This window comes from Ipomoea nil, unplaced genomic scaffold, assembly GCF_001879475.1.
Source record: "Ipomoea nil cultivar Tokyo-kokei standard unplaced genomic scaffold, Asagao_1.1 scaffold2783, whole genome shotgun sequence".
NCBI lineage: Eukaryota > Viridiplantae > Streptophyta > Magnoliopsida > Solanales > Convolvulaceae > Ipomoea > Ipomoea nil.
The window spans coordinates 109778-181866 of NW_017619211.1; the positions used below are offsets into that span (position 1 = coordinate 109778).

At 42.0% G+C, this 72089-nt stretch overlaps 4 protein-coding genes across 5 annotated transcripts; all 4 read right to left on the reverse strand.

Moving 5' to 3' along the window:
- Positions 1-10736: 10736 nt before the first annotated feature.
- LOC109157542 (probable pectinesterase/pectinesterase inhibitor 51) lies at positions 10737-13331 on the reverse strand. 2 transcript variants are annotated; one of them, XM_019305403.1, is made up of 3 exons: positions 13070-13331; positions 11953-13036; positions 10737-11596 (listed from the first exon to the last, which is right to left on the reverse strand). In XM_019305403.1, exons 2-3 carry the CDS (start codon positions 12998-13000, stop codon positions 10911-10913), a joined length of 1734 nt encoding a protein of 577 aa, XP_019160948.1. In that variant the 5' UTR covers positions 13001-13036; positions 13070-13331; the 3' UTR covers positions 10737-10910. The 2 variants fall into 2 exon arrangements, with proteins under 2 accessions (XP_019160948.1, XP_019160947.1); XM_019305402.1 differs by lacking the exon at positions 13070-13331 and having other exon boundaries at positions 11953-13054.
- An 8608-nt stretch (positions 13332-21939) lies between these two features.
- Positions 21940-24120, reverse strand: LOC109157528. Its single transcript, XM_019305384.1, has 2 exons — positions 23746-24120; positions 21940-23610 (listed from the first exon to the last, which is right to left on the reverse strand). Exons 1-2 carry the CDS (start codon positions 24118-24120, stop codon positions 21940-21942), a joined length of 2046 nt encoding a protein of 681 aa, XP_019160929.1.
- Positions 24121-37354: 13234 nt separating this feature from the next.
- Positions 37355-39025, reverse strand: LOC109157529. The gene has a single exon (XM_019305385.1). The coding sequence runs from the start codon at positions 39023-39025 to the stop codon at positions 37355-37357; it is 1671 nt and encodes a 556-aa protein (XP_019160930.1).
- Positions 39026-54616: 15591 nt separating this feature from the next.
- Positions 54617-56167, reverse strand: LOC109157530. Its single transcript, XM_019305386.1, has one exon. It carries the CDS (start codon positions 56165-56167, stop codon positions 54617-54619), a length of 1551 nt encoding a protein of 516 aa, XP_019160931.1.
- Positions 56168-72089: the final 15922 nt, after the last annotated feature.

The following is a 72089-nucleotide window of genomic DNA, read 5'->3' on the forward strand; positions in this document are numbered from 1 at the left end:
AGGAATTAGGAATCTTAGGACGTGCAGTGAGATTGTGAGCCTACCTATCATCACATAACCTCCCCTGAGTTTATCCCTCATTAATTTAGGGAACTCCCCTTCGCTTATCACATCAAGGTAAGGGTACAACACTCTAACTCAACGTTACTATAAACATTGGCTCTATAGATCAACATCATGGCACCAACCAGAAGACAATCAAGGAAATTACGGTGCCCCCGGAAAAGTGTTCATCATGAGCCGCACGCAAGCTGAACTTGAGGACCAGGGCAACCTCGACGAAGAAAACATAGTCCCAGGAGACGAGGATCACGTAAACCCGCCAGAAGAAAACCAAGAAGATGAGTTCTATTTAGGATAACTGACAAACCCCTTGTAACCGCCCTCGTAGTAGAATTGATTGTTTAGATTTATTACTTCGGAATTATTATAAATAAAGAGCTAAATCAAAATAATTTTAGCATAAGGTAAAGGAACTAGACTATCCACATCAACAACAAGAAGGACCAAACCAAATCTTCTACCACTAGAAGACAAAAGATGGAAACAGACAAGGATCACACAACAAAAAATACTAATGTTTCCAATGGGAATGCAACCTTGGACCTCTCACTTACAAGACTAAAGTCTTAACCACTAGGCTATGAGTGTTTCTTAAAACTTTAAGGGAACACTCCCTTCTTAAACCCCTACAAATCCCTAAAAATCCCCAAAACCCCCAAATCAAAAACCCTTCTTCTTCTTCTTCTTCTTCCTCTTCCACACTCTCTCTCTCTCTCAATCTCTCTCTTCCCCCACTCACCCCGCCGCCACACAACACCACCCCATCACCCCAACGAACCACCCCGCCAGCCGCCGTCGCCGGCCGAGCCACCAGCGTTCGCCCAGGTAGCACCCACCGTCGCCATCCCGGAGGCAACCCGCAGCACTACCGCCGCCCGGCAGCTACCCGAACACCTCCATCTGTCACACGCCGCCTCAGCCACAAAACCCGAGCTCCACCGCCACCTCGCTTAGGCCAAACCCCGCCGATAACCGTCGACCGTCGGAGAAGCTGCACCGTCGGAACCCCCTCCAGAGTCTCGCCGGAGCTCGCCAGAAGTCCGCCGGAAAACGCCACCTAGACGAAAACTGAAAATGCCGAAAAGCCCCTCGGAATCCGCACCCCGGAATGGAGCAACGCCGACTACACCGTTATCGGAGGTAAAGCCCTCGAACCCGACCAATTCTCTCCAGAGTTGGTCGACATGCTTAACTTCCAAGGGCTCTTGGATACATAACTCACCATTAAAGGGGATACATACCCCGAATTGGTGAAAGAGTTCTATCATACTTTCCGAGGGCCGCTTGGCCAAGCTCTTAAAACTAACCACCACGGGTGTGTCGGAATACGACCGGAAGGGGTGGATTGGTACCCAAAACACGGGGTACAAGGACTACCTCGGGTACCTACTCGGGAAGGAAGAAGGCTTCACCTCGGCCACCCGGCCAAACCGGAAGTGGCTAACCGCTGAACAAAAGATACTAGTCATGATCGTGACTGACAGCTTGTTACCCACAAACAACAAAAGCAATGACGTAGGAAGTTTGGAGTGCACTTTTGCCTACTTCTTAAAGCACAAGATCAAGTTTAACTTACCGGCCCTTATGTTCAAACATATGGAGTTTTGCAAGACTAGCAAACGGCTTAGTCTACCTTACGGGATGATCCTAAGTGGGATCATGGAGAAAAAGGGAGGGGACCTGAGCCACACAGAAATCAAACCCGTAAGCGGCATGGTTTTCAATGCCCAAAACCTCCGCCGCAATGACATCTACTACACCGAAGGGGGACAATACATCACCCTCGAGGAGGTTTGCCTTAAACCTGAAGAAGAACGGAGGGAGTTGGTTGATCAACTAGATATCTCTAACAAAAAGTTTAAATGGGCAATGCGATAATGTGGGGAAACAGGGGGAAATGAGGAACAAGAGGAGGATAGCGAGCCTGACCCACCGGCACCCACACAAGCAAGGGGAAACCCAAGGGGCCAAAACGAAGAATTCACCAACGAGCGCATCCTCGCACAGCTCACCCGGCAGAACCAAATTATGGACGAAGGGTTCTCGTCGCTAATCCACGCAACGCGCGCTTTAGATCAAAGGGTGGCAGCAATCGAGACCATACTGGGCACTCGCAGGATATCCAGCTCGGGAGCAGGAAACCAAGGTAGACCCGAACTTTCCAATCACCACTTCACTAGAAATCCAATCTACCCCAGCAAAGACAACGCATGGGGCCACATTTCCTAATCAGGAGGCCAAAATACGCGACGTCCAGGGGTGAAAGAATGGATCCACGCACCGGCTTCGGGGACGAAGCCTCTTGTAAGGGGGGGGGGGAGAGTGTAACACTCTGTGTTACGACCCCTAAACCCAAATTAATTAATTAATTACTCAGCCCAAAAAAGGAAGTTAAAATCCATTAATTAGCTAAAAGGGGGCCCACCATAGTCCATGGGCCCTTATCCCTAAAGCCAATCCCTTAGTCCTATAAGAAATAGAATTAGCAAAGCCATACCACTTAGACCCTAATTAGGACTCTTAGATATATATATATATATATATATATATATATATATATATATATATATATATATATATATATATATATATATATATATATATATATATATATATATAAGGACATAAGAGGCACCTAGAACTCACACCACAATAAACTTCACCACACAAGAATTCCCCAAGAATTCCCATAGGAGAAATCAAGAAAGAAGAAATCTTAAAGAAAGACCCTTCATAGCCAAGGAAATTAATTAAGGCTAAGAGGTAACCCATGTCTCAACAAAACCTATTTTCCTTGCTATGATCTCCTTCTTTGGCTCCCTCTATATACTTGTGTCTTGATGAATTTCTTTATGATATTTGTGATATAATCTTGATTGATTGATGTGATGATTTTATGAGGAATCTTGATGATCTTGATGTTAAAAAGAGGTTCTTGATGTTTATGTGATGAATCTTGATAAATCTTGATGGTTCTTGATAATGAAAATAAAATATGATTTTGATGATTTGGGTGGGATTAGGGCCCTAGGTTGAATTGGGAATTGATATTGTGATATTCCTGATTTATATTTGGGGTGGGAATTTGCATGTTCGGGTGTTGTTCATGTCTAGAAGTCATGTTAGGATGTGTTCAATATGATTCTTGCTTTCGATCCATTAAATGCCTTTGTAGTGTCGTTAATTGCGTTTAAAAGTTTCTAAGCATGGTTTCAGGTTCCACGAAGGATCCCGGGACGCGTATTTGATAAAAGAGTCAGTGGGGGGTAGGTGGGGGTAGGGGTACCCGCCACCTACCCGCTGCCCAAAGTGAGACCGCCAGGCAGCGGGCAGCCGGCGGGCAGTCGTCTGCCCGCCGGGCACCCGCTGCCCGGAAGTTGTCGCTGGCGGGTGGCCCTCCACCCACCGATTACCCGCTAGTTTGTCACCCACCCCGGGTCTTTGGCTTCCCCGTTTGATGTTCCCCATTCCCCGTGGTGTCCCAACGGACCCCGTTTGTCGTGCTTGAGTCTAGTTTGATGTTTCGGGTACCGTTCGTAGGATAAAAGAGTCTAGGAATTGCATGCTAGTTGAATCGGTAACCCGTTGTTCTAGGTGGAAGTCGTATGAACCCCTTAGGACTATTCTTAGTATATGAATTATCACACGTAAGCTTATCTATGTGTCTCCCCCTCCCAATGTGCTATTATGTGTTATTATGTGTTATCTGAGGCATGATTCCCCAATTTGGTTGCGATCAAATTGGCTATACGGGTAGTTGGATGGGTTGATAACCATCCCAACTGTTAACTAGGCCGGTTGCGATCGGTCAAGTATATAAATATTATATAGGGCTGCGATCCACTGTTTGGTTACTTATGAGATGCGGTTCATTTTCCTAGCTGCGGTCTGTGATTCACTTCTTGGGCTGCGGTCCACATGGGCCTCGGGTGCTATGACCCACCGACCTGGACGCGCCAGGCGGTGTGTAGGGCCAATAAGCCCGAGGGAGGCTGTAGTTCACCGACCTGAGTAATCAAGCGGTGTGTAGGGCTACGGCTGGCTGCGATCCACCGAGTGATGGGCCAGCGGTGTGTAGGGTCGTAGTCTCCGAGGATCATCGCCCACCGACTGAGTCCCTTAGCGGTGTGTAGGGCCTGATCCGCTACGGTCCACCGATTGTGCCCGTCAACGGTGTGTAGGATCGTAAGTCCCCCCTTGTAAAGTGGATCACAGTCCACCGACTGAGCGCGTCAGAGGTGTGTAGGACTGTGATCCGCCGCTGAGTTCGTCAGCGGTCTATAGGGTTTGTTGCGATCAACTCCCTTCATGTTGCAGTATGAGGTAGGGTGCTGCGGGGCCGTGTTAGTGCTAGATGCGCTAACCCTCATGTTCGGGGCATGCGATTGGTCCCGTGGCGCCACCACAGTGTGATTGTGTGTCACAAATGATGATTGGATGATGATATGATTGATTTGAAAGTAATTTGTGACCTTAGTTGCGTATTCTTTATGACGGTTATTTCTACTTAACTGTTATCATTTATTATTGTGCTTGCCCCTATTTGTTGAGTCTATCCCTGGTTTTAAAGCTAGAGTCTCTTAAGTATATATCTTCCTGCTTCAAAATGGTTTTCATATATCTATATATATCTATATATATTGTATTTCAACGTGTTGGAGTGGGTTACCAGCATCATTCGCTGAACAGATATATTTGGCTTTCAGGCACCGATGAGTAGACCTGGTGCGTGCTAGAGATCCGAAGCATAGATTAGTTAGTTTCCCTTCGGCCTGCATGCCATGATTATGTGTTGACATTTGTATTGAGGATTTTAGTTAGTTAGCCTGTGCATCTGAGTTCTCCAGCTCAGATGTGGCATAGCACCCCGCACTCTTATGTTTGGTTTTGGGGTTTAATGAGAATTCACCTTTATTATATAAATCTTAAAAGTTTAAAAATTTCGGGGTGTTACAAAAGGTGTTTGCCACTAGCTAAAGTTAGAGAAACCAAGGGTTCAAATTAAGGTGGTAAGATTGATAGGCTTGGACACAACGAAGTTCAACACCAAAACCGTCGGTTAACAAAACGAGTGACAAGGCTTAGAAATAGGCTGAGGGTTCATAAAGGTAAGGCAAGAAAGAAAGATAAGGTGATAGATAGAAGATTTACTGGAAAGGGATACTAACTCTACACCGAGCCTAACTCCCTGCTTAAAACTAGCCAACGATCTACCCAAATCTAACGTCTTAGCTAAGACACAACCTATAACCAAAACTGACACCAAGAGGACTCTAGAGCTAGATCACTCAGGATCAAAGAACCAGGATGGCGTCTTCAACTGTCCTCTGCTTACTTCTTCAACCAAAGGAAGCAAGGTACTCACACTACACAACTTGAGCTCGGCATCCGCTTGAACTTGATCCGTCACTTCCAGGCAAAGGCTACAACTGCCTGATCCAAAACACGAGCAGGATGTCCTTCTCCCTAGCTCTCGGGCTAACTTGATGCAGGCTGCCCACTTAACACTTGCATTTACACACAACCCACAACCCTTAACAAAGCAACGCTTGAAAACTTCAAAGCTTCCGGTTCGGATGAAAGGTCCAAAACAGGAACGGTAACACAGGAGAAAGGTAACTCAGGGGAAAAGAGGCTCACAAGAAGAGATGCGTTTCAACGGAAAAGATTAGAGTGAAGGGTTTAAGGTTTGAAAACTCGAAGATCACATTGGTTGAGAAGAGAAGAAAGGTAAACAGGGCTACAACTTAAGAAGTAAGGAATCAAAACGAGGTTTAAGGGAGTTGAAAAGGATTTCCCCACGGAGGGTATTCGATTTAAACTCAAGGATAGCGCTAATTATGAAGGGAATCAAGATTTTCAAAGTCACAACTTAGGAAAGATGAGGTTGTAACCTTGAACAGAGTCAAATCAAGAAGGGAACAAGAATGAGGTTTGAAAAACTAGGAAGGATTTCTCGAGAAGGGGCAAGGGATTTGACGAGGGTAAGAGAAGAAGATCGGCTTCAAGAGGTGAAAGGGTTCGTCTCGACTTCCGGCGAAACTTCAGCTTGACGCTGATCACTAAGCTTAGGTCGAACTGAAGGTTCTCTACTTCGACTCAGACGCGGCTTAACTCTTAGACCTTGCCAGATTCCTTCATAAGCTGAAGTCATCGCCGCCTTGCACAAGATGGTTTGGAAAGAAAACAAGAACAAGGTTCGGAAGAAAAATGATGATTACTTGGCAAAAAGGGTGATTCGGTTTGTCTAGGAGAAAGAAAGGATTAAAGAGGGTCAAGGGTGACTCTTGAACTGGCTAACGCCCGAAGCTAACATACCAGAACGAAGGACACAAAGACAAAGCTAAGGGAGGTGCAACAAAAAGGGTACAAGAACTTACTTTAACGGTTCCCACTTGCATCTACCTCACGACTGTGGATCTTACCTTGCCGAGGTCCCGACTTCGTACACAGGTCCTGGATGCTACTTCCACTTAGTCCATTGTTGCTTCCACTTCGAGGCTTACTTCCCGACCGGGGTCCCACACTACCAACTGGTTTTGAGTCCTCTGAAGTCTTCCTCTTAGTCTTGCACTCAAAGGACCGATGACCCTTCTTGCCACAAGCAAAACACTCTACCGGTTTCCCAAGACAGTCCACAAGCAAAGCACTCATATATATACATCTAGAAATAGAAGTATGTACGATAGTACTCGTAAATAATGTAAATGTGAAATCATCCGCATACATAGGCAAATTGTGCAGGTTGAGAAGTGTACTCAAAGAAGAAAAAGCTTCACCAATAACCTTAGGAGTTAGGACCACCTCGAACCGAGGTTGCATTGATGACAAAGTTGTTCCTCAAACAGTGTTAGAAATGGAGAACACGGCAATGACGACCAAAGAACATCATAATTCATGACCATAAATCTTCCACTGCATGCGCAAGTTGACACGCTTCCGCAATCCTTTATTAGGTTTTAGGTTTTATGAAGAGTAAATGGAGTTATGTAAGAGCAATTGTTGGTTTGGAATTATTCAGATATCCACTACCACGTCCATAAATGTGTTTACATTTCGTTATGTTAGTTGGAAATTTGAATTAAAATGACAATTTTAAGTGGTTATTTTGTAGTATAAATATATATGTGGTTCATTTTTTTTATTTTAGGCGGGTCAAAGTATATTCGGATTCTTCGTAGTGAAATGAAAAAGTTGATATATTATGCGTTCAAAATGGATAATGGTGAATGAAAAATTGATTCTCAAAATAGACACACTTGAGTTGAAATTAAATGAGGGTAGGAAGGCTAGGAAGTAGTTAGTAGCCTTTGTCCCATATTAGAAAGAGGTATAGTTTACACTAGTACATAGAAAGAGCTTAAAATGTATATCATAAAGACTATCTTTTGCACAAAAGGGGTGCAAATCAAATCAATTTTGTAACGACTATTCTAAGAGGGCAGTTGCCCCCTCTCATCTCTCCCCACCCCTTATATATATATATATATATATATATATATATATATATATATATATATATATATATATATATATATATTCAGGTGCGAATAGGTGCCCAGGAGAGAAATGTGAACCAATCAGCGCACGTCACGTGTCAGCATTTATTGATCGGGTACACCTACTTTCACCTACAAGTGCACCTACTTTCGCCTGCAAGTGCATGTAGTTTTTGCCTGCATTCATTGATCAGGTGCACCTACTTTCACCTACAAGTGCACCTACTTTCGCCTGCAAGTGCATGTAGTTTTGCCTTGTTAACATTCATTGATCTAAGATCGTTCTGTTTGGCATCGTTTTTTTTCTTGCGGGGAGTTCAACGGGTAGTAGTACCCGTGAAAATCACCCGCAAACATTCATGCACCTAGGTGCAACTACTTATAACTATAGGTGCACTTAGTATTGATGGTGAGTGTAAATTTTACTTGCACCTATAATACATTTTACATGCACTTGTAATACATTTTACTTGCACTTCGATGCTTAATTATTTATGAAAATGCCACCGCGTTTTTTTAAAAAATCAGTGTTTCTCATCCATTAGATCTGTACACGTGGACGAATATCAGGCATTCGCACATTCGCACCCGGGCGCTCCATTCGCACCAGATTGCAATTCTATATATATATATATATATATATATATATATATATATATATATATATATATATATATATATATATAATTAATTTCCAGTGCATTTAAGTGTTTTCCGTGCGGTTGTGCGGTTTTAACGTACGTCAAGTTTGTACTTCAAGTACATGAGTCTTGTGCTTAATGTGCATGGGTTTGTGCTTAATGTGAGTTGTTGTTGAAAACTTATTGAGTGAGTTTTGTGCTTAAGTGTGTGAGTTTTGTGCTTACGGTGCGTGAGTTTTGTGCTTAACGTGCGTGAGTTTTTGCTTAATGTGAGTAGTTGTTGAAACTTAAAAGGTGCCTGAGTTATGTGCTTAAGGTGCATGCGGATTTTGCTTAACATGCGTGAGGCTTATTTTAATGAGATTATATTTGCCCTAATTAAATTAGGATAAATTTAATAAATAGGGGTGACATAGTAATTTGGTTGCCTTATTCTAATGAAATTATATTTGCCCGACAATTCTCTCTCTCTCTCTCTTTTTTTTTTTCATAGGAATTCTATCTAAGGTAGGTATCCAAAATATCAAAACAAACTGATTTGAAGCACAAAAAAAACATAGAGTTTGAATCAACACTTTGCGAATTGAAGATCGCGTCAATGGAGGAACACAACACTAGTGAGTTTTTTTTTTTTTTTTTTTTTTTTTTTTTTTTTTTTTTTTCGCTCGTTCTGTTGATTTATAAAACTATACTGTTGCGCTTATGTTGTGAGGCGTGTGCGATCGTGTTGTTTTATGCATATAACAAACACGATGCATGTTGGAATCTAGAAAATGACTTTGCTTCTAGTTAATGTTGAACAAAAAAGATTTCAAATTAATCATTTTGTCAAAAATGAAAACGCTATATAATCGCTAGCTTTTAGCTCAAGCATATTGAATATGTCCAATAATACCGTTATTATGATTATATAGGTGATAACACTTATACGGGTCGTTTGGTTCACGGAATGTAAGATTACCTTAGGGAATGTTAGATTGCTGGGAATGTTAGATTCCTGGGAATGTTAGATTTCTGTGTTTGGTTAAAACTGAGGTATGTAATATAAACCTGTTTGGTTGAAGAGTTAATGTTTATGTTGTAATAAATATTTTACTTACATATGTCATGTGTATGAAGTTCAAAAGGCTTTATTTTAATTTTTTTACCCACGAAATTAAAATTTTCATCTTCTAAGCAACACCTATTATTATTATTATTATTATTATTATTATTATTATTATTATTATTATTATTTTATAATAAAATATGTAATTATAATAATATAATTTATTATTTATTACCATATAAAAATTAAAAACTCAACAACATAAAAGATATTATCACAATAGCAACAAAATAATATTTTCATAGTAAGAGAATGACAAAGTAAGCAAATAACCAAGGGAATCTCACATTACCTAAAGAAGATGGGGGAATCACATTCCCTCCAAAATCTGATGTGGAGGCTATCTTTGATTCCATGGGAATGTTAGATAACTCCAACCAAACATAGGAATGTTACATAACTAAACAAATATAACCCTGGTTATCTTAGATAACCTGAACTAAACGCCCCTTAATTTTGACTATATTTTACCCCAATCCTTATTCCATTTCGTGCATATTATGGTGTGTTAAGTTGGGAAATTGGACTAATTAATGTGCCTTTGCTTATAGTTTATCCAATTGCACAATGAAGGGGAAAAAAAGCATTTTGAAGATTTATTCCCAAAAAGGGTTGTAAAATCATTTTTAATTTAATGATAAATTTATTTAATATGATCATTTTGAACATTATAATATGATTATTAAATCGGATTTATGTGCCATATTAATGTGAATCATGCTCGGAACGGGCTCCAACCGCATCTTGACAGCCTTTCCTAGTAGTCACGGATAGTTATGCTGTGCATCTGTATGCACCATGCATGGTGCATACGGATGCAAAAACGACGTCGTTTTATTAAAAACGCGCGCCTCCCCTTTAAAAAAAAAAAAATTCAGGTTCGATTCCCAGCAACAGCATTATGGTGTTCGTTCATTCTGGAATTTTAGTTCATAGATTATGGAATTTTAGTTCATTGATTCTGGAATTATAGTTCATCGATTCTGGAATTATAGTTCATCGATTCTGAAATTTTAGTTCATAGATTCTGAAATTTTAGTTCATTCATTCTGGAATTTTTAGTTCATAGATTAGATTCTGAAATTTTAGTTCATAGATTCAGGAATTTTAGTTCATCGATTATGGAATTATAGTTCATCGATTTTGAAATTTTAATTCATATGTTGTTGCTGAGAATCGAACCTGAATTTTTTTTTTTAAGGGGAGACGCGCGTTTTTAATAAAACGACGTCGTTTTTGCATCCGTATGCACCACATGGTGCATACGAACATGGTGCATACGGATGCAGCATAATTTGCCGGTAGTCACCACGTACGATCGTAATGCAACGCATTCAAATCCGTCCAATTGCTTCCCCTAAATGCGTGCTCAAGCCCCGATTGGAGGCTAATGGACTGACTACGGGTCACAATACGCCATCCATCAGTACTAATTTGACAAGAGTAAACTAAAGTTGTAATTACATACATAGCTAGGTAGGTTCTGGTGGGGGCTGGAAATGGCATATATAGTTTCATTCTCATCATGTTACATGTATGCCTGCAATACTACAACCACATACCTATTTCTATAACAATCATTCAATACAATAGGAGTAATTAGGAAGATGTATGGATCCATTGATCACCTTGAATGAAGTTGTCTATAGAGTAGGATGATACATGTTCGGCCGGAATCTGGCTGCTCCAATTCACACGTCCCGACGTCGTAGCTCCCGCCCCGGTGTTCTGGAACTCCCCATAATACAGAGTCTTCAACGCGAAATCACCACTCCACGGCATCCATCCGTCCGGTGAAATCAGAGCTTCCAAAGTACATTTTATAAAAACCGTCCTGGAGTACTCCTTCCACGGCCTCCCTAAGTAATTCTTGTGCACCTTAGGCTTGCTGAAATACAACCTCATGTACTCCGCAGTGCCATTAATGACGCAGTTCTGGAAGACAAAGCCTGTGGACTGGCCCGGGTCAATCCTGCCGTGAGCTGTGACGGCATTGTTTTCGCCCTTCTCGGGCTTGACTTGCCTGGGGGCGACCAGGATGGTGCAGTCTTGGAAGAAAGAGGCAGAGTTGCCAAAAATGAAGTCCACGTTGCCTTGGATACGGCAAGACTTGTAGTATTGGCGCAGGGAATGGGCGTAGAGAGTGTCTTGATTGCCGAGGAATTCACAGTTTTCTACAATGGAAAGATCGCTGTCTGATCGGAAGGCCACTGCTTGGTGAGCATCAGGCCCTGCCGTGTTCTGGAACGTCACACCACTCGCCATGAATCCATCCCCAACAACACCTGATAGACATCACCCACAACATCAATCAATATTTTTTATACTTGTTACAAATTACAAACACAACGAATAATTAGACAGAAATGAGTTGGGTCAAAATATATATGTAATTACTAATTAGAAATAATGAAAGTATTGTTCTTTATAAGCAAAAGGTAATACTTTTCAAAAAACATAAAAAAAAAATAAAATAAAATAATTTAACGCACTGATTAGTATCAGCATTATATTTTATCCATCTTGCATAATCAGTATTTATATGAATTCTAAGGGTGTTTTTGTCATTTCACATGAAATAGTTTATTTTCTGCGGGGTAAAGTATTATTATTAGTGTAAACAAACTGCGGATTTACTCACCGACTGTGGCAGAATTATAGGTACTAACTCCAAGCATGCCCACGTTCAAAGATCCCGTAATGACAGTTTTGCCCATGCCTTCCCCTAGAAACACCACATTCGTTTTCTCGAAAGGGACCCGAACTATCTCCTCGTAAACGCCGGCCTTTATGAGTATCACAAACTTCCGGTCCCGACTGAAATTGGGGGCGCTATTAACCGCATCTTGGATTTTCTTGTACTTGCAGCTTTCTCCGTCGGGGCAAACGGTTACATCCGGCGTCAATCCGGCGGGAACTCCGCCGTTGATACCCGACCCGGAACTGCCAGTCCCCTCCCAGAAGCCGTCGCGCTCCGTTTTGACCGGGCCCCATGACCCGGTTTGTTTCCCGTTGCGGTCGTAGTTCACCAGCATTCCCAGCGCGTTGCTGGTGAGTCCGATGAGCGAGTTTGTGAACGCCATCGTGCTGTTCACCAGCGCGGTGTTGTTGACGTACTTGAGCGCTGACCAGCAGTCGTAGTGGTACACGAGGACGGCGCTCATCCACGCCCGGGCGTCTTTGATCTTGCCGCTCGTCAGGGCATCGCCCACAGATTCCATACGACGCTCCACGTACCCGTAGAGCTCAAGACACGTCTTCGCCGCGTCGGATCGGTTCTTGTTGTCGGAGGACTCGCCCAGGATGCTCTTCACCATGGACTCCGCCTGCTTCAGGTTTTCAGAAGAGACCCTCATGGCTGACTGGATGATCTGGACCGCCGTCGGGTCGGTGGGCACCTGACCCGTGGCAACCAGTGCGGCCTCGCAAGCCGGTGGGTCGACCGAGACCTTGCAGGCATCGCGGGCGGCAGCCGGTAAACCCACGGCAGGGGAGGTAGAAACCGAAGGGGAGTGGGTCCTCCGGTGGCGTGAAGCGGAGGAGAGGGTGAAGAATAGGACGAGGGAGAGGATGAGAGCGAGAGAGAAAGCTGAAGCCATGGAAATGTAGCAGAGCTTTGATCGATAGAAGGGTTTGGCAGAGTTTGTGGCCCATGAAGGAAGCCTTTTTATAGACTTTCTGGGTGGCATCGTGACTCGTAAGTGGGAGGGAATTGATTATTGATTATTGAGGGAGGGTTTTTCCAAAAAAAAAAAAATTGAGGGAGGGTTTTGGGTAATTGCAACAAGAATCGTTGTGCGCCAAGCAATAATTGACTAATTCGACAAATGACAGCCATTGACCTTAAAATCAAGAATCGAGAAACTTATACGTTTTCACATAGATACAGTTTGGATGGGGGATGGGGGATGGGGGATGGAATCACGGGTTCAATAGCTGACGAGAGCAGAGTAATTGGAAGAAGGCGATGTGGCCATTGGGAGAAGACAGAACTATTGATGGTGGGAGTGAGTGGCCATTAAGAATCTTCTTGGCTGTATTCAACTGCAGATCTGCCAAAGAGGAAAGGAAAGGTGAGATGAAAAGGGTTTGTATTTTACTATTTACAGAGGAAAGTGGTTGGATATTTGGACTGATATATGGGGATTTGGAATTTTGGGCCTGTGTATACATACACGCCCACACTGCTTTTGGGGCTTTATGTATACAATTGTAATACATGGAAGGGTTCATATTACATCGTAAATTATGGTTCAAAATTTATTCATTTATAATTAACATATTTCGTACTTGCAGTTAATAATTTTTGTATTTATAAACAAATCAAAGATACATAAATAGTTAATGTAGACACATAAGATGTTGGTTAACATGTTATGTATGCAATTAACATATTATGTTCCTGTAGTTAATAATTTATGTATCTGTAATTATCATGTTTTTATATTTATGAGGAAGGGGAGTACCCAAAAACTGTTTACAATGTGTTAGAAGCCTGCAAAAAAGAGCTAAGAGCGTTTGAAACTTGGCAAGTTACTCCAGTTTATAGAAATCAGAATCAAGCAGCGGACGCAATGGCGAAACTTGCCTCTCGTCTTCCTCCTGGTCTCCATATCAAAACAGAACCACCGGACGAAATAAAAGGTTTCTGTAATTATCATGTTATGTGTCTGTAATTACTATCTAATGTGCCTTCAATTTGTTTACATGTTCAGAAACGATTAACTGTATGTATAGAATATGTTTATTGCAGGTACAAAATCTTAAAATTATTTTTGGATCAAGGTCCACAATGCAAGGTAGATCCTCGTGCATACTATAATTTGAATTATGCATACATTTCTTAATTATTTTTCTCTTTTTATTTTTGTTTTTATTTTTAGAACTCAAGATTTTTTTTTTTTAAATTTTGCTGGATTATGAATAATAAACCAATCAAAACGCGAAAGGAAGAAAGAAAATGCATCTTTGTATGCATAGAAAGCTTAATTAGTAACTTAATTTGAACAACGAAAGTCAGATTTTTATGAATAATAAATGGTACGCTATATGTCTAGGTTCTGCGTTATCTTTGTATGAATAATAAACTCTCCTCCTTGCATTTGCATGTGAGGCAAGCAGTGGCGGACCCAGAAATTCTTTTCAGTGGGGGCAAAACACATCAAAACAAAATAGATAGTTTGATAAAAAAAAATATATTTAAAAGTATAACGATAAATATTGTTGGATGTGGACGAAAAATAACACACATCAAAATTTTATAAAAAAATATGAAACATAATTAATTTGATAAAATCATTCGAATAAAAAATACATTATAAACACATCTCATTATTGATATGAAAGAAAGTTATATATATGTAAATCTCACAATTAATTAATACGAAGTGTTTAAAAGTCATAGAAAATAATTAAATATAACATGAACAATTTGCTGCCAAAGTAACAAGGAACAAATCTGCACAGCAGCAGAAGGATTCGAACCCTGGCATCTAGCAAAGATAACACGCGCCTTACCACTTGATCTACTCATCTTTTATTAATTTTAATATATTTTATTATACTTATACTAAAACTCGTACTATATATACATATATACATACAAGGGTTATATATGTGGTGGGGGTGGGGTGAGGGGGGCAGCTGACCCCACTGCCCCCATGCTGGGTCCGCCTCTGGAGGCAGGGCAATCTTGCTTATGAGTAGGGGGATATGGATATCCATATTCCTAAAGCAATTGTTTTTTCTTTTTAATAAGATAAGATGTGATATGGTGTACCTTAGCTTAACAGTAGCAATCTACTTCATTATTGTAGTTATATTGAGATGGTCAAAATTTCTTAATAAAATCATTGTTATAAGTTATTTTGGCACAATAAATGTCCTACCACTATATATAGAAGTAGTTTAGTATATACTATATTTAGTATACAATATTTACAAGTATAATTATGCTCCTAAGATCCCCATCAATTTAACAATGACAAATTTAGAGTTTTCAATTTTACTTTTTTGGACTAACATTATAAAATTAACACACACTTAATTTCAAATTACTTTTAGACCTTATATTTAAAATATTTTTGGATATGTCTAGTTTAAACTAAATAAATATAATTTTACTTTTAACTCTAATATATGTAAAAATTTTATATGTAATATCCAAATCAAATGTATATCTGTATATAACATAACTAAAAAAAAATATCCGAACGCATAACTTATTAAATTTACCTAAAATTTAGTTTAGATAATATTAATACTTTTTTTGAACTAATATTTAAAATTTTTTTTAAAAATATTCATTTGAATAAAATTGTATTAATAATTTTTACTTTGAAGTCTAATATGTGTGACATTACAATATTTGATATTCTGATCAAACTTATCTTTATCTTCTTTATCTTTATATATATATATATATATATATATATATATATATATATATATATATATATATATATATATTAAAGCAAAATGATTGGCAAAAAAGTTTTCCCTCCAAAGTGTGAAAGTAATAATTGTTGGTTTTTGGGTTTTCAGGCCCAGGGAGGTCCAACACAACCTTAGTTGATGGATTCACCTTTTGCACAAAATTGCAAAGAAATGGCCGTACTCGTAATAGCTTTCAGTGTGTCTCCCCTTTCTCTTGGGATGAACCTGTCTGGATTACAAGGGCGGAGGAGCCTTTATATAGCAGGCTCCCCTCCTACCGACTTGAAGGCCATTAATGACTGACTTCAAGGCTAATTACAATCGTCGAGCCGTTGGGCGCCGTTACCGGATTGATCAACGGCTCCTTGGATCCATAACGGTCTGACCGAGTCCTGCCTTGAATGCCTCCAACGGCTCCGGGGCCGGGTCTTCTTAAATGAGGCTTCTCGACGCTCGCCTAACGGCTCTGAGCCGTCCCTTTGTGGACTTGGGCCTGGGCCGACTCCTGGACTCGGCCCAAGTTCCCACTGGGCTTCTTTCACTGCTAGCCCACGTTCCTTATCTTGGATTCCCTTCTTGGGTCAATCCTTCTTGGGCCGGGGTTCTCACCCCATCAACTAGTCCCTCACTTCTCTGCCATCTTTCCGGATTCATCGGAACCATTTCGATTCTCCTAGCTCCGTGCGGCTCCTATAAATGGTCTCTTATTCTCCTCGTCTTATCCACTGGTCCACCATGGGTCGCTCACCTCTGAAAGGGAAGCGGATCGATTTCGGCTCTCCTCAACGTCCCCTTCCTTCGAAGCGGACTCGACCTGAGAGGGAAAGCAAGAAAAAAGCTTCTCGTCCGACTCCTCGGAGATCTCCTGCTGGTGCTACCTCCTCAGTTTCTCAGCCGCCGACCCCGCCTGAGCAAGAGGTCGTGCCGCCCTTGCTTCGTCCGCCGACTCCAACAACCGCCAGGGTGACTTCTCAAGATGGATCCTTCGTGGAGGTGGCCGTCCTCGAACAATTGACTTTCCGCATGACTTTCTCTATTCCCCTGGATGACCCCGACGGGCCAGTCACGGGTCTGATGGACGATGGGGACTATGCTCGTTACTTGGAGACGTATCCTGATGACGAGGAGCCTGTGGATCTGCCGCTCATGCCACCCTTCTGGGATTCATTCTGCCCCTCTCCCCTTGGGCCATCGGGGGGAAGGTTCTTTGGAAGCGACTCCTCCTCACCCGGCGAGTGATCACCTTGACCAGTGTTGGCTTCATGTTTCTGAGGGGCTTACTTAGGAGCATTTTAATTATCTTCGTTGTAATAAGCTCCCGACCCCTTGTATCCCCTTCTTTTCAATAAACTGCTATTGTTCTGTCCTGTCTTATATCTCGTGTTTGTCGTGTATCCCTCCGGGCGATTGGTTGAGGAGTCGGCCACATCGTCAGGCCTTTTTTCAGTCTAACATCTGCAAGATTCCCCATATCTTGGGTGAATCTAATCTCTGACAGAGATTCGCACCTTCCATCCAATCCGGCTCAGTTATGTCAGTTACAATTTCCTCCGTGATTCTCGCCTAGGTATCCGCTTCCATTGGGCTATATAAGGACCCTTCATGGTTCGTGCAAATCACAATACATCTCATTTTTGAAAGCACGGAGCTATGAGTTACAGAGACGGTGATCGCCGCTGGTCCATTCGTAACTAGGAGCATGCTCGACTGGAGAAGCTGAAGCAAAAGAGGCTAGCTAATGGAGGTCGTCTGGTGGGCGACTCGGCCTCAGACCCCATTGTGGTGCCCCCGAACATGCTGGACCTGATGTGCAAGGAGCTTGCTGTCGCGGAAATGGAACCAGTGATGGACGACCCAGTTCCAGAGGAGGAAGAAGTGTGGGAGGTTCCTCCGCTCTTTGGGGTGGCTATGTCTCCGAGCGCCCTAGAGAGGCCCCTGCAAATGGTCGATGATGGGAAGCCGGCTGTGTATCTGGACGAGGTGTCGGAGCCTGAGCTGAGTCCTCTACCTTTCCGACCTCAGTACTTCTTGGAGGGTCCTCCGCCAGCTCGCCCGTCGGAGGAGAAAGAAGCCAAGTTCTGATCTACTTTTCCCTTGTATCCTGCCTCTGGCTGAGTCCTCGGCCTTGTACTTTTCATGTTTTATCGAATAAACTGTATGCTTTTCGTTTTACTTGATACTTGTACCTACTTTGATCGACTTCCACTCCCTCCCTAATGGGATCTTTCTTGTTTGGGAGTCGCCAGATCTGGTGGTCCGACTCCGAGACTGAAATCTTCTCGTGAGCCTTGCTTGCGTTGACTGACGGACCGGATTCCTTCGGGTTTCTCTGGAAGCTTATAACTAGACCTAGTGGGCCCAAAGGCCGCAGCCTACTATGGGCTTCTGGCTTAGCAGGCCAAGTCAGTGTCACCGGACCAAGCCTAGGGTAGACGCGCCGCCTGCAGGCTAGCCCTAGGCCTGAACCGCTTTTCCGCCTTTTGAGGCATTAATTACGGCGTCCTTTCACTTCTTGTCACCCTTCTCTTCTCTAATGAGAGGGTGACACTTGGCCGTCCGTTGGGATTCTCCCCCCTTTTAAATAGCCATCTTCTTCATCTTCCTCTCACTTTTCTCTCAATTCTCCATACTCAGTGTTAAGCACCTCCGATCATCTTCTGCATTTTCCTCAGTCCACACACTCAGGTTGGTAAATGTCTTCCTCCTCACACTCTTCTTCTTCTCGTCGTCGCTCGGTCGATAACCCGGCGGTGACTTCTACGTCTTCTTCTTCTCCTTCCTCTTCCTCTTCTTCTTCTCCTCGTCGCATGGAACTTCCGGACAGTCTTCAATTGACGTCTTCCTTTCAACCGACCCCCTCTTCCTCGGGGGCGGCTACTCCCATGAGCCCTGCTCCTCTAACGACGATAGCGGCTCTGCCAGACGGCGCCGGACGGTCGCGAGGCAAGTTTGATTCTATCGTCCGGCCGGCTGGGCCACCGTCCGTCGTTACTGCGGCGGACCTGGACATGGCCCGCTTTTTACTTGGGCCTTCGGCCTTAGTTTTTGCCCCAGAGGGCCGGCCCATTCATGACCCACCGGAGGGTTGTGTGGGTATTCACTTGCACTCGGTTGCCTTCGGCTTTCGAGTTCCTCCGTGTCCATTTCTCTCCCTCTTTTTTCGCTACTACAATTTGGTTCCGAGTCAACTAGTGCCCAATTCTCATCGCCTCCTCACCTGCTTCATAAATCTCTGCCACTGGTGGATGTGTGAGCCGGATCTAGACCTGTTTCGGTATCTCTTTACCGTGAACAAGGTTGGCTCGCACTCGCCGGGCTTTGTTCAGGTTGCCGCTCGTCCGGGGCGACAGCTTTTCGAGGGGTTGTCCGACTCTATCAAGGACTGGAAGCCCCTCTACTTCTTCGTTCGCCCCTCTCTTTCTTCCTTCACCTTTCCGACCTTGTGGCCGGCTGCTTTATTCAAGCCCTGCTCTCGGCGCGCCGTCTTCTCTCAAGATGCGATCCAGGGTGGCGAGTTCTTGAGGGGCTTTGGGTCGTACTCTGTTAAGTACTGGTCTCGGGTCTGAGCTATGGCCAAACGAGGCTTGCTGCCAGACGGCGCGACCACCTTAGGTAGTTCTCCCATGCCTTTCCTTTACCTTTCTTTTCCTGCCCGACTGTTAATACTAATCTTTCTTCTTTACAGGTCCTTACGACTCCGACTCCACCAGTTCCGACGAGGCTGCCGCTCCGACTCCAGAGATGGTCGACAGAGCTGAAAAGATGAGGCGCCGACTGACTCAACGCGCCACCGGCGCTGCTGCTGCCTCTTCCTCCCAACCGTCGCCGGCTCCAAAGTCGACTCCTCCACCACCACGTACCGTGGTCGACTTGACGCCATCGCATGTCGTCTCGCCTACTTGACAGCTGCCTCCTCCGCCATCTGAGAGTCCAAACAACAAGCGGCCGGTCGAGTAGTCGGATGCGCCGGCTCCGAAGAGGATCCGGTTGAGTCACGAGGTGGATGAGGATGCCCAGATCTAGCAAGGCACCTCCTCCGTCCGCACCTGGGATGAACACGTTCTCCTTCCTAAGGACGTGGAGGCGACTGGCGCCATGCCGGACGAGTACATCATCGAGCCATCTCTTCGCCAATCCTACCGCGTAAGTGTTTCCGACCTGCCTTTTTTCCAGCTCTTTTTCTTCTTGTTATCTGACTTCTTGTCGCTTTGCAGAACCTCACTTTCCAGATGGAAATGCGTAGGCGACTAAGGGAGTATAAGACCGGGCTGCAGTCTCTGGCCCTTCGGGTGCGCCAAACTGAGGAGGCTTTCCTGGCAGAGCAGGCTAAGCATGCCAAGTCGGTGGAGGTGCACACCTCCGAGATGCTAAGGGTCACCCGTCAGTGGGAGGAGGAGCGGGACAAGGTCGCGACTATCGCTGCGACTTCGGTGGAGGACTACAAGAAGTCGGCGGCCTTCGAGGTGGACGTGAAGGCGGTGGTGGCAGCAAGACAGAAGGAGATCGCCCAGGAGTGGCTGGCGACACCGGAGGGGGATGACACCTCCTGGATCTGGGCGAGCGTGACTATCGCCTTGGTTTCCGTGAAGCTCAGTCGGAGAATTATGCTGCTCTGCTGGCTCGTGATTCTACCTTCACTCCCGAGAGCTGGGGCCTCAAGCCACTGCTGGACCTTCTTCCGACGACTGATCAGCCTGCATCGACTGTAGATCCGGCCGCTCTCCCTGTGGTGGAGTCCGCAGATCCGACAGCTCTCCTGGTGGCGGAGCCTTCAGAGCTTGCAGAGTCGCCTCCTCAGGCGGAAGACTCCTCACTCGTTCCTCCAGCTGGACCAACGGCAGGAGGGCAGGTCGAGAGGGTTAACGTCGACACTCCCCCCCAGTAGCTTAGGGCTAGTCTTTTTAGATAGCCCCCTTTTTTTTTTTTGTATGGGCTGGCATCCCTCTCGGGCCTTTATTATTAATGAAATTTTCCTTTGCTCCCTTTGATTGCCTTCATCTTTTTTCCGCTTTTGAACTTTCTTGAAATAATTTAAGGCCTCGGGCTTCTTCATTCTGTTGGACTGTCTTAGTTAATGATTTTGTCTCGCCGAGTCCTTCCCATGAGGCGACTCCTCAGTCTTCTTCTTCTTCTAGAAACAGTTAAGGGTCAGCGCCCCGTCGTTTCTTTATATACTCGCCGAGTCCCTCAGTCGAGGCGACTCCTTTTGGCTTTTTCTTCACTTAGAAACAGTTGAGGGTCAGTGCCCCGTTGTTTCTTTATATACTCGCCGAGTCCCTCAGTCGAGGCGGCTCCTTTTGGCTTTTTCACGGAAACGACTAAGGGTCTGGGCCCTTGTTTCCTATCTCTCTTGCCGAGTCCCTCAGTAGAGGCGACTCCTTAGGCTTTTTCTTCACGTGCCCCATTGTTTCTTTATATACTCGCCGAGTCCCTTAGTCGAGGCGACTCCTTTTGGCTTTTTCACGGAAACGACTAAGGGTCTGGGCCCTTGTTTCCTATCTCTCTTGCCGAGTCCCTCAGTCGAGGCGACTCCTTAGGCTTTTTCTTCACTTAGAAACAGTTAAGTGATAGTGCCCCGTTGTTTCTTTATATACTCGCCGAGCCCAAGCGGAATTTGGCCGTAATTCGTGCTCTTTTTATTCAAGTTTCGAAACTTAGGCGCGTGTACATGGCTAACCTCCTTCTACTGGTAGAATTTCTTCAAATGGATGACGTTCCAGATCCGGTCTATGGGCTTGCCCTCCAAGGTTTCAAGCTTGTAGGTGCCGGCTTGGACCACCGCGGCAATACGGTACGGTCCTTCCCACTTGACTGCGAACTTGCCCCCCTCCGTGGGTTGACTCGCCTGCCGGTCTCGTAGCACGAGATCTCCGACTTGGAAGGTTCGTGGGCGGATCCTTCAATCTCGATACCTTTTCACGGCTTGTTGGTATTCAACCATCCGGGCACCCGCGACTTCCCTTCTTTCTTCTAGGAAATTCTTCTCAATTCGAAGGTTCACTTCGTTCTCTTCATCGGAGTAATTACGGACTCGATGAGTGGGCTCTACAACTTCTATCCGAACTTTGGCCTCGAAGCCATATGCTAGGGAAAACGGGCTCTCGCCGGTCGCTCGTCGTTGAGTAGTGCGATAAGCCCATAGGACTCGGTCAAGCTCATCCGCCCAATTCCCTCCGATATCCTCTAACTTCTTTCAGATCCTGTCCACTGTGGTCCGATTCGCGTTCTCGACTTGGCCGTTGGCCTGGGGGTATGCCACGGATACCTTGGTGTGACGGATATCGTGTTGGCAACAGAAGTCGGTGAACGCCTGACAGTCGAACTGTCGACCGTTGTCGCTAACGATATGTTCGGGCAGGCCAAAACGGCAAATCACCTTCTTCCATAGGAAGCGTCGACATTGATATTCGGTGATGGTGGCTAGAGGCTCGGCCTCGATCCACTTGGTGAAGTAATCGATGGCCACTACGCAGAATTTCAAGCTTCCCGGGGCGACTGGCAGCGGTCCCAATAAGTCGATTCCCCATTTAGCAAAAGGAATGGCCGTGGTGACCGGGGTGTAAAAGGTGGCTGGCCGCGTGTCCTTCCTGGCGAAGGCTTGGCACACGCCACACTTCGCTATCCACTCGATGCAATCCCGCATCATGGTTGGCCAGTAGTATCCTTGGACGACTAGTTTTCGGGCGAGTGTGTGGGCACCCTGGTGGGCGGCGCAGATGCCTCTATGGGCTTCGTCCATTATCTTCTCGGCCTCGGGTCTGAGCAGGCATTTCAAAAGAGGACCTCCGAATGACCGCTTGTATAGCTGTCCATCGAGGATTTGGAAAGAAGGGGCCTTCCGTCGAACGTTAGCGGCGACTCCTGCGTCTTTGGGCAACTCGCCCGTTTCTTTAAACCGTCGGATATCTTCGATCCAAAACATCTCGGGGTTCTTTTCCCGATCCCATTCTACGCGGGTCACCTGCCGGACTTCCAACGGCGTCTCCTCGATACTCGACCGACTCAGCTCTTCCTTCTGGCAAATCTTAACGAGGTGGTCCGGTGATCTTGGACAGTATGTCGGCAGTGCGATCTTGGACAGTATGTCGGCTTCCACGTTGTCTGCCCGAGAGATATATTCTATTTCGTAGGCCCTGAACTCTTTTAGCATCTCCACCGCCTTTTCTCTGTAAAGGGTCATCCGGGCGTTCCTAGCCTCACACGTGCCGGAGATCTGCCCAACTACTAATCTAGAGTCGGTTTTGATCCGCAATCGTTCGACTCCCAGTCCCTTGACGAGTCGAAGACCATTCAGCACTGCCTCATATTCGGCCTCGTTGTTGGATGTTGGGAACAAATAGCTCAGGGCGTAATACAGTCGGAATCCTTCTGGAGTGATTAGCATGACTCCACCCCCGCAATGTTGTCGACTAGCGGCTCCATCCGCGTGCATCTCCCACCATTTGCCGAAGTCATCTTCCGAAGTGCGTACCTTTTCTTCTTCACTTACTGTGCATTCGACCAAGAAGTCGGCCAAGGCTTGGCCTTTTAGGGAAGGCCGTGGTTGATACTCGATCCCGTACTGGGTTAATTCCACGACCCACTTCACCAAGCGACCGGACGACAAGGGGTTCCGCAAGACGCTCCCCAAAGGTTGATCAGTCAGCACTCGGACAGTGTGGGCTTGGAAATAAGGCGCTAACTTGCGCACGGTGATCACCAGCGCATAAACTATCTTTTCTAAGGCCGTGTACCGGGTCTCGGCGGCTTTCAAAGAGCGGCTCACATAATACACCTGGTGCTGTGCACGTTCCTCTTCTCGGACCAGCACAGAGCTCACCGCCTTCTGGGAGGCGGCCAAGTATAAATACAGAGGTTCACCCACCTGGGGGGTGGACAATACGGGAGGCGTAGAAAGGTACCGCTTCAATTCCTCGAACGACTACTGGCACTCGGCTGTCCAAGCGAAGCCTTCCTTCTTCCTCATGGCTTCGAAGAAGGGTGTAGTTTTATGCGCTGCCTTGCTCAAGAAGCGACTAAGGGCAGCCAGTCGTCCAGTTAGCCGCTGCAGGTCTTTGACGGTACTGGGAGGCTGCACGTCGATGATAGCTTGAACCTTCTCGGGGTTAGGCTCAATGCCTCGTTTAGTAACCATATATCCTAAGAACTTTCCGCCTTGCACTGCAAAGGCACATTTCTTAGGATTTAGTCGGAGATTATACCGTATCATTACTTGGAAGCAATCGGTCAGATCTCTCGCATGCTCGCCCTTTTCTTGGCTCTTGACGAGCATGTCGTCCACGTACGCGGCCATGGATTTTCCCAACAGATCTTGGAACAGCCGGGCCACCATCCGGGTATAAGTAACTCTGGCATTCTTAAGTCCAAAGGGCATGACTCGATAACAATACACTCCGTCCGGTGTAAAAAATGCGGTCTTTTCCTCATTTGCCGGGTGCATGAAAATTTAATGGTACCCTCTGAAGGCGTCCATGAAGCTTAACAGGGCCGACCCGGTGGTTTCGTCGACTAGCTGATCAATCCGAGGCAAGGGAAACGGATCCTTCGGGGAGGCCTTGTTGAGGTCGGTGTAATCAACGCATATCCGCCAAGCCGGGGGCTTGGGTACGAGAACTACGTTTGCCAACCATTCTGGATATTTAACCTCTCGAATGTGGCCCGCAGCCAACAGCGTGCTCACTGATGGACAATTTTAATAGTCCTCGCAAGTGCACGAGTCACTGTAGTAATAGTGTGCAAAGCAAGGGTCGATCCCACAGGGAATTGATACAACGCAATTTAATTACTAAACTTAAAGAGATAATTGATGATAATGTAAAATACTAGAAATCAAATGCTAAAGATGAATTTGAATACTACATAATTAAATCAAATTGAGGAAGCTAATTAAGCAAACAAATTACGGAATCAACTCCTTAAAACTAGTCATTAGCATCTCAATACAATCCAAATTGAATTACGACAATCATTCAAAACCAATTATATAAATTCATTAAGCAATATAGCAATTAAATGAAATGAAATGCTTTCTGAAAAGTTAAGTAGTGTGACTCACAAATGTGTTGTACTGAAAGAAAAGATAAAACAATGAAGGGAAAGAAAACAAAAATGCATTCCTAGAAATCGTAAAGCCAAACAGTGCTACCAAATTAAGCAGACTTTGTTGTCGAAAATTGATGAAACAAGAATGGCTGGCATCGAGGATTAACTTAGAGTTGCCGATCAAAAATTGTTGCTACGCCGAGGAGAAATATCCACGCCACCACCCAAAATTCATCAAACCCAGAATTTCGTCGTCACCGAAAATAGTCACCAGAAAACCAAACCCAGCCGTACCAACCGGAGTTGCTCCGGGGTAAGATTGATGATCCACAATTGAAGATTGGCCTCCCTTTATACAAACAGCCTTGCCTGTAACTCTTCAAATTTCGCAGTCGCAGAAGGCCTTGATCCAAGGAAAGCCATCGAAGCCTCTACTAATTAATCGGTCAAACCTCTTGATCCTTGCCTTCCGGTGACGTTGATTTACGAAGGGAAAGACAAGGTCTTTTACTCAATGAATTAACATTTATTAAACTTAATATGATGGCTGTTAAAAAAAAAAAACTAACCAAATAATAAAATACTAAAACACAATATATATTTATAAAACTGATTACAAATAAGTTATAAAAGATTATTAAACTTGATAATAATAGGGATAACTTAATTATTTGGGATGACTAACACATTTTATTAACTAATAATAATAATAATAATAATAATAATAATAATAATAATAATAATAATAATAATAATAATCTTATTAGAGTCCATATATAACTAATCTACATTTATTAAATTCCTATTGATCATGTACTAATAAAATTAATATTATTATTATTAAATTAGGATCAAGGAATTATTGGACTGCCAGAATTCAAAAAATAAAACAAATTTAATAAGTAAAATAACCTAAAATTGAATAATATTAACAAAGCTACTAATCACAATAATAAATAAAAATAGATATAAAATTAATCAATTATTGTATATTAACTATAAAAATATTATTAAAAATATCAACAAAAATAATATTTATCAAATTTCCCCAGACTTATTTATTTGATTGTCCTCAAGCGAAGACATTATTAAAAAGAAACAAAAGAAATTAAAAAAAAAACAAACATTAAACTGAGCTTTTCCCGAATAGACTCTCAAATTTATTGACAACAATGCAGGGTTAGTGTCAACTCAAAGAGTGCATGAAACAGTTGACTATAAATTAAAAAACTTAACAACTAAAATAAATATAAATTGTGCTCGTGTGCTGAAACCCCTTATATGAACTATACAAAAACTCAATAGAATACTATGAAAAATTTCACCAAATGCAACCTAAACCAAATTCAGAAATATTCTATCACAGTGCAGGTGAAAAACATGAAGGAAACAAGGATCAAGGCATTTATTGAAAATTAAAATGCAATTGCTCGTCTCTTTCCGAGTTCACTCATTATTTTTCTGTTTATGACTTTTTTTTCAAAGAGAACTTCCCCAAAAACCTCGCCATTTTACGCCAGACTTGTTTGGGTTTTCAATTTCGAGTGTACTCATAAACCAGACCACGACACTTATTGATTTATTTATTATACATGTGTATAGGTGGTTGATTCAGCGGAGTAGGATCTCTTATTTATTACAAATGAAATAAAATAAATAGAACACTCATTTTTATTTAATATATATTTTTTTATCTTTTATATTTTTTTTATTTCACCTCACTTATGCCACGAAGGTGATCCTTGAACCAACACACTACACCACAATTTATAGCACTTAAGAATTTATTTAAGAATTTGATAAAAGTAATATAAGGTGAAATCAACATATAAACTATCACAGAAATTGTATAAAATATAAAGGTATTTGTGATTTTCAAATTCTATTTATTTTTTTGTTTTTTTGTTTTTTGTTTTTGTATATATATGATTTTTTTTTGACAAAGATATAAAATTAAAAAAATTAACAATTAGTCAAAAGTAATATACTCACTAAGAGTTTGACAAAAACATGCATTATTTCTATCAACGAATATTAAAAGACTTATAGATAAAAGCTCAAACTAATGCTAGAATTTTAAAATAAAAAAAAAATTTAAGAAAATGAACATAAGAAAATTAAAAAGTTTGAAATTAAAAAGGGTAAGAAAATGAACATAAGAAAATTTAAAAGTTTAAAATTTTTCAATTTTTTGTGATTTGTGGGTAAAACCCCTTCCCCACACTTATTTTCAACATTGTCCCCAATGTTGTGAGAGGAAAGAAAAGAAAACAAAGAGAGTCCTCCTCTAATAGATTTTTTATTTGTGAAATTCTCATATGACCCTGCAGTGTGAGAATAACAAAAAGATACTAATTTATCAACGCCATTCAAAAGATTTTCTTTTTGAATTTTATCGAAACCCAACTTACCATCATCAGCAAAATTCAACCCTGCAAAAACTTGGTTATATCTATCAGACAGATTCATAGATGTAAAAATTGAAAACTTTGCAGTTTCAGCAAGCACATTTTTGGTCAATTTATCTGCTTGAGCATCAATGGGTATTGGGAGCAATTCTTTTTGTAGCTCTGCACCTACCGTTTCAGGCACACAACTTTTGAGCCTATTTGGAAACGGAATTGGGGGCACAAAAGGCTCGGGTGCTACATAGGGCTCCTCCTCCTCAAAATCTTCATTTTGAATAGGTTTGGTGTTTTCAATACTTTCATTAACAGGAATTGGGGGCACATAAAGATTGGGATGCACATAAGGGTTATCAGATTTATGCAATTGAGCCTCATCATTTTCAACAATAATATCATCAACATCATTATGCAATTTTTCAATTATTTCAGTTGGTTTAGAAGTGATATTATCTTTTAACTTGTTTTCATTATTCAGAGCTTCTTCAGATTGACTAGGTAACTTACCTGACACATGCCCTTGCACAAATTCAGCAATTTGCTCTAAATGTGCTTCTATTCTTTTAAAGCAAGCCTCATTTTCTTGGAACCGTTGTTCATCTTCTTCTTGTTGCATTTGGTGCTCATAAGCTTTTTGTTGCATCCGTTTCTCATAAGCTTCTTGCCGCCTGGTGAGCTGTCGTAGGCTCCCAAATTAAAACCTTACAAACGTAGTAGCGGGAGTAAGGATCGATCCCACGAGGAGTAACTAGTTTAACTTTTGTGCTCAAGGAAATAATGGGGGGTTTGGAATATATCGAGAATAAATATTAAATAAAAGAGAAATTAAATAAACGAGAAATTTAATCGAACGAATAAACAGTGAAAATAATATATCGAAAACACTTATAATAAGAAACCTTGGTTAGTAAAGATCCACCACCGAAATTTAACACTGATCATTGATTAATAAAGTAATTAATATGCAATTGAATATTTGTCGTGAAATTATTTCATTTCTGTTTTCCCTTAGTTGTAGGTAAATAAAGCACAAGCGGTTTAATTACCCCTAACTACTAAATAACCTAAGACAAGCGCTATAGATTTAATTTAATAGCAGCAATAGGAACTAGGAAAACCGACAAACTAAATAACACAAGCACAAGCGGTTGCATTTAATTTAGGAAAATATTCTTCCCGAGTCCAATTATCACTAAGCCGTCAATAATTAACCCAGTTGCTACTGAATATTAGAATAATTTGTAGCACAACATTATCTAATATAGCAAATAATTATATCAAATAAATAACTAGTAGGCCTCCCTAGCAATTAAATGATACAACTATTCAAATAATTTAGAAGAATATTTAATACTCAAAATGCATAAAAACATATATATAATAAAATTAAATAAATAACCTTACAGCGTTATGAACTCCGGGGCTTCAATTCACTAAACCAACTTGAAATTAGCCACAAATGGACATTGATAACAACCTTAAAGAATATTCGAGAGGGGAAGAATGAACATTTTCCAATAGAAAGCTTATTCTATTTATAGTATTCTCAAAATAGAATTCTACCATTCAATTCATTCCTATTTTTGCGCCGTACGAATGGATCTTGCTCAGTCTTGCCGCAATCTTCGCACAATGTTGACGACTCCTCTTTGCCACACGCCATGTACAAAGCAAATAAAATATAAGGTTCAATATTTTGTTGCATGCTAAGAAATTAGGGAGTGGAATAAACTAATACTAAAATAATAAAAATATAAATACTAAAAAATATATATAACGCATATATATGTATAAACTGTAAACTAGTACATAATAAATATATATATATATATATATATATATATATATATATATATATATATATTTTAGATAGTACGTAATATATATTCTATATATTATATATTATATATTATATATTAAATTCTAAAATGGAATAATTAATATATAATAGTAAATAATTAATGCAAAATTATTATATAGATGTACCTAAAATATGAGTGTAAAATATGCCTATCAAATTCCCCCACACTAAAACGTTTGCTTGTCCCCAAGCAAAAATATTATTTGCGAAGTAAATTAAAATGAAATTTCCAAAACTCATAACATATCATGAACAACAATCTGAAGCACCCTGCAATTAATAAGTTAGCACCCTGTTTGAAAATGGAGAAAACTAAATAAGTAAGCCATCACAGGGATATCACTCATCACTCAAGCGTTTGATGGGTATAAATTTCACTCAAGTTCATTCCTATAAAATTGCTCTACCATAGGCTTGCATATCTTCTCAATCACCACTACAAGAGTCATGCATGACACAAATCATAAGGACTTTTCACAGGTTGTAATGGGGCTAGGGTTAAGGTAGGGAATTTTTAAGAAATTAGCTTAAACAAAAGCTTCAAACTAGAGGAACAAATAAATACAAGTAATCCAACACCCTCAATTTCCAATCAAAAAACACATCCCATTGAGGTACAGAATGCTTCCTCAGTATTACCAGAATTTCCCCTTACTTCATTTATTTAGAAGTAACTTCAACTCAAAATCAATTGCTGATTCTTTTTCATTTTCTCATAAATTTTCAGCAATATTCTTCTTTTTCAAACGTATATTCTTCATTTTTCCATTTCATTTTTTTCAATTTTTCATGCTTTTTTTTTTTTTTTTTTTGAATCGTGAACTGCTTCCTCTTTTCTTTTTTCATAGAAGACCAACGACATATTGGCAACGAAGATACAACTCACCTCACTCTCAATCATATTAATAAGAGTAAGTGATCTCTCCCACACTTATCCTTCCCAACCTCACGTAGATTACAAAAATAATCCAAAATTTGCTCCACTAGTTATTCAGCTGGGTGAAGGCATTATTTTAGATATAAAAGGCTTGTAATGTGGTCCAAAATAAAGAAAGGAATGGCCATAAAGCTCAAAGTGGTTAACAAAGGGAAATAAATCATAGGACAAACCGGTTATTTGGCTAGTGAGGCTCAAAGTCAAATAATGGCCTTAATCACATTTGAATCATACATGGTCTAATTAGCTTTAAAAGAGAATCAAGGCAAGTTCTAGAGAAACAAAATTATGGAAGAAATCACACAAAAGAAAGAAAATAAGACCGAAGTGTCAGTCAGTGGCTCAAAACACTCACAGGTTTATTGCTTACTTAATATAGCCACTACATATCAAACAAGAGATGCTAACAAACTAATCACAACTTGCCAAACTATTTATTCAATCATGTTATGCATTCCAAGAAAGAAAAAAAAATTATTATTTTTCAAAATAATACTTATTTAACATAAAATACTAAGAAAATATTTGTGAAAATTTTTGAAAATTTTGACATATGCAAACAAATAATAAAACTAAATTCCCTCCCCCACACTTATTATCAACGTTCTCCCCAATGTTGAATAAAAACATGCAGAAAAAGGGTTATTGAATGAAAATAGGGAATAAAATAAAATAAAAATGGAACAAACACACCTTAGGTTGCCTCCCAAGCAGCGCCTTTGTTTATCGTCGTTGGCACGACTTATGATATCTCTTTAAATTTCCATCGTCTTTTTGAGTACCTTCGATGATTATGAGTATTCAAAGAAACAGCCCCTTCATGCAGATTAGGACTCAAAGATGATTTATTATTTGGTTCTTCTTTATTTTCAATAGAAGCAATTTCAACAAATTTAACAAGCTTCAAAGAATCAACAAAAATTGCAAAATTATCATCACTAGGAGATTTCATGGCACCATAAATATTAAAAGTCACAAGTTTACCATTAGACTCCATAGTAAGCATACCACTATGAATATCAATTCTTGTTTTTGCAGTTTTTAAGAATGACCTTCCTAACAAAATATGATTATTATTTTCCATATCAAGCACATAAAAATCAGCAGGAAAAACCAAGTTATCAACTTCAACAATCAAATCCTCAATCACACCCCTAGGATATGTAGTAGATCCATCAGCCAATTGAATTATTATACTAGATTTATTCAGGGGTCCAAGATTCAAAGAAGCGTAAACGGAATATGGCATGACATTAATAGAAGCTCCTAAATCTAACATAGCATTTTCAAATTTCACCCCACTTATCATGCATGGAATAGTAAACATACCTGGGTCTTTGTACTTTTCAGGAAGATCGCTTTGACTAGCCATAGAGACATTCTCTTGCACTTTAACTTCCTTAATTCTTTCATTATTTCGTTTCTTTTTCCTAGTGCGTACCTCTTTTAGAAAATTTGCATAGCGAGGTACTTTTTCCATAGAATCTAAAAGTGGTTTATTAGCATCACATTCACGAAAGGTCTCATACAGATCATTATTTGAGTTTCCTCTTATTGGTTCTAAAAGAGCTTGAGGAAATGGGGGTACTGGTTCATAATCATAAAAAGAAGAAAGCTTACCTTGGGACTTCTCTTTATTGTTGGCAATGATTCCTGCACTTATTTCCTTATTCAAATCAACATTCTTTTCCAGCGACATACTTTCAACATTAATTGCACTTACATTCTCTTTAGGATTAACAACTGTTTGAGAGGGTAGTTTGCCAGAACTCTGTGCTTCCAACCGACTAACCGTAGTTGCTAGTTGGCCCATTTGTCTTTCCAAGTTTTGAATACTAGCCTTTGTTTCTTGAATACTAGCTCTTGTCTCTTGTTGGAATAGTTGTGTTTCTTGTTGAAACTGCAAAGTGTTAGTAGCAAGAGATTTAACAATATCTTCTAGATTCGTACCTGAGCTAAAGTTTTGGGTCGGTTGTTGTCTTGAAGGAAATGGTTTTCTATACTGTTGAAAATTAGAACGATTCTGAACAAACTGGTTCCCTTGTGAGTTTCCATAGCTAAGGTTTGGGTGATCCCTCCATCCAGGATTATATGTATTGGAGAACGGATCATACTTACCTTGAGGTTGTCCAGGAAAACCTCCAGCCATGTTAACTTGTTCAATAGGTTCTTCTTGAAGAGTTGGGTAGGCATCAGTTTGATGCCCAACTACCGAGCAAATTCCACATGCTTTTACAGATTGCATATTGCCTACAGCTAATTGACGAACAAGAGTAGTTAAACCAGAAATTTGTTGTTCAAGAGCAGAAATATTTACCTCATTCACTTGCTTAGACGGTTGAACTATTCTATTGCCAAACTGTTGAGAATTTGCAGCCATGTTCGCAATTAGAGTTCTTGCAGCGTCTGGTGTCTTGTCAACTAAAGCACCACCGCTTGCAGCATCAATCATGCTTCTATCCATTGGAAAAAGTCCTTCATAAAAGTACTGAATGAGTAATTGATCACTAATTTGATGGTGTGGGCAGCTTGCACATAATTTCTTGAAACGCTCCCAATATTCATACAATGACTCTCCATTGTTTTGCCTTATACCACAGATTTCATTCCTAATGTTGGCCGCCCTCGAAGCGGGGAAATATTTTTCAAGGAACATGGTCTTCAAGTTATTCCATGTGGTGATGCTCCCAGAAGGTAGATAGGTGATGCTCCCAGAAGGTAGATAGTATAGCCAATCCTTCGCTGAATCTTTCAACGAAAAGGGAAAGGCTCTCAACTTGATTTGTTCCTCAGTAACCCCAGTGGGTTTCATACTTGAACACACCACATGGAATTCCTTTAAGTGTTTGTGAGGATCTTCACCTGCAAGTCCATGAAAAGAAGGCAAAAGATGAATTAACCCAGATTTCAATTCAAATTGGACATTAGCATCCAGAGCAGGGAAAGTGATGCACAAAGGTTGCTGATCTAAATTTGGAGTTGCAAGCTCTTTTAAGGTCTGATTTTGAGCTATGGGTTCCTCTTCTAAATCAGAATTGGTAGAATCGGTAGCCAGATAACTAAACTCCAATTTGCGCAAAGCTTGTTTCCTCCACCTGCGTACAGTTCTTTCAATTTCTGGATCGTACGACAAGACTTCTTTGTTAGCAGATCGAGTTATAGGCATAAACCACTAAAGATATTGCAGCAATTATGTAAAAGTAACGAAAGAAAAGATTTTTTTTTTAATTTTTTTTTTGGGACAAATGAAAAACAATTAAACAAATAACGAAATAAATAAATAAATAAACACAAAATAAGCTAGAAAATCTCCCCGGCAACGGCGCCAAAATTTGGTGAGCTGTCGTAGGCTCCCAAATTAAAACCTTACAAACGTAGTAGCGGGAGTAAGGATCGATCCCACGAGGAGTAACTAGTTTAACTTTTGTGCTCAAGGAAATAATGGGGGTTTGGAATATATCGAGAATAAATATTAAATAAAAGAGAAATTAAATAAACGAGAAATTTAATCGAACGAATAAACAGTGAAAATAATATATCGAAAACACTTATAATAAGAAACCTTGGTTAGTAAAGATCCACCACCGGAATTTAACACTGATCATTGATTAATAAAGTAATTAATATGCAATTGAATATTTGTCGTGAAATTATTTCATTTCTGTTTTCCCTTAGTTGTAGGTAAATAAAGCACAAGCGGTTTAATTACCCCTAACTACTAAATAACCTAAGACAAGCGCTATAGATTTAATTTAATAGCAGCAATAGGAACTAGGAAAACCGACAAACTAAATAACACAAGCACAAGCGGTTGCATTTAATTTAGGAAAATATTCTTCCCGAGTCCAATTATCACTAAGCCGTCAATAATTAACCCAGTTGCTACTGAATATTAGAATAATTTGTAGCACAACATTATCTAATATAGCAAATAATTATATCAAATAAATAACTAGTAGGCCTCCCTAGCAATTAAATGATACAACTATTCAAATAATTTAGAAGAATATTTAATACTCAAAATGCATAAAAACATATATATAATAAAATTAAATAAATAACCTTACAGCGTTATGAACTCCGGGGCTTCAATTCACTAAACCAACTTGAAATTAGCCACAAATGGACATTGATAACAACCTTAAAGAATATTCGAGAGGGGAAGAATGAACATTTTCCAATAGAAAGCTTATTCTATTTATAGTATTCTCAAAATAGAATTCTACCATTCAATTCATTCCTATTTTTGCGCCGTACGAATGGATCTTGCTCAGTCTTGCCGCAATCTTCGCACAATGTTGACGACTCCTCTTTGCCACACGCCATGTACAAAGCAAATAAAATATAAGGTTCAATATTTTGTTGCATGCTAAGAAATTAGGGAGTGGAATAAACTAATACTAAAATAATAAAAATATAAATACTAAAAAATATATGTAACGCATATATATGTATAAACTGTAAACTAGTACATAATAAATATATATATATATATATATATATATATATATATATATATATATATATATTTTAGATAGTACGTAATATATATTCTATATATTATATATTATATATTAAATTCTAAAATGGAATAATTAATATATAATAGTAAATAATTAATGCAAAATTATTATAAAGATGTACCTAAAATATGAGTGTAAAATATGCCTATCACCGCCTATTGAAGGTCTGTATATAATCCTGCAGGGTATCTTCCAAAGATGGTTTTTTAGGTTGTGGTGACTCAACTGGTTGAAAATCATTTTGATAATAATCAGAATAAAAATTGGGATGATTTGCTTGAAAATGATTTTGATTATTATCCCAAAAATTAGGATGACTTGATTGATAATCATGTTGATTATCATCCCAAGAAAAATTAAATTGGTTTGGTCGAAAATCATTTTGATTATCACCCCAATAAAGATTAGGGTGATTTTCCCAACCCGAATTATAAGAATTATAAAACGAGTCTTGCACAGGACGTTGATTAAAATCATTCATTGGACTTACCTGTCCAAAATCATTATTAAAAGGATTATTTTGGTTTGACAAAAAGGAATACATATTAAAATGTAAATTTTTTTAAATATTTGTGTGATTAAGAACGAAAAAAAATTTGAGAAAGTAGAATGGACTAATGAATTAAATAAATGAGCAAAATTAAATTGAAGGAAAAGAAAAATTGATAATTATAATAAAGAGATTGGAAAGAAAAAAAAAACATGCAATATTAAGAAATGGGAAAAAATAAATAAAGGAATAGGGAAAACAAAAACTACTATAAAATAAAAGATAACTTAAATGCAAAAAGAGTGAAATTTAGGAGGTAAAGGAATGAGTGACGGAGGAAATATCAAAGACCATATTCAAAATCAAATGTAAATTAATTAGAATTCAGAAAGCGAAATAAATAAATTAACAAAAGCCAAAATAACAAATTAACAATCAAATAAAGCATGCAGAAAACAAGAACAAATATAAAGCAGTTTTTTAAACAGACGAACGAATCAAATAAAATGCATGATTAAAGAATGAAAAAGATGACAATAATGAAGGGGTAGGGAACAAAATCAAGCAATTAACGAAAGGAAAAAAAAAACAGAAAATTAAATTGCAAAATAAACAATTCCCCGGCAACGGCGCCAAAAATTGATGGACAATTTGAATAGTCCTCGCAAGTGCACGAGTCACTGTAGTAATAGTGTCCCACAGGAAATTGATACAACGCAATTTAATTACTAAACTTAAAGAGATAATTGACGATAATATAAAATACTAGAAATCAAATGCTAAAGATGAATTTGAATACTACATAATTAAATCAAATTGAGGAAGCTAATTAAGCACACAAATTACCGAATCAACTCCTTAAAACTAGTCATTAGCATCTCAATACAATCCAAATTGAATTACGGCAATCATTCAAAACCAATTATATAAATTCATTAAGTAATATAGCAATTAAATGAAATGAAATGCTTTCTGAAAAGTTAAGTAGTGTGACTCACAAATGTGTTGTACTGAAAGAAAAGATAAAAAAATGAAGGGAAAGAAAACAAAAATGCATTCCTAGAAATCGTAAAGCCAAACAGTGCTACCAAATTAAGCAGACTTTGTTGTCGAAAATTGATTAAACAAGAATGGCTGCCATCGAGGATTAACTTAGAGTTGCCGATCATAAATTGTTGCTACGCCAAGGAGAAATATCCACGCCACCACCCAAAATTCATCAAACCCAGAATTTCGTCGTCACCGAAAATAGTCACCGGAAAACCAAACCCAGCCGTACCAACCGGAGTTGCTCCGGGGTAAGATTGATGATCCACAATTGAAGATTGGCCTCCCTTTATACAAACAGCCTTGCCCGTAACTCTTCAAATTCCGCAGTCGCAGAAGGCCTTGATCCAAGGGAAGCCATCGAAGCCTCTGCTAATTAATCGGTCAAACCTCTTGATCCTTGCCTTCCGGTGACATTGATTTACGAAGGGAAAGACAAGCTAAGGTCTTTTACTCAATGAATTAACATTTATTAAACTTAATATGATGGCTGTCAAAAAAAAAAACTAACCAAATAATAAAATACTAAAACACAATATATATTTATAAAACTGATTACAAATAAGTTATAAAAGATTATTAAACTTGATAATAATAGGGATAACTTAATTATTTGGGATGACTAACACATTTTATTAACTAATAATAATAATAATAATAATAATAATAATAATAATAATAATAATAATAATCTTATTAGAGTCCATATATAACTAATCTACATTTATTAAATTCCTATTGATCATGTATTACTAAAATTAATATTATTATTATTAAATTAGGATCAAGGAATTATTGGACTGAAAGAATTCAAATAATAAAACAAATTTAATAAGTAAAATAACCTAAAACTGAATAATATTAACAAAGCTACTAATCACAATAATAAATAAAAATAGATATAAAATTAATCAATTATTGTATATTAACTATAAAAATATTATTAAAAATATCAACAAAAATAATGTTTATCACTCACCTCCTTCTTCACAAACTCCCTCCGATCATTGGCGAGATATCGCTTTTTCTGCACAACCGGCCGATGGCCGGGATCTACGGCGAGTCGATGAGCAATGATGGATCGGTCGACACCAGGCATGTCCTCCGGACCCCAGGCAGAAACCAGCCGGTGCTCTCGGAGCACTCTAATGACCTCTTCTCATACTTCCTCAGGGAGGCCGACTTCAATTCGGACCCGCCTATCCAGCTGATCGGGATCGATCTCAACTTCTTCCAATTCCACCGCCGGCTCAGGGCGAGGTATCATCGTCTTCTTTGGGGGTCTTTCCGTGATCTCATGGACCTACATCTCACGCTTGCCCATTCCTCTACAGGCTTGTAGGTAACAGTTGCGGGCGACTCTCCTGTCGCAACGCACCGTCCCTATCCCATTGGGCGTGCGGAACTTCAAGCAAAGGTGCTCGATAGAAATCAGGGCTCCTAGATCCTCCAGACCTGGCCGGCCGAGTATAGCATTATGCGAACAGGCCAGATTCACCACGATGAACTTCATACTGAGTTTCTGTACGTCGGGATAACTGCCAATCTCGACTGGTAGAGTGATGGATCCTTCTGCCTCCACCGAGTCCCCTGTGAAACCGGCGAGTGGAGTTTTGACGGGGTTCAGCTGTTCTCGGGTCAATCCCATTTTGGTGAAAGTCTCGAGGTAAAGCACGTTGACGCTGCTTCCGGTGTCGACCAGGATTCGCCGAACAACCACTCCATTCACATCCATCGCTATAACCAATGCGTCCCGATGCGATGTCTCTCCCACGGGTAGATCTTTGTCAGTGAACGTGATCGGTTTTCGGCACGCCTTCTTCGAGCTTTCTTCACGCCCGTATATCGTCCCGACGTATAGCTGTCGAGCCCAGGCCTTTCTGGTATTCGCCGAGTCGCCGCCCTCGGGCCCGCCGACTATCATGTTAATAACTGGATTTTGACGCCACTGGGCTTCGTCCTCTTCAGAAGCCGGCTGCTTGCCCCGGCTGCTCTCCGCGGCGGCGGTGGGATCCCCGTCTCCCCGAGTAGCCGACCTCCGCCTCCACTGATTAGGAGGCGGGGTCCCTTGCTGGAGGATACCTTCTATGATCTTCCTCAAATAGAAGCACTCTTCCGTGCTGTGAGTATAAGACTTGTGGTAACGACAGTATTTAGAGGTCTTACCTGCCTCATCGCTTATCGCGTGGTCGTCAGTCGGCGAAGGCGGAGGAGGAGCGACTGCTTGTATCTCATGTACTGGCCGTTCGGGAACCGGCCGGTAAGGGTGTGCGACGGGCTTGTCGTATGGTCGTCTGACATCTGGTCGCCGGGTCACTTCCGGGCGCCTTTCCTTCGTTTCGGCTCGCGTTCTCTTCCCGCCGGCGGATCCTCCGACCTTGCGTTGTCGTTTGTGCTTCATGGCTTGCTCCGTGTTGGCCCTCTTGTTGGCCATATGTATGGCTTCCGCGTAGGTGGCCGGGCGGTTGTCCCGCAGATCCCGGTACAATTGCCCGGATCGTAAAGACTCGATGAAAAAGGTGAGCGCAGTCTGATCTTCGACCTCCTCTATAGACTGAATTTCCTTCTGCCAGCGGGCTAGATAGGTTTTCAGAGATTCGCCTTCCTCTTGGTGAACGTCTCCCAGGTGAGTCAGGTCCTTCTGAGGCTTGATGTTGGCCCCGTAGTGGCTCATGAAGCGGTCGGCCAATTCTTCGAAACTATGGATCGACTTGGAAGGCAGCGCCACTAACCACCTTTGTGCTGAGCCTTTCAGCGTGGGCAAAAAGGCGCGACACATCACCGGGTCTCGCACTCCCAAGACCTGTATTTTGGCTTGATAGCTAAGCAGATGTTCGCGTGGGTCTCCGGATCCGTCGAAGGTGGCTTGTTCCGGAAATTTAAAGTCGCCGGGTACTTTGTAGGACATGATCTCGGAAGAGAATGGCAAAGCTGTGAGCAACGTCTGCCCAGGGGATTTGGTCTTTCCCCCCATTTGTTCTTTCAGATCTCGTACTTCTCGGGCCAATTTGGCCACGTCGCCTTCATTGTGAGTGCGGTTTCCTGTGGATTCCGTACTTTTGCCGACCTCAGATTGGGCCGGTCGGTCATCGTTGTGCGTTACTCGCTCGGTACGTCGTGTCCGAGTCTTAGTTTTCCTGGTACGAGCTCTTTCTCCACCGGTTTCCCGATCTCGGGGCCCTGCTGGTGCCGACTGGGCTCCCTTTCTCCTAGTCGTTCTTGCGCAGGCTGCCGCCCAGCATTCGGACCCAGCCTTGAGAGGATTGATCGTACTGGCTGGCTTTCCGCCCGTCGATTTTCCTGTCCGTCTTTCGGCCTCTGGGACAGTTGTTGATGGCGAGGCATTGGCCGAGAAACCGACTGTTCCCTCACTCCTCGACTCGCGTCGGCGAAGGCTCGTCCGATCGCGTGGAGTTGTTCCGGGGTTAGGGGTATCATAGGCGGCTGCCGGTTCACCGGTGCCATTTCATTTCCTTGGTTCAACTGGTCTCTTAGATCTGCCTCTATCCCGTTGTTCCGGTTGTTTGCTTGGTCTCGTCCTTCCGACATGTTCGTGACGCTTTTTCGTTCGACTTCGGGACTCGCCTAGCTTAGAGAGTCACGTAGCTCTTTAGTTCGATCCCAACAGACGGCGCTAGTGTTGGTTTTTGGGTTTTCAGGCCCAGGGAGGTCCAATACAACCTTAGTTGGTGGATTCACCTTTCACACAAAATTGCAAAGAAATGGCAGTACTCGTAATAGCTTTCAGTGTGTCTCCCCTTTCTCTTGGGATGAACCTGTCTGGATTACAAGGGCGGAGGAGCCTTTATATAGCAGGCTCCCCTCCTACCGACTTGAAGGCCATTAATGACTGACTTCAAGGCTAATTACAATTGTCGAGCCGTTGGGCGCCGTTACCGGATTGATCAACGGCTCCTTGGATCCATAACGGTCTGACCGAGTCCTGCCTTGAATGCCTCCAACGGCTCCGGGGCCGGGTCTTCTTAAATGAGGCTTCTCAACGGTCGCCTAACGGCTCTGAGCCGTCCCTTTGTGGACTTGGGCCTGGGCCGACTCCTGGACTCGGCCCAAGTTCCCACTGGGCTTCTTTCACTGCTAGCCCACGTTCCTTATCTTGGATTCCCTTCTTGGGCCGGGGTTCTCACCCCATCAATAATAATAATAATAATAATAATAATAATAATAATAATAATAATAATAATAATAATAATAATAATAATAATAGTAACAATAGTAACAATAGTAACAATAATAACAATAATAACAATAATAACAATAATAACAATAACAATAATAATAACAATAATAATAATAATAATAATAATAATAATAATAATAATAATAATAATAATAATAATAATAATAATAATACTAATTATTCTTATAGAAAGAAAATTATTATTACTTACCTTAATAATACTAATTATTCTTATTAAATCATCTCCATAATTCTGACAATCCTAAACTTTGTCTAATAATTATTTAATAATAATAATAATTACTTACCAATAATAATAATAATAATAAACAAAATAAGTTCTTACCTTAATAATACTTATTTAATATTTAATATTTAAATATATTTTATATATTGATATAAATTAATAATGTTGAAGACAAAATAATATTTATTAAGAAAAAAATATTAATTTTTTTAAGTGAAGTGAAATTGGGGCCCACTTTTGAAGGTTGATTGGATTTGCAGGGATGTAGTGTGAATTGTAGATGATTTGCAAATGGGATGATGTGGAAGTGAGACCCATTTTTTAGAGTGAGAGATATTTGCAGGGATAAGTTCGGATAGTTATGATGTGCATCCGTATGCACCATACCATGCATGGTGCATACGGATGCAAAAACGACGTCATTTTATTAAAAACGCGCGTCTCCCCTTAAAAAAAAAACCAGGTTCGATTCCCAGCAACAGCATTATGTTGTTCATTCATTCTGGAATTTTAGTTCATAGATTATGAAATTTTAGTTCATTGATTCTGTAATTATAGTTCATCGATTCTGGATTTGTAGTTCATCGATTCTGAAATTTTAGTTCATAGATTCTGGAATTTTAGTTCATTCATTATGGAATTTTTAGTTCATAGATTATATTCTGGAATTTTAGTTCATAGATTCTGGAATTATAATTCATCGATTATGGAATTATAGTTCATCAATTCTGGAATTTTAATTCATAAGTTGTTGCTGGGAATCGAACCTGAATATTTTTTTTTAAAAAAAAGGGAGACGCGCGTTTTTAATAAAACGACGTCGTTTTTGCATCTGTATGCACCATGCATGGTGCATACGGATGCACAACATAATTTTCCGATAAGTTCAGCCCTAAACTTTGTCTAATAATTATTTAATTATAATAATTACTTACCAATAATAATAATAATAAACAAAATAAGTACTTACCATAATAATACTTATTATTCTTATTAAACTTTCTTCATAATTCTGACAATCCTAAACTTTGTCTAATAATTATTTATTATTTATTATTTATTATTTATTATTTAATAATAATAATAATAATAATAATAATAATAATAATAATCATAATAGTAATAGTAAGAATAAAAAAAATAATAATAATTGGTAAAATGAGATTAGCAATATGAATACATTTATTGTGTTTACATTTATTGGTAAAGTTTTATATCAAATCATTACTTTCTAATATAATTTTACTTTTATTACATTATTATTATTATTGTATTGAATATTAAATTAAATATATTATTACGCCCTAATAATATATATATATATATATATATATATATATATATATATATATATATGTACATTACATATGTTGCAACACTAATAAATAAATATACTATAATTTGATTGGAAATTAATTAAAACCAATTAATTAATAATAATTACTTACCAATAATAATAATAATAAATAAAATAAGTACTTACCTTAATAATACTTGTTGGTTTTAAGGTTTTTGGGCCAAGGGAGGTCCAACACAACCTTGGTTGGTGGATACACCTTTCAACAAAGCTACTAAAAATAGAATATAACAAGCAGTGGTAGTGAGCGTGTTTCTTTATTCTCTAGGCATGGACTCCCCCCTTTTACAAGGATGGAGGGGCCTTTATATAGTTGGCCCCCCTTTAGCCGAGTTAATGTACATTGAAGGCCTGCTTTCAAGGCTAATTACATTTTGGGGCCGTTGGGTGCCGTTACCGGGCCGGCCAACGGCTCCTTGGGCTTCCCTAACGGTTCGTTTGGCCGAGCCCTTTGAATGCTGCAATGAATGCTTCTCAACGGCTCTAAGCCGAGTCTTTCTCTCCAGCCTGGGCCTGGGCCGACTCCTAGACTCGGCCCAGGTCTCTACCGGTCCTTACTACTGACTCGTATTCTCACTTTTCGGGCCGCTACCTACCCATTCTGGGCTCTTCTCCATTCTGGGCCTCTTCTCTTGGGCCTGCCTTCTTGGGTCGGGGTCCTCACCCCATTAACTAGTCCCTCACTTTCTCATACCCAGTCCTCTAACTCGGGTGTGGGAAAGTAGTAACTTCCCTCCCTCTTAATCAGCAGATCTTCTCTCTTAATTGCCTAAATAACGTCCTGATTCTCCGCTATCTTTCCTGATTCGCCGGAGTCGTTTGGATTCTTCCTCTTTCCTGGGGAATCCTATAAATAGCCACTTAGTTTCTTCACCCTCTCATCATCTCATTGATCTAGTCATGGGTCGCTCACCTCTGAAGGGAAAGCGGATAGATTTTGGGTCGCCTCGACGCCCTCTACCTTCTAAGCGGTCAAGGCTCGAGAGGGAGGGCAAGAAGAAGGCTCCTCGGCCTGCCTCCCGGAGACCTTCCACGGGTGCCACCTCCTCTATTCTGCAGCCGCCGACTCCTATTTCTTCCCTCACGGCGAACGTTCCGGCCTCGGCCAACTCGCTGCCTCCAACTACGGCCAGGGTTACTGCGCAGAACGGGTCTTTTGTTGAAGTGGCCGTCCCGGAGCAGTTATCCTTCCGTATGACTTTCACCATTCCACTCGACGATCTAGATGGGCCAGCTACGGACCTGATGACTGATGCTGATTTTGCTCGATACCTGGAGCTGTACCCGGATGATGAAGAGCCGGTGGTGCCGCCGATCATGCCAACTTTTTGGGATTCCTTCTGCCCGTCTCCCACTGGACCATCAGGGGAGATGTTCTTTAGGAGCGACCCTTCCTCCCCGGACGAGTGATCGCCTCAACTGGAATCCGCCTCCGTATTTTCGAGAGGGCCACAAAAGGAACACCTTATTTATTTTCGTCATGATGTAATAAGCTCTTTTCCCTATGTGTCATTTCTCTTGATTGAATAATATTATCCTTTATTTCCGAGGTCCCCACCTTTTCACTCGCCCAAGTGTGTTGGTCGACTTGCTTTGGAGTCGGTCAAACGACAAATCTTTAAAGTCTGACACCTGTGATCCTTATCTTGGGGAAATCTCACTTTTTCAGTTTAGCGTGCGAATCTTTTTCTTCCCGAGCGCTGTTGATGGAACTATTCTCTGACAAAGATTCTCAAATCCCACCTAATCCTGCGCTATGGCAGTTATGATTCTTCCCATGATTCCCGCCTGGATATTCGTTCCCATTTTGAGCTATATAAAGGGTCATTCTCACTTGGCATTTCCTCACACCTTCTGATTTAGCAGCCTCCGTCATGAGTTATCGAACCGATGACCGTCGCTTCTCCATTCGCCTAAAGGAGCAGGCTCGGCTAGAGAAGCTGAGGCAAAAGAGATTGGCCAATGGTGGCCACTTGTTGGGGGATTCTTCCTTAGATCCCATTGTGGTGCCGCCGGACATGCTAGACTTGATCCTTGTGGACTCGGACGAACGCCAAGTGGAGCCGGTAGTAGAGGAAACAGCACCCAACGAGGAAGAAGTGTGGGAGGTTCCTCCTCTCTTCGGGGTGGCTATGTCTCCCAGTGCCCTTGAGAGGCCTCTCCAGATGATTGATGATGGGGAGCCTGCCGTTTACCTGGATGATGTGCAGGAGCCGGAGCCGATTCCTCCACCCTTCCATCTTCAGTTTTTCCTGGAAGGTCCGCCTCCTGTTCGCCCTGCGGAGGAGAAGACCAAGCCGTAATTTGTCCTTCTCTTTGTACTTTCTTGGCCGGGATGTAAGCCTTTGTTGCTTTCTAATCAATAAACTGTTGTTTTGTCGCTTTACTGTGTGTATCGTTTATTATTCTCTGCATACCGTCAACCGACTCCTCGCTCTTTTATCTTATGTCTCCTTTCGTGAGGTCGACGCGGACCTCTCTGTCCGACTCACGGACCCGGTCTTTCTTCGCCGGGAGCTATTCATGGTGACTGATGGGCTTGGCCCCTCGATCCCCTTGGGATACCTCCGACCCGTGCTCGGATAGCCCAGAGGCCGTGGCCTGCAATGGGCCTCACGCAAACAGGCCAGGTCATCTCTACCCGTCTCTGGCCTAGGGTAGACGCGCCGTCACAGGCTAACCCTAGGCTTGAACCGTCACTCCGCTTTTCGAGGCCATTAATTGCAAGCGTCCCTTCATATCTTGTCAACCCTTACTCTCCTCCAATAGATGCGCGACACGTGGCTGTTCCTTGGGATTCATCCCAATTTAAATACCCGTTCTTCCCTCCTCTTCTCACTTACTTCCTCCATACTTCCCCCGAAAGAGCTCTCAAGGCCTCATCAATCTCCTCCGGCGCTTTCTTCCCACCGGACTTCCAGGTATCATGTCGTCTTCCCCTTCCTCTTCTCCTTCTCATCGCTCGGCGGGGTCTCCCGCCTCGACTTCCTCGTCCTCTTCTTCTTCTTCTTCTTCTACTTCTTCTAGCCCTCCCCGTCGCATGGAGATTCCGTCTGGTTTCCCATCAGCGTCATCTTCTCAACCCACCCCCTCTTCTTCGGGGGCGGTTACTCCTCTGAGCCCAGCCCCTCTCACGACGGTAGCGGCTCTTCCCGACTGTGCCGGACAACCGAGGGGCAAGTTTGACTCCATCGTCCGGCCATCGGGGCTTCCGTCGCAAGTTTCTGCGGCGGACCTCGATATGGCCCGTTTTCTTTTGGGGACCTCGGCCACTGTTTATCCTCCGGAAAACCGGCCAATTTATGACCCGCCGGAGGGTTGTGTGGGCATCCACCTGCACTCGGTGGCCTTTGGCTTCCGGGTGCCCCCTTCTCCGTTTCTCTCTCTCCCTTTTATCGTCATTACAACCTGGTTCCGGGTCAGTTGGTACCCAACTCGCACCGCCTCCTTGCTTGTTTTATCAATTTGTGTCACTGGTGGCTCTGCGAGCCAGACTTAGACCTTTTTCGGTATTTATTCACCGTGAACAAGGTCGGCTCGCACTCCCCGGGCTTCGTTCAGGTCGCTGATCGTCCTGGGCGTCAACTGTTTGAGGGTCTTCCAGATTCTATAAAGGACTGGAAGCCCTTTTTCTTCTTTGTCCTTCCTTCCTTCACTCCCTTTACCTTTCCCACTTTATGGCCGGCTGCACTTTTCAAACCGTGCTCCCGGCGCGCCGTCTTCACCCAGGACGCGATCCAGGGCCGAGTTCTTGAAGAGCTGGGGACCTTACTCCGTCAAGTACTGGTCTCGAGTCCGGGCTATGGCGAAATGGGGCCTTCTGCCAGCCGGCGCGGCCACCATAGGTAGTCCTTCCGTGATCTCTCTTTTCCTTATTCTCTCTGCATGATCCGCTGCTAATACTTTTCTTCTTTTCAATAGGTCCCTACTGTAACACCCCGTGTTACGACCCCTAAAACCAATTAATCATTTAACCAATTATCCAAAGAAAGAATTAAATTAAAATAATTAATTTGGAAAAGGCCCACCATAGTCCGTGGGCCCTCATCTCTAAATCCAACCCCTAGTCCTAAAAGGAGTAGAGTTAGCAAGCCTATAGTATTTGGGCCCTAATTAGGACTCTTAGATATATAAATAAGGGACATAAGGAGGCACCTAGAACCCCCACCACAATAATCTCTCACCACACAAGAAGTTCCAAGAATTCCCTTAGGAGAAATCAAGAAAGAAGAAAGCTTAAAGAAAGACCCTTCATAGCCAAGGAATTAATTAAGGCTAAGAGGTAACCCATGTCTCAACAAAACCTATTTTCATAGCTATGATTCCCCTCTTAGGCTTTCCCCATATTCTTGTGTGTTGATGATTCGTTATATTGATCTTGACAAATGGTGTTATGATTCCATGGGAAATCTTGATGATCTTGATGATGAAAAGAGGTTCTTGAGGATTATATGGCGTTCTTGATGATTATATGATGTTCTTGATAATTGTATAATGTTCTTGATGTTTATGTGGTATTCCTACCGAATCTTGATATTAGAAGATAAATTGTGCCCTTGTTGATTTAAAAGTAATTAGAACCCTAGGTTGTATCGTGAAACTCGTGTTGTACTATTCTTGGTGTATTGGGTGGGAATTAGCATGTTTGGGTGTTGATTATGTTTAGAAAAGCATGATAGGTTATGTGCCGTATGTTCTTGCTTTTGGATCCGTTAATTGTCTACGTGTTGTTGTCAATTGCGTTTGAAAGTGTCTAAGCATAGTTTCGGGTTCCACAATGGTTCCCGGGGCGTTTTCCGTGATGAAAAGAGTCAGTGGGGGGTAGGTGGGGGTAGGGGACCCGCCACCTACCCGCGACCAATGTTAACGTCGCCGACAGCGGGCAGCTGCCCGCCGGGCACCCGCTGCCCGGAACCACGACGCCGGCGGGCAGCCGGCGGGTGACCCCTCACCCACCGGCTACCCGCTGGATTTTACCCCCCTTTGGGATTTCGGCTTCCCCGTTTGATGTCCCCCGACCCCTGTGGTGTCCCAACGAACTCTGTCTATCGTGCCTATGTCTAGTTTGATGTTCGGGTACCATTCGTAGGTTGAATAAGTCTCATATATCGCATGCTAGTTGAATTGGTATCTCGTTGACCTAAGTATAAGAAGTATGAACCCCTTAGGATTGTTCTTAGTATGTGAATGATCACGCATAGGTTTCGTTATACGATTTCTTCCCCTCCCTAATGTGCCAATGTGGGTTGCATGTGTTTGCTACGTGTTATGTGTGCATGATACCCCAATTCGGTTGTGATCGAATTGGTTATTCCTGAGCTGCAGTTCAGAAGCTGGCTGCGGTTAGATTTACACTCTCGGGCTGCGGTCCACCGTTTGGTTGCGATCAAACGTTTTACATGAGCTGCGGTTCAAATTTCCTGGCTGCGGTCAGATGACTACTCTTGGTCTGCGGTCCACTGTTTGGTTGCGATCAAACTATGATGACCTGCAGTTCATCGGTCGGTTGCGATCGACCCCTCCGTGTTGCGATACAGGGCAGGGTGTTGCGGGGCCGTGTCAGAGCTATATGCGCTGACCCTCATGTATGGGCATGCGATTGGTCCTGTGGCGCCAACAAAGTGTGCTATGTGATGAGATATGGATGATTGGATTGTTATGAAAGCGTGACCATAGGATACATGCTAGTAACTGTATATGCTTGATTATGACTATTGGCTGTGCTTATCTCTATCTGTCGTGTCTGTTCCCTACACCTGTGAATTGTGCATGCTTGGTTATGACTGTTGGTTGTGCTTATCCCTATCTGTCGAGTCTATTCCCTGTTTTGAAAGCTAGAGTCTCTTAGGATATATCTTCATGCTTCGAAATGGTTTTCGTATATCTATGTATATATCTATATGTATTGTATTTCAACGCGTTGGAGTGGGTTACCAGCATCTCTCGCTGAACAGATATATTTGGCTTTCAGGCACAGACGAGTAGATCACTGGAGCGCGCTAGAGGTTTGGAGTGTAGAATAGATGGTTTTCCCTTTTCGACCTGCGTGCCATGATTTGTATTGATACTGATTGAGGTTGTTAGAATTTAGCCTGTGCACATGAGTTCTCTAGCTCGGGTGTGGCATAGCACCCTGTACTATTTATATTATGTTTTGGGATTCAATGAGAACGTACCTTTATTATATAAGTTTCAAAATTTTAAAAATTTCCGGGTGTTACACCTACGACTCTGACTCCACCAGCTCGGACGAAGCCGAGGCCCCTACATCGGAGATGGCTGATTGTGCAGAAAAGATGAGGCGTCGGTTGTCTCAGCGCACGTCAGGTGCCGCCGCGGCTTCTTCATCTCTTCCCTCTCGAGCTTCGAGGTCGACTCCACCACCGCCGAGGAACGTGGTGGACCTGATGCCGTCCCCGGTTGCCTCTCCTTCCAAGCAATCGCCTCTGCCCCCATCTGAGAGCCCGAGATCCAAACGCCCTTTGGAGCAGTCAGATACACCTCCACCTAAGAAGATCCGGCTGGGCTTGGAGCTCGAAGAGAATGCCCAGATTTGGGGGGGCGATTACTCGGTCCAGAACTGGGCCGAACATGTCCTCCTTCCCAAGGATTTGGAGGCGGCGAACAAGATGCAGGATGAGTACATCCTGGAAGTTTCTCTACGCCAGTCCTACCGAGTAAGTTCCTTTGCTGACCTTCTTTATTTTTCCTATCTCTTCTAAATTCTCTTCTGACGCTGCTTCTTTTCCCCTCTTCGTAGAACCTCACTTTCCAGCTGGAGCTGAGGATGCGGATGCGGGAGCTTAAGACTACCATGCATTCCATTGCCGTTCGTCTACGCCAGTCGGAGGAGACTCGCCTGGAAGAACAGGCGGTCTATGACAAGGCGAAGGAGGTTCATACCGCCGAGCTACTAAGGGTCACCCGCCAATATGAAACAGAGCGAGACAAGGCCGTCGCCGCTGCTGCCTCGATTTCCACCGTTGTTGCCGAGTACAAGAACTCGGCTTCCTTCGAGGCGGACGTGAAGGCGGCGGTTGAGGGTTGTCGAGAGGCGCTGGCAAAGGAGTGGCTGGCGACTCCAGAAGGAGATGACTATCTGCTGGATCTGGGCGAGTGTGATTACCGCCTGGGCTACCGAGAAGCTCAGATGGAAATCTATGCCCTCCTCTTCGCCTGCGACTCGTCCTTCACTCCGGAAGGCTGGGGCCTCAAGCCGGTGCTCGATCCTTTGCCAGTCGCTGAGAAATCTGCGGTGACTGCTGACCCGATAGCTCTTTCGTTGGCGACTGCTGATCCGGCAGTTCTTTCTGTGGCGAGCCCAGTGACGTCGACGGAACAGCCTCCTCCGGCAGAAGATCCTTCACCTATTCCTCCAGCTGGACCATCGGCGGAAGAACGAGTGGAGGAAGTCGACGTCGATACCCCTTCCCCCATAGTCTAGGGCTTTTTGTAACTTCCCCCCTCTTTTGTAAGGGCTGGCCTTCCCCTCGGGCTTTTATTGAATGAAACTTTTTCCCTTTCTTCTTTGTGTTTTTCTTTATGCAGTTTTATTTATGCTTTTTCGACTGCTCTCGCTTCATATCTTTTCTCGCCGAGTTCCTCAGTCGAGGCGACTCCTCTGGGCATCTTCTCGAAAAATAACTAAGGGTCTGAGCTTCTCTCTTTTCTCGCCGAGTCCCTCAGTCGAGGCGACTCCTTCTGGTTTTCCTTGGAAACGACTAAGGGTCTAGACCCTTGTTTCCTTTCTCTTTTCTCGCCGAGTCCCTCAGTCGAGGCGACTCCTTCTGGCTTTTTTCTTGGAAACAACTAAGGGTCTGGACCCTTGTTTTCTTTCCCTTTTCTCGCCGAGTCCCTTAGTCGAGGGGACTCCTTCTAGCTCTTTCTTGGAAACGACTAAGGGTCTGGACCCTTGTTTCCTTTATCTTTTCTCGCCGAGTCCTTTAGTCGATGCGACATCTTCTGGCTTTTTCTTGGAAACGACTAAGGGTCTGGACCCTTGTTTTCTTTCTCTTTTCTCACCGAGTCCCTCAGTCAAGGCGACTTCTTCTGGCTTTTTCTTAGAAACGACTAAGGGTATGGGCCCTTGTTTCCTTTCTCTTTTCTCGCCGAGCCCCTCAGTCGAGGCGACTCCTTCTGACTTTTTCTTGGAAACGACTAAGTGTCTGGGCCCTTGTTTCCTTTCTCTTTTCTCGCCGAGTCCCTCAGTCGAGGTGACTCTTTCTAGCTTTTTCTTGGAAACGACTAAGGGTCTGGACCCTTGTTTCCTTTCCCTTTCTCGCCGAGTCCCTCAGTCGAGGTGACTCTTTCTAGCTTTTTCTTGGAAACGACTAAGTAGTGCTGTCAATACGGGCTGGCGGGGCGGGCGCAGGCCAAAGCCCGGCGGGCCGCGGGCCTAAACGGGGCGGGCTAAAAAAGCCTGCTCCTAAACGGTCCTAGGTTTGACAGGCCCGGACCGCCCCGCCAATGGCCCGCGGGCTAGGCGGGCCCCCGCCCAAAACCTTTTTTTTAAAAAAAAAAATTGTTCATCAAACATCAAATTAATTAAAATAAATTGATACATAAGTCATAACTCACATGAAACATAATAATCAAACATAAAGTTCAAAGTTCATAGTTTATCAAACATCAAACTAGTCACAACTACAAAGTCCAAAAATATTACACATAAAAATAATTTTAAAGTGCATATTTTATATAAAAATGTTTTATATAAAATAAAATAAAATAATGGCGGGTAGCCCGCGGGCCCGGCGGGGCGGGCTTGGCGGGCCGCGGGCCTAAGCGGGGCGGGCCAAAAAAGCCCGCTCCTAAACGGTCCTCTATTTTCAAAACCCGCCCCCTACCTAAGTAAGGGCGGGGCGGGCCGGCCCGGCGGGCTAAGCCCGTTTTGACGGCTCTACGACTAAGGGTCTGAACCCTTGTTTCCTTTCCCTTTCTCGCCGAGTCCCTCAGTCAAGGGGACTCCTTCTAGCTCTTTCTTGGAAACGACTAAGGGTCTGGACCCTTGTTTCCTTTCTCTCTTTTTCTCGACACTGCTACCGGGATGTGAAGGATGATATCGCTTTTATTCAAGATTTAAACTTCAGGTGGATACATAGGCTAACCTTTTAAGGCTTCAAATTTACTGATAGAATTTCTTTAAGTGGATCACATTCCAGATTCGGTCGATGAGCTTCCCTTCCAGCGTTTCTAGTTTGTATGTGCCGGCTTGAACCACCGCGGCAATGAGATAGGGTCCTTCCCACTTAACCGCGAACTTCCCACCTTCCGTGGGCTGGCTTGCCTGCCAGTCTCGTAGCACGAGGTCGCCGACCTGAAAGGTCCGCGGGCGAATCCTCCGATCCCGATATCTTTTTACGGCCGGTTGATATTCCACCATTCGAGCATACGCGGCCTCTGTTCATTCCTCCAAGAAGTTCTTCTCAATCCTGTGGTTTTCTTCATTCCCTTCATACGAATAGTTGCGGACTCGGTGGGTGGGTTCAACAACTTCTATCGGAACTTTTGCTTCGAAGCCGTACGCCAGGGAAAACGGGTTTTCACCAGTCGCCCGTCTCTGTGTGGTTCGATAGGCCCATAGAACTTGGTCGAGCTCGTCCGCCCAGTTTCCTCCAATGTCTTCTAGCTTCTTCCGAATTCCGTCTACTATCGTTCGGTTCACGTTCTCGATTTGCCCATTGGCTTAAGGGTAAGCGACGGACACCTTGGTGTGATGTATACTATGTCGACGACAGAAGTCGGCGAACGGCTGGCAGTCGAACTATCGGCCGTTATCACTAACTATATGTTCAGGCAGTCCGAAGCGGCAAATCACCTTCTTCCACAGGAAACGTCGACATTGGTACACGGTAATGGTGGCTAGCGGTTCCCCATTTAGTGAAGTAGTCGATGGCTACAACACAGAATTTCAAACGTCCGGGGACGACTGGCAGTGGGCCTAGCAAGTCGATCCCCCATTTTGCAAATGGGATGGCCGTGGTGACTGGCGTATAGAAAGTGGCGGGCCGAGTATCTTTTCGAGCGAATGCTTGACAAACCACACACTTGGCTATCCATTCGATGCAGTCTCTCATCATGGTGGGCCAATAGTATCCTTGAACGACTAACTTTCGGGCGAGAGTGTGGGCACCTTAGTGGGCAGCACAGATCCCGCGGTGGGCCTCGTCCATTATCTTCTCCGCCTCGGGCCTGAGTAGACATCTAAGGAGGGGACCTCCGAATGATCGTTTGTACAACTGTCCGTCGACGATCTCAAACGACGGGGCCTTGCGGCGGACCCTTGCGGCGGCTCTTGGATCTTCCAGAAATTCTCCCTTTTCCTTGTATCGCCGGATATCTTCGATCGAGAACATCTCAGGATTCTTCTCCCGATCCCATTCCTCGACCGCCACCTACTGAACCTCTAAGGTCGTTTCTTCTATGCTGGGTCGAACTAGTTCTTCTTTTTGACAGATCCTAACGAGGTGGTCCGGCACACCTTCTAGGGCGATCTTGGATAATATGTCGGCTTCTGTATTATCCGCTCGTGAAATGTACTCTATCTCGTACGTTTCAAATCCTTTTAGCAATTCCAGCGCTTTTCCTCTATACTGGGTCATCCGAGCGTTCTTAGCTTCGCATGTCCCGGATATCTGTCCGACCATCAGACGAGAGTCGGTCTTGATCCGCAGGCGTCCTACCCCCAGTGTCTTGGCGAGTCGTAGGCCACCCAGCACAGCTTCATACTCGGCCTCATTGTTAGATGTTGGGAACAGGTAGCTTAAAGCGTAATAAAGCCGGAATCCCTCCGGTGTAATTAACATGACTCCGTCACCACAATGTTGACGACTTGCTGCTCCATCTGCATGCATCTCCCACCATTCGCCCGGACTATCTTTTGTGGTGCCCCCTTCGTCGCTTTCCCCGGCGGTGCACTCGACCAAGAAATCGGCTAGGGCCTGCCCCTTGATTGATGGGCGAGGCTGGTACTCGATTCCATACTGAGTTAACTCTACTGCCCATTTAACCAGCCGACCTGATGACGTGGGATTTCGCAATACGCTTCCCAGGGGTTGATCAGTCAAGACCCGAACGGTGTGGGCTTGAAAGTAAGGTGCTAGTTTACGCACAGTGGTCACCAAGGCATAGACAATCTTTTCCAAGGGCGTGTACCGCGCCTCGGCGGCTTTCAGGGAACGGCTTACGTAATATACCGGGTGCTGGACACGCTCTTCTTCTCGGACGAGTACCGAGCTCACCGCCCTAGAGGAGGCTGCTAAGTATAAGAACAATGGCTTTCCGACCTGAGGGGTGGACAGCACCGGCGGTGTAGAAAGATATCTCTTTAATTCTTCGAATGACTGCTGGCACTCGGTTGTCCACACAAAACCATCTTTCTTCTCCATGGCTTCGAAGAACGGCACAGTCTTATCCGCTGCTTTGCTCAGGAAGCGACTGAGGGCAGCCAGTCGACCGGTTAGCCGCTGCAAGTCCTTAACGGTGCCGGGAGGCTGCATGTCTATGATGGCCTGCACTTTCTCAGGGTTGGGCTCGATGCCCCTCTTGGTCACCATATATCCTAAGAGTTTCCCCCCTTGCACTACGAAGGCACACTTTTTTGGGTTAAGCTAGAGGTTGTACTTAAGCATTACCTGGAAGGAGTCGGCCAGATCCTCCGCATGGTTGATTTCTTCTCGGCTTTTAACCAGCATGTCGTCCACGTAGGCCGCCATGGATTTTCCTAGTAGGTCTTGGAACAGTCGGGCGACCATTCGAGTGTACGTAACCCCCGCGTTTTTGAGTCCGAAAGGCATGACTCGGTAACAATACACCCCATCCGGCGTTAAGAACGCGGTTTTCTCCTCGTCTGCTTGATGCATGAAGATCTAATGATACCCCCTGAAAGCATCCATAAAACTCAGCAAAGTCGACCCCGCTGTCTCGTCGACTAGTTGATCGATCCATGGTAATGGAAACGGATCCTTCGGACAGGCCTTGTTGAGGTCGGTATAGTCTACGCACATTCGCCAGGCCGGGGGTTTTGGTACAAGTACCACTTTCGCCAACCATTCTGGGTATTTGACTTCTCGGATATGACCTGCAGCTAGCAGTGTGTTTACCTCCTTTTTCACAAACTCCCTCCTATCGTTAGCCAAGTAACGCTTCTTCTGTATGACTGGTCGGTGGTCGGGGTCTACGGCGAGTCGGTGAGCAATGATAGACCGGTCGACTCCCGGCATATCCTCTGGCCCCCAAGCGAAGACCAACCGATTCTCTCGAAGTACTTTTATTATTCCCTCACGTATCTCCTCCGAGAGACCGTCGCCAATCCGGACCCGCCTTTCTGGCCGCCCGGGGTCGATCTCGATCTCTTCTAACTCCACGGCCGGCTCCGGGGGGAGGGGGTGGTATCATTGCTTTCTTCGGAGGTCTTTCTGTGATCTCATGGACCTGCATCTCATGCTTGCTCATGCATCTGCAGGCTTGCAGATAGCAATCGCGGGCGACTCTCCTGTCGCAACGAACCGTACCTATCCCACTTGGTGTGCAGAACTTTAAGTAGAGGTGCTCGATGGAGATCAATGCTCCCAGACCCTCTAGGCCCGGCCGTCCGAGTATGGTGTTATGCTAGCAGGTCAGATCGACCACAATGAATTTCATGTCTAGCTTCTGTACGTCGGGATAACTGCCGATTTCTACCGGTAGAGTAATGGATCCTTCTGCTTCCACCGAGTCGCCCGTGAAGCCGGTGAGTGGTGTTTTGACTGGATTCAATTTTCTCTCAGCCTAGTCCCATTTTGGTGAAGGTTTCAAGGTATAGCACGTTGACACTGCTCCCGGTATCCACCAGGATCCGTCGAACGACCACCCCATTCACATCCATTGTGATGACTAGGGCATTGCGATGCGGCGTCTCTCCTGTAGGTAGATCCTTGTCAGTGAACGTGACGGGCTCTCGGCAATTTTTCTTCGAACCTTCTTCTCGCCCGTACACTGTCCCTACGTACAACTGTCGGGCCCAAGTTTTCCTAGTGTTTGCCGAGTCGCCTCCTTCTGGTCCGCCGATTATCATGTTAATGACCGGCTTTTGTCGCCATTGGGCCTCGTCTTCCTCGGTCGCAGCCTGCTTGCCGCGACTGTTTTCAGCTGCCACCGCGGGGTCGCCGTTTTCCCGAGCCACCGACCTTCTCCGCCACTGGTTAGGGGGCAGGGTTCCTTGCTGAATGATTCCTTCCATGATTTTCTTCAGGTAGTAGCATTCTTCCATGCTGTGAGTGTAGGATTTGTGGTAACGACAGTATTTACATATCTTACCCGGCTCTTCGTTTGTTGAGCGCTCCTCAATTGGGGGAGGCGGAGGAGGTGCGACTGCTTGTACCTCGTGCACCGAATGTTGAGGAGTCGGCCTGTAGGGATGGATGATGTGCCTGTCATAGGGGCGCCTAGCTTCAGGCCGCCTGATCGCTTCCGGGCGTCTCTCCTTGGTGTCTGCGCGGGTTCTCTTTCCGCTAGCGGATCCTCCGACCTCGCGCTGTCGCTTGTGCTTCATAGCCTGCTTCGTGTTAGCTCGCTTATTAGCCATATGTATGGCTTCTGCGTAGGTGGCCGATCGATTGTCACGTAGATCGCGATACAGTTGCCCGGACGGTAAAGATTCGATGAAGAAGGTGAGGGCAGTCTGGTCCTCGACCTCCTCGATAGACTGGATCTCCTTTTGCCACCGGGCCAAGTAGGTTTTAAGGGATTCATCTTCCTCTTGATGAACGTCCCCCAGGTGAGTCAGATCTTTTTGCGATTTGATGTTGGCCGCGTAGTGACTCATGAAGCGGTCGGCCAGCTCTTCAAAATTGCGTATCGATCCTGGGGGCGGGGCCACTAACCATCTTTGCGCCGGTCCTTTTAGTGTCGGTAGGAAAGCGCGACACATGACAGGGTCTCGGACCCCTAGGACATGCATCTTAGCCTGATAACTCAAAAGGTGCTCTCGCGGATCACCGGACCCGCCGAAGGTGGCCTGTTCCGGGAACTTGAAGTCGCCGGGTACCTTGTAAGACATAATCTCGGAGGAAAAAGGAAAGGCGGTGAGCAACGTCTGCCCAGGGGATTTGGTTCTTCCTTCCATTTGCTCCTTCAGATTTCGCACCTCTCGAGCCAGTTGAGCCACATCCTCGTCATTTTGCGTGTGGTTCCCGGTGGATTCCGTGCTTTCGCCGACCTCCGACTCGGCCTGTTGGTCGTTGTTATGTCTAGGTCGCTCGGACCGTCGTGCCCGAGTTCTAGTCCTCCCAGTACGAGCTCTCTCGCGGGCGACCTCTCGGTTTTGTGGACCCATCAGTGCGCGACTGATAGGCATATTTTACACTCATATTTTAGGTACATCTTTATAATAATTTTGCACTAGTTATTTATAATTATTTAATAATTATTTCATTTTAGTGTTTAATAATTAATTAGTTAAATAAGTATTTTCTATTAATATTTAGTTAATAATATGTTTTGAACCAATGTGATATTAGTAAGCTCTTTAATTTAATTTTAATGCTTAAGTATGCTTGTGTTTGGCCCACCCCTTAATTCAAATAATTAACATTGTATTTTAATTTGTTAAGGCACAGCAACGTGAAAAGAGGGCAACGTGAGAAGAGGAATTTGTCAAAGTCACCGCATCATGTGTACGAAGACACGTTCACCTCCTACATGCCGCATGAATCTCTCAATTTTGAGTATAAATAAGCTTAGCATTGTTCTTTGTAAAGACACACATTTTCACGTTCATTCTTCCCCTCTCGATTATACTGTAAAGCTGTTATCAATGTCCATTCATTGCTAATTTCTTTAGCTTGGTTTAGTGAATTGAAGCCCCGGAATTGATTATGCTGTAAGATTATTTATTTATTTTTATTATATAATTTTTATGCATTTGGGTATTAAATATTCTTCTAAGTTATTTGAATAGTTGTATCATTTAATTGCTAGGGAGGCCTACTAGTTATTTACTTGATATAATTATTTGCTATATTAGATAATGTTGTGCTACAAATTATTCTAATATTCAGTAGCAACTGGGTTAATTATTGACGGCTTAGTGATAATTGGACTCGGGTAGAATATTTTCCTAAATTATATGCAACCGCTTGTGCTTGTGTTATTTAGTTTGTCGGTTTTCCTAGTTCCTATTGCTGCTATTAAATTAAATCTATAGCGCTTGTCTTAGGTTATTTAGTAGTTAGGGGTAATTAAACCGCGTGTGCTTTAGTTACCTACAACTAAGGAAAAACGGAAATGAAATAATTTCACGACAAATATTCAATTGCATATTAATTGCTTTATGAATCAATGATCAGTGTTATATTCCGGTGGTGGATCTTTACTAACCAAGGTTTCTTATTATAAGTGTTTTCGATATATTATTTTCATTGCTTTATTCGTTTATTTTCTTTCATTATCACCTTGATAACAAAACCCCCTTTACTTTAATTTGAACACATACATTAAACTAGTTACTCCTCGTGGGATCGATCCTTACTCCCGCTACTACGTTTGTAAGGTTTTAATTTGGGAGCCTACGACAGCTCACCAAATTTTGGCCCAGAATCTCTACATATGCAAACAAATTATAAAACAAATAATAAAACTAAATTCCTTCCCCACACTTTGTTTATGATATTTCTTTAAATTTCTATCGTATTATTATTATTATTATTATTATTATTATTATTACTATTATTATTATTACTTTAATATATTAGTATCGTCGTTGGCTCGACATACTAAAAGGTTTTAATTTACAAACGTAGTTTTATTATCTGTTTGCATATGTCAAAATTTTCAAAAATTTTCACAAATATTTTCTTAGTATTTTATGCTAAATAAGTATTATTTTGAAAAATTACAATATTTTTCTTTCTTGGAATTCATGACATGATTGAATAAATAGTTTGGCAAGTTGTGATTAGTTTGTTAGCATTTCTTGTTTGACATGTAGTGGCTATATTAAGTAAGCAATAAACATGTGAGTGTTTTGAGCCATTGACTGACACTTCGGTCTTATTTTTTTTCTATTGTGCGATTTCTTCCATAATTTTGTTTCTCTAGAACTTGCCTTGATTCTCTTTTAAAGCTAATTATACCATGCATGATTCAAGTGTGATTAAGGCCATTATTTGATTTTGAGCCTCACTAGCCAAATAACCGGTTTGTCCCATGATTTATTTTCCTTCGTTAACCCACTTTGAGCTTTATGGCCATTCTTTTCTTTATTTTGAACCACATTACAAGCCTTTTATATCTAAAAATAATGCCTTCACCCAGCTGAATAACTAGTGCAGCAAATTTTGAATTATTCTTGTAATCTACGTGAGGTTGTGAGGAAGAAGTGTGGGGGAGGTCACTTTCTTGTGTTAATATGATTGAGAATGAGGTGGGTTGTATCTTCATTACCGATTTGTCGCTGGTCCTCTACGAAAAAGAAAACGAAGACAATTCATGATTCCAAAAAAAAAAAAAAAAAAAAAAATATATATATATATATATATATATATATATATATATATATATATGGAGACTGAAAAAAATGAAGAAATGGGAGAAATGATGAATGTATGTTGAAAAAAAAAATGTTGCTGAAATTTATGAGAAAAATAAGAAAGAATCAGCAATTAGTTTTGAGTTGAAGCCACTCCTAAATAAATGAAGCAAGGAGAAGTTCTTGTAATTTTGAGGAAGAATTAGGAAGAATTCTATATTTCTGAGAATGATAATTGGGTTGAAATGTCAATAAGAAATGCTTTGAATGAAAAACTGAGGGTGTTGATGAGCAAGGGTGTTAGATTCTTCGTATTTAATTGCTCCTCTAGTTTGAAGGTTTTGTTTAAACTACTTTCCTAAAATATTCACTACCCTAACCCTAGCCCCATTACAACCTGTGAAAAGTCCTTATGATTTGTGTCATGCATGACTCTTGTAGTGGTGATTGAGAAGGTACGCAAGCCTATGGTAGAGCAATTTTATAGGAATGAACTTGAGCGAAATCTTACCCATCAAACACTTGAGTAATGAGTGATATTCCTGTGAGGGCTTACTTATTTAGTTTTCTCAATTTTCAGACAGGGATGCTAACTTATTAATTGTAGGGTGTTCAGATTGTTGTTCATGATATGTTATGAGTTTTGGGAATTTCATTTCAATTTACTTCGCAAATAATATTTTTTGCTTGGGGACAAGCAAATATTCTAGTGCGGGGGAATTTGATATGAGCATTTTACACTCATATTTTAGGTACATTTTTATAATATTTTCGTATTAAGAGTTTAACAATTTATGAACTAAATTTAATACTAAATAAATATATAATATATTATAATATATATGTATAATTCAACAATTTCCATTCCATTATTCCAATGACAAAGTCAAGGGGTGGAGGTGGACCATAAAGGCTTTCATCATTTAATTTTCCAACAATCCCCCACAAATTTAAAGAGGAAAGGAAACGGGTAAGGTCTGAGCAATACAAATGAGTTGATCTTAATGTCAGTGTTTGAGAACTTGAACTGACACGTAGTGACACTGAGTAATTTTCTTCCCGGGAGTGATGTGAATCTTGAACTCACCGGTTAGATAAATTTTGAACTCTAATGCACACACCAACTCAAAAAGCAGGTTCTACAAAAGTCAAACTCTTTGACTTCTTATGAACACCCTTAGTATTACAGAATGTTACGTCTGTCTCAAATATGGACTTCTACCCTGTCAAAGTCTATCACAAAACAGACTTTTAAACGCTCCCAACAATCCCCCACCATTAAAGGGATTTAGGCTGATGCTGTCATTGCCTGATGACGATCAAAACAAATTTTCATGCCAGTGTATAAAACTTGAACTGTCATATAGTGACATTAAGTACTTCTCTAGACGGGAGTGAATTTGATCTTGAACTCATCGAATAGACAAAGTTTGAACTCAACGCACTTAATTTGCTTTGGTCGCCTTGAATCTCATGAGGTCATACTCACGACCCTGAGATATCCCCTGTTAGGTCTATTCTAGGATAGACCTTCAACTCTGTCAAATCTACCTCATCGCAGACCACCATGATCGGCTACAGAGTATTTATGGGTCCCATACCCATTTCCCTTGATGCGTCAAGGATGGCCTTTCTGTTTAGGCCCTTTGTGAAATGATCTGCAATTTTCCTTTCAGATCTCACAAAAACCATTGTGATTACCCCATATATTATTAGCTGCCGTACAGACTCATGTCTGACTCTTATGTGTCTACGTTTCCCATAATAGACATTGTTTTGCGCAACACAAATGACAGTTTGTGAATCACAATGTGGTGAAGGTGATGGACACTCCCACAATTACACGGTTATCTCCATGTTTCTTAGCCACTCAGCTTCTTGGGATAATCCCATTATCTTTCATAAGAGGCGGTTAGCCCTTTTCTACTCAAGTTAGGGATCTCTTTTAGGTCTATCTCAACATAGACCATCCCAATTGAGTATAAGACACCAAGAGCACTTTGTACTCATGTCATTATGCGGTGAATTCATTAGGTTTGTCTTAACAAAACCACCCTTTCTCAAAGAGTTATGTATTCATTAAGAGCTGTAGCTCAACCTCACAAGTACACACACTGTCGGAATGACCAACTAGTGTACTATTTTGTAACTCTTTTCATGGCTTCGTTTGACCACAGAAGTGGGATTCACCACGAATTCATTACCACTTGGACTTCAAGTCCTTCCAACGAGTCAACGACTAATCCTCATAATTAGCCCTCAAGTAAGTTGATTCTTTTGACCAAACTTACATGCATTTTGACGAGTACTTCGTTTACTCGTAAATAATCCCTTGAGATTTTCATGTTTAACATGAAACATTCTCTTTCATCATTATTCTCAATACCACAGAGAAACTTTGATGAAAATATAAGGAGTTTATTACCCCCACAATGCAACACTTACAAATAATTTTGTCAAACGTATTTGATCTCTTACCCAGACTAATATTTGGTGCTCAACTTTAGCTCCTTTGTAGACTGAGTTTTGCCGATTTGCTTTGTGTAGCATTATAGAAGCTTCGCACTTTGCCTGATACATGCTCAACAGTTTCAACAAACTTGGTTATCTCAATTGATCACAATTACCCTTTAACTAGGAATATGTTTGAGTTCATATTTATTCGGAATGTCTCTCAACAATGAGACTTCAGAATTGCCACTAGCATAATTTTTCCTTCCCTAAAGGAATTTAAAACTCATATAAAGCATTCATAGGATGCAGATCAATATTACTATTGCAGTACTTCAACAACTTTTATTGCAAGGCTTTGATTGTATTAGCAACATATGAAAGTCATCCTCATTTCAGGTAAAGATCAAGTGGCACTCTAACTAGCCTGCATGATCAACACCCTACTTCTTAAAAACTCCCAGGTCGAGTGGTGAAACCGAAGTTTACTTAAAAACCATCTTCCTAGACAGAGTGGTCAAGAATGATGACTTTTCCATGTTCTCACTAAATTACAATTGAAGCCTATGATATATGCTCTTATTTTTATACAATTAATTTTAGTAAAAAGTTTGAGCAATATCTATGCACGAATTATTTCAATCAATGTCATTAGTATTCAAAATACTAAAGAAATAAGTACTACTAAGTAATCAAAATCTAGACAGCTTAACTAGAATTCAGAACTTAGATAACCATACTTCATGCGAACCCTTAGAACTAGAGCAAACATAGTTACTCAAAATAACTATTTATTTAAAAGGACTCAATACTCATCTTGCTCTGTCAGATTGACTTTTGCTTGTATTGCCCTTGTGACGGTAGCACTGGTGTGCTCGGTGTCCTTGCTTTCTGCACGCAAAACACCTTCCTTTAAACTTCTTGATTTTTCTACTCCTTTCGTTGTAGACGGTTCTGACACTTTGATTTTCAGTTCCATTGGCACCGTACTTTTCTGACAGTGATTCCCAAATGACTTTTGCCGAATCTTGTTTGACATAGATGTCGAACAAATCGTCATTCATTTGTGACAGCAGGTATCCTCTGGCTGCCGCATTGTCATTTCTAAATTGAATCAGAGTTACACCCGGTTCTTGACCCGGAATGTAATCTATTTCAGGACTGCTTTCTCTCGATTCTTCACCCGGAGTGTAATCAGGTTCATGATTACATTTTGTAGCACCAAACGGAGAGAACACTGTTGGAGTAGGTTCAGGTGCAACTGAATGTAGCACGTAAACCAACTTTAATTGTTCAAAAAGAATAAACATTCTTTGAGCCCATCTGTTGTAATTTCTCCCATCAAGCGCGGTGATCTTTGATAGATCCGGTATGACAGAAGGTGTCATAATGCTAAAGGTTGACTGTTGCAAAGTAACGCTTTTAACTGTTGGGGAAAATCGCAACGCCAACGCCCGATCTGGAAGCCTTTTAAGAAGCACGGACACTATTGGTGTATGGTTGAAAGGAAATCTGTTCCGTGTTATAATAACACTACCTTAAAAGCGTTATTTGCCCGGTAACGGTGCAGTTAGAACCCTGGCACGCTTTCGACCGGCTACACAGACCTACTACGGATAGCTTGCACTAGCAATCGCGTAGGCGAACCTCACTATTGCTCAGACGAAGGGAGGAAGAAGGAGAATATATTAAATGACTCGGATTCAAGGTGTGTTTTGAAACGATGTTGGGAGCTGCTATTTATAGTAAGCAGCCCCTCCATCCCACCCACATAATGGACACATTGATTTGTCCACATTCTAGCGCCTTTGGCGCTGCTCCACACAGAGGAGCGCACGGTGCGCTATTGGAATAATGAAATGGATAATTCTTTGAATTCAATTTCCATTCCATTATTCCAATGACAAAGTCAAGGGGTGGAGGTGGACCATAAAGGCTTTCATCATTTAATTTTCCAACATATACTACTACTACTACTCTAATATATATGTATATACTACTACTACTACTACTACTATAAATATATATTATTATTATATATAATAATAATAATAATAATAATAATATATAATATATCTAATAAACAAATATATAGTATATACTACTACTACTACTACTAATATAAATATATATTATTATTATATATAATAATAATAATAATAATAATATATAATATATCTAATAAACAAATATATAGAATACATATATATTACGTACTACTAATAATATAAATATATATAATATATAATAGTATTTACTACGTAGTACGTACTACATACTACATATATATATAATATAATACTTACTAATATATATATATATATATATATATATATATATATATATATATATATTTTATAAATTAGTATTATGTTAGTTATGTTGGTCAAAGCAGCAATGCATAGAAGAATTGGAAGTTTCCATCCACTCATTTTGGCGCAAATAGTGGAAGTCTTCAGACATGAAGCTAAAGAATAGGAAAAGCAAATGGTGGAAATTGATTTGGCCTATTTTTAGAATGCTATAAATAGTAGGAATTTCCTATTGTAAAATCGTTCATTCTTCCCTCCTCTATAGTATTCGTTGAAGTTGTTATCAATGTCCATTTGTGGCTAATTTCTAGTTGGTTTAGTGAATTGAAGCCCCGGAGTTCATAACGTTGTAAGGTTATTTATTTAACTTTATTATATATATGTTTTTATGCATTTTGAGTATTAAATGGTCTTCTAAATTATTTGAGTAGTTGTATCATTTAATTGCTAGGGAGGCCTACTAGTTATTTATTTGATATAATTATTTGCTATATTAGATAATGTTGTGCTACAAATTATTCTAATATTCAGTAGCAACTGAGGTTAATTATTGACGGCTTAGTGATAATTGGTCTCGGGTAGAATATTTTCCTAAATTAAATGCAACCGCTTGTGCTTGTGTTATTTAGTTTGTCGGTTTTCCTAGTTCCTATTGCTGCTATTAAATTAAATCTATAGCGCTTGTCTTAGATTATTTAGTAGTTAGGGGTAATTAAACCGCGTGTGCTTTATTTACCTACAACTAAGGGAAAACATAAATAAAATAATTTCACGATAAATATTCAATTGCATATTAATTACTTTATTAATCAATGATCAGTGTTGAATTCCGGTGGTGGATCTTTACTAACCAAGGTCTCCTATTATAAGTGTTTTCGATATATTATTTTCATTGCTTTATTCGTTCAATTAAATTTCTTGTTTATTTAAATTCTCTTTTATTTTATCTTTATTCTCGATATATTCCAAACCCCCCTACCTTTAATTTAAGCACAAAAGTTAAACTAGTTACTCCTCGTGGGATCGATCCTTACTCCCGCTACTACGTTTGTAAGGTTTTAATTTGGAAGCCTACGACAGCTCACCAAATTTTGGCGCCGTTGCCGAGGAGATTTTCTAGCTTATTTTGTGTTTATTTAAAATGAGTCTTAACACCTGCAGATCAAGCACAAAACTAGCACAGCGGAAGATAAAAAGATAACTGGATAAAAGGAATTCAAAAAGGGGTGTTATGCCACGTATACCACACTAGGTATACGCTACGGCGACAATCTGCAAGTGTAACACTATCCCAAAAACAACCAAACTAGAACAATCTAAAGACATTGGCACACAGGCCTCAACAACACTGTCTAAAGATACAGGTGCTAAGCTACCGGCTCTAGACATCGCGCTCGACTACGCATCACCTGAAAGATACAAAGATAAACATCGGGGCGACGCCCGGTCAGCGAAAGATGCTGGTAACCCACCAATACCGTTAAGTATCATAAATAGGTAGATATATAATATGAAAACCATTTTCGAAACGGAATACATATATATAAGTCAAAAGACAACAAAAAACTCACCACTCACAAGGACAAAACCGGGAACACATCCCAAACCACAAAGGTTAACCACACACAAGGATAAAGACTCACCCAACGACAACACATGCCAAAACACCACACCACAAGCCTCCGTGACTACACACGTCACGAGAGAAGAGAACTCACCACAACAACGGCTTCACAAGCCCTCGTGACATCACCCATCACGAGTTGATATGTCTTCCTTATGCCATGTTCCAACCTTATGGCTACCCCCAACCTTGTACCTTCGGTGCCAACCATTACCTCCAGAAAACCCCTGTACAGCCAAGTCCAACCTTATTCCTCCGGGACCGTCGTCCCCCACCTATAACCATCAACGAAAACCCACCAATTCACGGCAACACATGCCCGGATAACACAATGTTATCCCCCAAACACGTGGACTCAGCCACAACTCCATGAAATCACGTCACGGCCACCACGAGGACCGCTGCAATACCTTGGTGACTAGCGTCCCATACCACTAATCGTGCAATCCAGGTAAAGGCACACACGCACCACCACTCACACGAAACAAGCAACGGATTGCAAAAGAAGGCATGAAACATACTCAATCAAGAGACAGGTCACCACCCATCGACAACAACGACGCTAGCATTAAGATAATAACTAGTAAGCTCAACAACGAGTAAACTCAAGATAGTTCCAAGGAACACACAAGACACCACACGGTTCAACGAAACACAATGTTGAACACTTAGCACGATTCACAACACCAAAGATCCTACATGGATACCTACCATAAAGCTCTAGACCTACGAAACATCAAGAAGACGCTCAAATAGTTTAACAAAAGAACAACGGGAGGCCCAAAGATCAAAGACCGAGACAAACGAAACACGGGGAACAATTCCCAACTCAACTCCAACGTGTTCCCTGCGGGTGGACCCACGGGTAGGCCCCTACCCGTGGTTCTGCCCGCGGGTACAACACCCACATTCCCGTGTACCGGCGGGGTAGGCGGCGGGTAGGGCTCTCCCCGCCGTTCCGCCCGCGGGTACACGCTCCTGTGTCAAACAATCCCTTCGGGGATTTTCTCCTTCAAACACAAATTCAAGTCCAAAACATGCCAAATCTCACCAAGCACAACAAAATGACTTGAACCCAGGAAAATGCCAAGCAATGGCACAAAGGAAACCTAAACACAAGCTCTAGATATGCAATATCACAAGATAAATGCATAAACTCTCACATTTCATAGCAAAACACATGTAGAAGCCAAGAAATCATATATAGGTAAGCAAAATAGGTTTTGTAGAGCATGGGTTACCTCTTGAAGACCAAAAGACTCTTCTTACACCACAACAAGCTCTCCACTAAGCTCACTAGCCAAACCCACTTCAAGATCAAACCAAAAGATCATAAAGATCCAACCTTTAAGAAAAGACAACTAAGATGGAACCAAAAAGACTAGACAAGCTTATATCTTACCCTTCTAGATGCCAAAATAGAGGAAAGATTGAATCTTGGAAGCAAAACTTGGAATCTTGACAAAGGCTTCTTTTGGCTTGAAGAACAAGCTACTCTTGTTTTCTAGAGAGAAGGTAGAGATATTTTCTAGGAAATGTAAGGGAATGAAATGAAGAAGTCTTCTAGGTTTAGGTTACAAAACTAGCTCTTGGTGAAAAGAAAAGGATACCCTTACTAACTCTTAGAAAGTGTAAGGAACAAGGGAACTCCTCTCAAAGCACAAGGTACAACACCACTTAAAGATTGACTAGTCAAATACTAGTCCTTGAGTATCAAAAATCAGGATTTTAGGAATCAATTCCTCAAAAGAAATAGAATTAAATACTCAATTAATTCATGGTTTGGAGTGTGGATTTTTAGGGTGTCACATCCTCTCCCCCTTCAAAGAAGTTTCGTCCCTGGAACTTGGGTACAACGAATTAAGAACGAAAGGTAACAAGGAAACAAAATTGTGACAAGAATTTCCAAGAATATCCCTTTTGGTCAAAAACTTCAAAAGTTCTCACAAGGTTCCAATGCAAAGAGAAAGACATTACGAATTCAAGGATAGGCAAGAGGTCAACAAACAGATAGATTGGCATCAAGAACTCTAACATCAACACAACAACCAACTTCTAGACAACAACCAAGAACTAAACAACTAACCCAAACACCATCTAACACACTAGCTAAACAACAAGGCAACAAACAAAGCAAGCAAGCACACGAAGCACACAACAACCTAAAAAGACGAGATACCTTCCACAAACAACTCAGGGTACCGCTCCCGCATCGATGCCTCCAGCTCCCAAGTAGCTTCTTCAACCCCATGATGAGACCACCAAACTTTTACCATCCTAACAGATTTCCTGCGAGTGTCCCGAGTCTTGAAGTCCAAAATTCTGAGCGGCATTTCTTCATAAGACAAATCTTCATCTATCGGTAACACTTCTGGTGATAAAACATGAGTCGGATCATGAACATATCTCTTGAGCTGTGATACATGGAACACGTTATGCACTCTGTCCAACTCCAAGGGCAACGCCAAACGGTAAGCCAAACTCCCAATCCTCTCCAAGATCTCATACGGACCTATAAACCTAGGGCTCAACTTCCCTTTCTTCCCAAACCGCATTACTCCCCGGGTGGGAGATATTTTCAACCAAACCTTATCCCCAACTGAAAACTCCACCTGTCTTCTAGCCAAGTCAGCATAAGACTTTTGACGGTTCTGAGCCGCTTTCATCCTTTCTTGAATCTGTTTAACTTTCTCGGATGTGTCCAACAAGTATTGTGGCCCCAACACTATCGGATTAACAAGATCCTCCCAACAAAGCGGACTGCGACACTTCTGTCCATAGAGAGCTTCATAAGGTGCCATGCGAATACTCGAATGATAACTGTTGTTGTAAGAAAACTCTATCAAATCCAAATGGTCCTCCCAAGATCCTTGAAAATCTAACATACAAGCTCTCAACAAATCCTCGATAGTCTGAATAGTCCTTTCTGTTTGTCCATCGGTGGCTGGGTGGAAAGCTGTACTGAGACTTAACTTAGTTCCAAGAGCTGCTTGCAAAGATTTCAAAAATTGAGACAAGAACCTTGAATCCCTATCGGAGACAATATCCCTCGGAACTCCATGATACTTTACCACCTGGTTGACATAAGCTTGAGCCAACTGTGTCATTGTCCAGGTCTCCTTCATTGCGATGAGGCGGGCGGTCTTGGTCAAACGATCAACTATCACCCAGATTTTGTCCTTACCCGAACGGGTCGTCGGTAATCCTCCCACGAAATCCATAGATATAGAATCCCATTTCCCTTGTGGAATTTCTAACGGTTGTACCAACCCCTTAACCTTACAACGTTCCGCTTTAACCTTTTGGCAATTAAGGCATTTCCCAACAAACTTTGCGACTTCCTTCTTCATATTAGGCCACCAGAAGAAACCCTTCACGTCCTTGTATAACTTGTCTCCTCCGGGGTGAACCGAATAGGGTGTGTTATGACCTTCTTCCAAAATCCGTTGCTTCCACTGATCACATGACGCGGGTATGCACACACGGCTTTTGTACCTCAACACTCCATCCGCGGATAACTCAAACGGTCCCCCTTTTCCTCTAGCTAGGTCATCCCTTACCTTGGTCAAGAACACATCCTTTTGCTGCTCTTCCTTGATCTCTCCCAGAAACGTAGGTACAATCCTTAAGTTATAACAACGAACTTCTGCCTCTACATTTCCTTGTTCCACCACTTCCAAACTCATCCGTTGAAGCTCCTTGCAAAGCTCATCCGCCACCACCCAAATAGAACTAGCGGTGTGCTTCGATTTTCGACTTAGGGCGTCCGCCACTACATTAGCTTTTCCTTCATGATACTGAATATCTAACTCATAGTCCTTGATGAGTTCTAACCACCTTCGCTGCCGCATATTGAGATCCTTTTGGGTAAAGATATATTTGAGACTCTTGTGGTCCGTGAATATCTTGCAACGCACCCCATAGAGATAATGCCTCCAAATTTTCAAAGCAAACACCACAGCGGCCAATTCCAAATCATGTGTAGGGTAGTTCTCTTCGTGAACCTTAAGCTGACGTGAGGCGTAAGCAATCACTCTCCCGTTCTGCATCAACACACAACCTAGTCCTTTCTTGGACGCATCGCTGTATACCTCAAAACCTCCCGTTCCCGATGGCAGAATTAAAACTGGTGCAGACGTGAGCCTCTCCATCAACTCTCGGAATGCTAACTCACAAGCTTGATCCCAAACGAAAGGCACTTCTTTTCTTAACAACTTAGTCAACGGTTGAGCCACCTTGGCAAAATCCAAAACAAACCTCCGATAATAACCTGCTAACCCAAGAAAACTTCTTACTTCCGACACTGTTGAAGGTGCAGCCCATTCCTTTACTGCCCGTATCTTGTCTGGATCCACAGAAATCCCTCTACTATCAATCACATGGCCTAGAAACGTCACGCTGTCTTTCCAAAACTCACACTTAGAAAACTTGGCATACAACTGCTTTTCCCGCAAGATTTGAAGTACCGTCCGAAGGTGTCCAACATGTTCCTCCCTATCTTTTGAATAAACCAAGATATCGTCGATGAACACGATCACAAAATCATCAAGGTGAGATTTGAATACTCTGTTCATCAGGTCCATGAAAACTGCAGGGGCATTAGTCAAACCGAAAGGCATAACCGTAAACTCGTAGTGACCGTACCGAGTCCGAAACGCAGTCTTAGGGATATCCTTGTCTGCTACTCTTATCTGATGGTACCCTGACCTCAAGTCATCTATTCTTGGAAGAGGGTATTTATTCTTAATGGTAACTTGATTCAGCTCCCGGTAGTTGATACACAACCTCATACTCCCGTCCTTCTTCTTTACAAACAACACCGGAGCTCCCCAAGGCGATGCACTTGGCCGGATATAACCCTTGTCAAGGAGTTCTTGCAACTGAGCCTTCAATTCTTGCATTTCTGGCGTATCCAAACGATATGGGGCTTTAGAGATGGGTGCAGTGCCCGGCACGAGATCCACTGAAAACTCCACTTCCCTAGCAGGCGGCATACCCGGTATTTCTTCGGGAAAAACATCAAGAAATTCACGGACTACAGGTATCGTATGAGCCACTTCCTCCTTTGCCTCCAAGTTCTCGATGGAACACAAGTACACATCATTGCCCTTGTCCATGTACCTCTTCATCTTTACCATAGACACCAACTTAATTCCGGGTTCTTCCATCTTTCCACGGTATGACACTCTCTTCCTGCTGGGTCCTCGTAGCACTATCTTCTGATCTTTGCACAAGATTTGGGCTCTAAACCGCCCCAACCAGTCCATACCTAGGACCACATCCATCCCGTCAAAGTCGTACTGGATTAGATCGCTCGGAAACTCTTCTCCTTTGATACAAATCTTGATGCCCTCAAAAAGACGGTCAAACACCCTAACTTCTCCTGACGCTACCTTCACATTAAACCTCACTCCCGCGCCCCCAGATAAGCCCAACTTCTTCACGAGGCCGGGTGATATAAACGAGTTAGATGCCCCTGAATCAAACAAGACTGTTGCTGGCACAGATTGCACGAGGAAGGTTCCCACTACTACGTCACTATCACTTGTTCGGACTTCATTTAAGGTGAGCACCCTCTCTTGAGATGACCCTACCGTCGGATGATGAACCTCTATCCCTCCATACTCTCTTACATCACGGAGTACCGGCACAGGAGCTGCACTAGAACTTACTCTTGTGGACGTACCACTCCGGATCCACCGTTCAACTACCCCAGAAGCACTGCTAGATTCGGCCAACCGAGACCTCTTAACCACTTCACTCACATCTTCAAACACTACGATTCGCTGGCGATGAGGCATCACAGACTTCTGCTACAACAACAAGGTTACCAAAAGAGCAAGTAAGCAAGCAAGACAGAAAGCAACACACATCTCACCGCGCAACCTAGAGTCCTAAGCCTAACACGTAGCTCCTTAAGGTCGCTTAGAGGTCTCAAAACACACTTAAACACTTAGAAAGTCTAGACTCAACTCTTCCTAGGCTCTAAACCAAGGTTCAAACCTAGGCTCTAATACCAACTGTAACACCCCCCAAAAACAAGACTACTTAAAACGAGTCTTAACACTTGCAGATTGTCGCCGTAGCGTATACCTAGTGTGGTATACGTGGCATAACACCCCGTTTTGGATTCCTTTTATCCAGTTATCTTTTTATCTTCCATTGTGCTAGTTTTGTGCTTGATCTACAGGTGTTAAGACTCGTTTTAAGTAGTCTTGTTTTTGGGGGGTGTTACACAAAATGATCCAACCAAACGATGTAATAGATCTATTCCAAGGAATGTTATTCCATTCCTGACCTATTCCATGAACCAAACATGCTATAATAAATATACTATAATTTCTTTCAAAATAAATATATTATAATTTGATTGGAAATTAATTAAAACTAATTAATTAATAATATTTCATAATTACACTTTCCTTTTCGAAAAATTATACAAATTTATAATTCTCATATTTTCTACCTATAAATACAATGGATTGGTGAGTTTGGAAATCATAATATTTCATTTTGCATTGTTTCCCTCTTCTTCTCGTCCTCTCTGTGGAATCATATCTTGGTGTTGCACTCATGAAAACGTAAGAATTATTTTACACCTTTCTTGATTATTATTATTATTATTATTATTATTATTATTATTATTATTATTATTATTATTATTATTATTATTATTATTATTATTATTATTATTATTTGCAATTGTCGCTTGAAGTGTTTTTAGAGCTGCTGGATCCAACGGGTTGGGCGTTGATGGAGGCCCTGGTAACATTGGCTACAAAGCTGATTTTGTAATTTTCCGGGGGCAAGGAAGGGCTAATGTTTTTCTTATAGGAAATCAAACTCCTCTTCTCCTCACAGGCAACGAAGCGCTTTGCTGAACCGGAAAGTGATTCATTTTTAATTTTTTTTTTCTCTTTATTCCTCTTAGATTATTACAAGATGTATACGAAGAACGAAACAAAACCTTGGCTTCAACACCAAAAACACAGAAGTTAAGGATAGAGATCAATGACTAAGTCACGGATTTGAACTACCAAGTATTATTTACTTTTTTTTTTAATTGTGAATCAATATAAATTAGCTAGATTTGTCGAAAGATAAAAGAAATTTAAAGATCAAAAGAACTTAATAAGCTAACTACAATTAATACAAAATTATATAAACAAAAATCCTCATCTAGAGATATTTCAGAGACAATGTTGAAGAAAAAAAGTAAAAATCATCAATTTCACAATGGAATTGATATTTTGACCTTTTATCTTCAACTTTGTCTTTGAAATTTCTATTGAAGTCTAGACTTCAATGAAAAATTCACCAAAATCGAATTTCAAATTGAAGC

Excerpts from the sequence above, each read along its gene's own strand:
- LOC109157542 (XM_019305403.1), bottom strand. The coding sequence starts at position 13,000 with ATGCCACCCAGAAAGTCTATAAAAAGGCTTCCTTCATGGGCCACAAAC. Across the intron at positions 11,597-11,952 it reads CTATAATTCTGCCACAGTCG|GTGTTGTTGGGGATGGATTC; the intron begins GTGAGTAAATCC and ends GATGTCTATCAG.
- LOC109157528 (XM_019305384.1), bottom strand. The coding sequence starts at position 24,120 with ATGCCCTTTGGACTTAAGAATGCCAGAGTTACTTATACCCGGATGGTG. Across the intron at positions 23,611-23,745 it reads TTAGTCGCTTCTTGAGCAAG|GTGGGTGAACCTCTGTATTT; the intron begins GCAGCGCATAAA and ends TCCACCCCCCAG.
- LOC109157529 (XM_019305385.1), bottom strand. The coding sequence starts at position 39,025 with ATGGGGGGAAAGACCAAATCCCCTGGGCAGACGTTGCTCACAGCTTTG.
- LOC109157530 (XM_019305386.1), bottom strand. The coding sequence starts at position 56,167 with ATGGGTCCACAAAACCGAGAGGTCGCCCGCGAGAGAGCTCGTACTGGG.